The sequence below is a fragment of the Siphateles boraxobius genome, unplaced genomic scaffold, assembly GCF_051911475.1.
Source record: "Siphateles boraxobius isolate OS27281-9 unplaced genomic scaffold, OSU_SipBor_1 20, whole genome shotgun sequence".
Classification (NCBI taxonomy): Eukaryota; Metazoa; Chordata; class Actinopteri; order Cypriniformes; family Leuciscidae; genus Siphateles; species Siphateles boraxobius.
In genome coordinates this window covers 2148209-2214165 of record NW_027508811.1, presented here as the reverse complement: position 1 = coordinate 2214165, position 65957 = coordinate 2148209, and the positions used below count along the sequence as shown (strand labels likewise).

The following is a 65957-nucleotide window of genomic DNA, read 5'->3' as shown; positions in this document are numbered from 1 at the left end:
TGGGCTGTCTGATCTGTAATTTTTCAATTAATATTAATAAACTTATAATAAAAAATACTACTGTAAAAAACCTTGTCAAAGTATGGCAACTAGTACAAAAAAAAAAAGTGTATTCCAAGAATATGTGGAGGATTAATTTGGTCACTTCCCCATTTCACGGTGACTGGATTTCCTAGAATTATGTTTTAGAAGCTCTTCGTGACAAAAATAAAAAACACTTTGATGGTGTGTCTTCCGTCTTAGAGGCCTTGCGTGAGACTGCAGGCTGATGTCACTCATGCATGACCGTCTGTCATCATTAACTGCTAATGAAAACACTGCCGTCATGTCTTTTGGTGGGGAGACAGAACATCTCTTTGAGCACTGGATGACCTTTGACCTCTTCCAAGGGGGCTGGATAAAATAGAGAAGGTAAAGAGTTGAAGTCCACTGACACATAAAAACTCCGTTTGTTCAGGCTGGATCACAATAGGATTAGCATTTGGCAACTCAACAGAGCTTGATATGAATGGCAAAACAGGTGTAAGGAACTGTTTGTTAAGCAAAAGAATTAATGGGATATTTCACCCATACACTATTTACCCTCATGTCGTTCCAAAATGTCCATAGACTTCGTCAACCAAACACAAAATGAGTAGTAATTTACACTGTATGGAAAAAGATGCAAAGAAAGTTAATTGAGACTGAGGGGCCGTTTACACAATAACGGAAAACTTTTTATGCGTTTTGTACGGTGGCCGAGAGAGCTCAACCTGCTGCAACCTAAAGAAGATGCATGCAAATAGAAAAAAACGCATGCAAATAGAAAAAAAACACCACCAAATTAAAAAAAACATCTTCATCAGTTTCACAACACACGTGCTCCAAATACTACAGAACTACATCAGAACTATATTCTTTGGTTTTACTTATTGTGATGGATGATCAAGGGAATTTGGCATTTGTTATTCCTAGTATTTATACTCCTGTGGAACAAGAAGTCATGGCTGGACAATTTAATGCTCCTAGGCAGGTGTGATAAAAAAAAAAATATTAATGGGAATATACTTTAGAGATATTTGGCCAACGTTTTTTGGAGAAAAACATTTATTTCATGATGTGATTTGAAATAAATCGAACCCCAAAATGCAATAATAAGATGATGATACAATTAGCTATTACTGCATTTTTTACAAGTAAGAATTCCATTTTTACTATTCAAAACTGAATCTAGATATGAAGACTTGAAATTTTCAACTACTCAAATTTTCATTAAAGATTTCAAAAACTCAGACATTGAATGCATGTGTTAAAGGGCATGAGAAATGACACTGGAAATCTTTTAACTGCTCTTCTCCACAGACACAGCGCTCTGTTTTTCTTTTCATCTCAGTGGGTGGTCACGTCTGCAGTCTCACGCGATCTCTGTGTTCAGCACAAGCCTCCCCTACAGACAACACGGCGTTTGGGTCACCTTATGTTTAAATATCTCAGATAACACCTGGGAAACAAAAGATTGAGCAAGTGCATGAGGGCACGGCTCCTTTATTCTTGCAGTATGAAGTCTTTTCTCTTCTAGATCAGAACATCATGCAACGCTCATAAAAATATATTGAATGAGAAAAGCAAATGTTATGTTCAGATGTTTCTAATTTTGCAGGGAGTGTTTGAACTGTCCATTTTTTACAGTAATAAAAAAAGGCACTGACAGCAGCAACCTGTCAACAGTAGCGTGGCACTCTGAGTCAATGTGTCATTTATGCAACACAAGATCTGCTGATATTGCATAATTTTCAGCACCTTACACATACATACCATGTGGTTTGGAAGAAATATTTACACACCTGTTCTCAACAATGAGAAAAAAATATATTGAGCAAATGTTGCCTCAGCTCACACCACTATATGTTTGTTAACAGCAAGTCAAAACTTGTATTGCTATTTAATTTAATTGCCATTACAATTAATTCATTAAATTGCATTGCTGAAATCTTCCATTACTGTTATCAGTAAAAGCCATATGATAGCATTAAGAATGAAATCAAACAGAGTCATCACACAAGAGCAACAAAAGTTTATTTTATTACTCACCTCCACTCAATTCTACACTGAAAGTGGCATTTATAGATTTGTTTTCATTTTATAAATTAAAGTAGCATAATATGCCAAACACTGTCAGTAATATGATCAGGTCGTTATGACATGAACATGTTTCATTTGGACACAAACACAGTATTTTTTTTTTTATCAATGCATTTTACTGGTTTAATTGCAAAATATGTGGCTATATATATTATTTTTTCAACAAATGTTGCACCTAAAGAAATCAATTGTAGCTACTTTTGAGAAATGGTCAAAATGATGTACACTCACATGATATGAAAAATTCAGTCAAATAATAGACTTATTTGAAAGGATACTTGCTCCTTACAATAATGATAATTTTTAACCAATGCATTATCACACACTTTCAGCTCAAGAATGAACGAATAACGAATAAATACATGTGCAACAGGTTTTTCAGCAAAGTTGATCCGTTGATAATTTAAAAGACATGTGTTGAATATTATACAGTATGATTTATAGGGTTAGGAACGTCAAAAATAATTGAGCCACCATAGGCAGATCATAGCAACGTGCCAAGCATAAGCCACTGGATACAAGTCCATTGAACTGTGGCAGCACTGGTTACCTTCAAAACTGGGCAGGCAGAAGTGACCGAGGCCCTCACTCAGAGATTGAGAATGTAGACAGGAAGTTCCTGCATGATTAATGATTGTATATCACTCAACACTAAAGTCATTCCAGCTGAACACTGGCTGTTTTCTCCCTCCTCATAGGCTGTTGATTACCTATCTCAAAGTTTCCATTAGAGTCATGGAGTAATAGGGATACGAACACGTATAAACCAGATGGGTTTATGGACATTAACTGCACATTCCACACCCAGCAACAATACATATAATTAAAAATATCAACACTGATCCTGATAAAAAGACCAGCAAGAATTTCCATGCACACCACACATATCCTTCATAAAGAAAGCAACACCATGGTCAGTTATTAATATAGTTTATTCAGTACCGAAAATAATCTATAAACCACTAATAAATAAGTTATATAATATTGTAGTCGTGGTCCTGGTGCTTTGGTCTGAGGACACAGGGGGAAAAGTTGTTAAAATGGCATATTAAAAGACTGTATAATTAAAATAATGAAGACATGCAGATTAAATATGTAACTTTTGATTGTACTTCTCATATTATTCTGCGGATTAAGTATATGTTAAGTGTATCAAGTGCCTATGTAAATGATCCTTCAGAAATCAATCTGAAATGCTGATTTGTTGCTCAAGAAACATTTTATTATAATATTATTATTGTTGTTAAAAATGTAATATACATAATATTTATATTTTGTGGAGACATACATTTTTTAAAGATTCTTTGATCAATTGAAAAAGCAGCTTTTATTTGAAATATTTTTTTGTAATAATTTAACACTATACTTTTACTTTTGATCAATTTAATGCATCCTTGCTGAATAAATTTTCAGTCACACTTTAATTTAGGGTCCAATACTCACTATTAAACTAACTATAAACTACAACTTTTACCTCAATAAACTCCTAATTACTGCTTATTAAAGTTAAGGTATTGTGTATGATTAGGGATGTAGAATATGGTCATGCAAAATAAGGCATTAATATGTGCTTTATAAGTACTAATAAACAGTCAATTTCCTATTAATATACATAGGATATACAAATACAATAGCAATACAAAAATCAAAATTATTTTCCAAAAATGTCAAGAAATCATTTAAGTAAAAAGGGAAAAACACTTGAAACACATCGATATATTTGATTTGATACAGACATAGGTTTGTATCATGTAGTGCGTCGTCATATCATGTACTTTATGTATCCTAATCATCCCCATATAAACTAGGCATACAGACGATTCAACAAATATCTGTGAAAGAATAGGTCGCTCTCAGGAGCTCAGTAAATTCAAGCATGGTACTGTGATAGCATGGTACTGTGATAGCATGGTACTGTGATAGGTTGCCACCTGTGAAATTTCCACACTACTAAACATTCCACGGTCAACTGTTAGTGGTATTATAACAAAGTGGAAGCAATTGGGAACAGTGGCAACTGCACAGAAGTCGCCAACTTTCTGCAGTGTCAATAGCTACAGACCTCCAAATTTCGTGTGGCCTTCAGATTAGCTCAAGAACAGTGCATAGAGCTTCATGGAATGGGTTTCCATGGCCGAGCAGCTGCATTTATGCTTTACATCACCAAATGCAATGAAAAGATGCAGTGGTGTAAAGCGCGCCGCCACTGGATTCTAGAGCAGTGGAGACGTGTTCTCTTGAGTGACCAATCACACTTGCTGTTGTTACTAATTGATTCCACTTTGTTATAATACCACTAACAGTTGACTGTGGAATATTTAGTAGTGAGGAAATTTCACAGGTGGCAACCTATCACAGTACCATGCTACCAATCTTTCATTTGAAAGTCACTTGTCTAGTATCTGTAAAACTGCATTTTTTCATCTTAAAAATATATCTAAATTGCGTCATATGCTCTCAATGAAAAATGCAGAACAATTGTTTCATGCGTTCATGACATCAAGGCTAGATTATTGAAATGCTCTACTGGGTGGTTGCCCTGCATGCTTAATACATAAACTATAGCTGGTCCAAAATGCAGCCGCTAGAGTTATTACTAGAACCAGGAAGTATGACCATATTAGCCCGTTTCTGTCAACACTGCATTGGTTCCCTATTAAACATTGGATACATTTTAAAATATTGCTGATTACTTCAGAGCCGGCCCGAGCCTTTTGGGGGCCCTAAGCAGAATTTGATTTGGGGGCCCCTCCCACTACGCAAAGTCACCTGTGCTTGACGATTATTGACACAAATGTCACGCAATAATGATACATTATCAATCAATACAGTGAGGTTATGTATTAATACAAAATAAATACTTAATATTCAAATTCAATTCAATTCAAATTTATTTGTATAGCGCTTTTCGCAATACATATTGTTTCAAAGCAGCTTTACAGAAAGTGCATTTCAGAAATGTACATAGAAAAAAAAAATACAGTTAGTTAATCATGTAGTAATTTAGGGCATAACATATCGCCGGCGTTGAGTCGTCTCTTCACAGGCGTCGAGTCGTCTCTTCACAGGCATTTAGTCATCTCATCGCAGGTGTTGGGGGATCTGAAGTCTCCGTGAGAGGCTGGGTACAAACTGGAGCTGACGAACACTATTTACCCCGGGACTAGCGTCCCGAGATAACAGCAGAAGAGCAGATGGGAAATAATTAGCATAGCTGCTGTTCATAATATTAATGCATTCAATCTGATTCAACAGTAGTATAAAAGGTAAGCATTATGTGAATGCTTGGCTAAAGAGATGCGTCTTTAATCTAGTTTTAAAGTGGGACAGCGAGTCTGAGCCTCGAACAATATCAGGAAGGCTGTTCCAGAGTTTAGGAGCTAAATGCGAGAACGCCCTCCCTCCTTTAGTGGACTTAGATATCCTAGGAATGACCAGAAGCCTCGAATTTAGTGAGCTTAAAGAACATGATGGATTGTAATGTGATAGAAGGTCCATTAAATACACAGTAGCTAGACCATTTAGGGCTTTATAGGTCAGTAGGAATACTTTGTAATTGATACGGAACTTGATAGGTAACCAGTGTAGAGATGATAAAATTGGTGTTATATGATCACATTTTCTTGACCTAGTAAGAACTCTAACAGCTGCATTTTGTACAAACTGTAGCTTGTTTATTGAGGATGCAGGACAGCCAGCTAATAAAGCATTACAGTAATCTAGTCTCGAGGTCATGAATGCATGAACTAACTTTTCTGCATCAGAAACAGATAGCATGTTACGTAGCTTAGCAATGTTTCTAAGGTGGAAAAAGGCTGTTCTTGTAACATATGAAATATGATTTTCGAAAGGCAAGTTGCGGTCTAGTATAACACCCAGGTCTTTTACTGTAGTGGATAAAGTAACAGGACATCCTTCTAAATTAAAGTTGTATTGTACAAGGTTTTGGGGGTAGTTTTTTGGACCAATAAGTAATACCTCCGTTTTATCTGAATTTAATAGCAGGAAATTACACGTCATCCAGCATTTTATATCTTTGAGACACTCTGTCAATTAAGATGAGTTAGTGTTTTCATCTGGTCGTGATGAAATATATAATTAAGTGTCATCAGCATAACAGTGGAAATTAATTCCATGTTTTCTTATAATATTACCAAGTGGCAGCATATATATTGAGAATAGCAGAGGACCTAACACCGATCCTTGCAGCACTCCATAGTCTACTGACGTTATTTTCGATTTTTCCCCATTTAAACAGACAAAATGATAACTGTCTGATAAGTACGATCTAAACAAGCTTAATGCCTGTCCCTGAACACCAGTGTAGTTTTTTAGTCGATCCAAGAGTATTTTATGATCTATAGCAGGGGTGGCGAACCTGTTCAGCATGATGAGCCAAAAAAAAATCCCTCATCACTGCAAAGAGCCACACAACAGATGTGTCTAACAATAACATTAAAATGTATTACTTTTACAATTACTAATTACATATCACACAATAGTTCATGGATTTAAATTTTTGTCAATGTTTGTCATAGTATCAGCCTACCTAAAAGGTTACATGACTCAGTGGGACACCTGGCACTCCTTGGTTTCCACAATCTTTGTTAAGTCTGGCTTGTATTCAGTTGTGGCTACTCGTAGTAATTCTTTCACATGCGTGTCAGTCAGGACAGAGCGATGCTTTGATTTCACTTGTTACAGTGTTGAAAAAAGTGATTCACACATGTAAGTTGACCCAAACATTGACAATAGTTTGACTGCAGCCTGTTTGACATTGGGATATCTCTCATTGGCACAATCTTCCAAAACTCCACGGTTCCTTCCCTCAGAACACTTTTAAGTCTGTCATCCTCAGAAAGTTCAATCATTTCAAGCTGAGTCGCTGCTTCATCTTCCACTAAAGGGGCTTTTAAACAGTCTGATTCAGCAGTGAATGGGTTGATAAGAAATTAAATTTGTGGTCTTTTTTGGCGTAGGCCGGAGAATCTGTCCTCAAAACTCTGTTCGAGATTTTCAAGCAGTGTTGCATACCGTGCAGTACTCCCGTTTACAACCTCTGCTGCTTGTCCACTTGCCTTCAACAAGGATGGAAAATGTGTTAACTGCCTCTTTTGTAGATGAGTCTTGAACAGCTTGAGTTTGTTGACAAATGTGAAAATACTCTGCACCAGATCAGACACCATCTTTAACTTCCCTTGCAGATCCACATTGAGGCCATTCAGATAATGCAGCGTGTCGACCAAAAAAGCCAAGTCCGAAATCCGATGGGGATCACGTAGCTCAGGATATTCCTTATGTTTCTCTACGAGGAACAGCTTCACTGGATTTAAAAGCTCAAAAAAACGAGAAAGCACATTACCTCTTGAAAGCCATCTTACAGCACAGTGAAGAAGCAGATCAGATGGAAGATCTTCATCAAGCTCAGCAATTCGATTTTTGAACTGCCTGTGATTGAGAGCATGTGTGCGTATAAAATTGACAATTTCCAGCACAGGTTCCATGATGTGATCAAAGTTCAGCTTTTTAGACACCAAGTGCTCTTGGTGGATGATACAGTGAAATGTCCAAAATTCAGGAAACCGTTCATCAGCTTTACACAGCCCTACAAGGCCTTTCCCAGATCCCAACATGGCTGGTGCTCCGTCAGTGGATATTGCTGTTAGCTTTGATAACTGCAGATCTGCTTTCTCAACAACAGCCATCAGTGTCTCTTTTAGGTTGATGCCACGGGTTCTGTCTTTAAGTGGCACAATGTCAAGCAGCTCTTCCTTAATTGTGCAGTCTTCTGACACAAATCGTACAAATATCGCCAACTGTGGCTTATCTTGAACATCGCAAGACTCATCCAAAGCAATGCTGAAATACCGGCACTTCTGAAGATCTGAATATAAATGTCTTTCAACATTTCGTTAATGTCCGATATTCTCTCTTCAACTGTGTGCCGTGACAGCTGAAGTTCCTTTACTGAACGTATCAAATTTTCATTTTCGGGACAAAGAATAGCAACAACATCACTAAGGCACTTTTTAAGAAATTCCCCTTCACGATATGTTTTTTTTGCACGAGCAATGTTCCATACCAGTTGATATGACGCTAATGTCACTGTCTCTGAATGCTTGGTAAATTTCCGAAAAAGCTGACTTTGCTTGACTGTCTGACGTTTCAAAGTGTTTACCTTGTGCTTGCGAAGTTCACTGCCTTTGGGAAATTCCCGGGCCACCGTAGAATGGAGTGATGTGAAATGGCGCTCAAGATTTGAAGCCTTAAAATGCGACAACGACGTCTGGCATATCAAGCAGAATGGTTTTCCATTTCATTCAACAAAAAAATATAAATCCTCCCATTCAGATAAAAATGTTCTGTGCTCATCTTCATATTTGCGCTTAGCTGTATGCTCCTTTGATTTTGCCAGGATAATTCCTACTAACGTACTTCACGTGAACCTGACAGCGGCAGCTCCTGTCAGTCAACAGGCTAGCCACGTTAAATTACGCGAGAGTTGAGGTTCTGTTAAAAATAATTTAAAAAAAAATATGAATAATGTATTATTTTAAAAAGAAAAATAGATGCCTACTTAAAAAAGTTTTAACTTTTAATTTACTCTTTTACTAACTCTTTGAAACTTCTTAAAACAAACTGTCTCAAAACATATAAAATAAATTATTTGCTAAAGTAATGACAAAACTGAGAAATCAGAAACATAATAAGAGCAAGGGTTCAACAATGACAATTATTGTTGAAAACTGTAAAAATATTATTATTTCTCAACTGTCTCAATACAATGTAACTGTCCTCAAAATCTTTTTTATTATTATTATTGTAACAGACTTTGTTGGATTGTACATGACAGAATCCAACAAAGTCTGTTACTATAATACCAGTAATGATGTACTGGCGCTCGTTGTATGTGTGTATGCAATCTATTTTTCCCCTCGGGGCTTGCCGTAGATAGGAATGGGTCGTGCACATTTGGTAATGGATTGTCGCGGGTTTTTGGAGTTAGTGATCTGATGTGTGGTATAATACAGTGGAGAAGAGTTCAAACTGCTATGTTTATTATTTATTGTAACTGCTACCCTTTCACCTTGAAGGTCAAGTTCCCCTGCGGCTATTATTTGAGTTTAGCTTGGCGTGAGACTACTCCAAAGGGGGGGGGGGATATCTTACTCTAGATTACGGGATATTTTAACAAATTTCCGGTATAACTAGTCGATCGCGAGTGGCTCAACAGGTAGATATATAGATAAACTCATCTTTCACTTAAGCTTGAGAAATCGGGGGTGTGGCGTGAGAGCGTGAGAATTGGGTCAATTGCGTGTGTCTCACGCTCAATACGTGACAGTTGGCAGCCCTGCATTCATATTCATTCATTCATTAATGTCACTTGTTTTTAAGTCATCTAAAAAAAAAAAAAATTTAACTCGATTGGGGGGCCCCCTGGTGGTCGCTTAGTTCGCTTATGCCTCGGGCCGGCCCTGGATTACTTACAAAGCACTAAATGGTTTAGCTCCCCTGCACTTGAGCGAGCTCTTAACGCATTATAGACCTTCACATATATTGTGATCTCAAAATTATGGCTGGCGGTAAACACAGATCTACCGACTGCTGGCGGTAGATCCTTTTCCTATTTAGCACCAAAACTTTGGAACAATCTTCCTAACATTGTCCGGGAAGCAGACACAGTTTGTCAGTTCAAATCTAGACTAAAAACACATCTCGTTGGCTTAGCATACACACAACACATTATAGACTTCTATAATTCTATGTTAGGCTGCATAGTTTAGATCAGCCGGGACCGGGAACACTTCCCATAAATGCTGATGTACTTTGTACTTTGTTCCAAAGTTTTGGTGCTAAATAGGAAAAGGATCTACCGCCAGCAGTCGGTAGACAATTCAAAACAAGAAAATTCTGATTTCATGATCAATATACCTGCCAAGAACTGCTGGTGTCTGCCAGCGTTTAAGTCATGCGGATAATGCGGAAGGATGGCGTCTACGCTAATATTAGTCTCTCTGTTTATCCCGAGGTTTCCAGATTTCGGATTTCGGTTTCTAGATCCAGGCCATATCCGGATCTGATGAAGGACCTGCGCCTGGACACGACGACAACACAGTTCTGATGTGTCAACTAGTCTCTCCCCTTTACCTCTGTACTGATAAAACGTTGTCGAGATAATTCCGATTCACGTTGCTACGCGGAAGCGGTAAAAAATTCTCAGAGCCACCAGGCACTGTTTTATGCAAATGAGCGCCAGATCGCATTAAAGGTTTTCTGTTAGAACGGTGTCGTGTTAGTGGCCCTAAGTTAATAACTAATGATCATTGCGACGGAAGTGAATCAATCAAAACTAACTTTAGCTGGACAGTAACTTTATTCTAGAGCTGCTGTAAAGCCAAAACACTATCTGTTACTTTAATTTCCTATTTCCACTGTATAGCTATATGTATAAAAGCGCTATATAAATCAAGGTGACTTGACTTGACTTCTCTGTCTGGCAATCCGATGGACGAGTCTGGGTTTGGCGGTTGCCAGGAGAACGGTACTTGCCTCACTGCATTGTGCAAAGTGTAAAGTTTGGTGGAGGGGGGGTTATGGTGTTGGGTTGTTTTTCAGGGGTTGGGCTTGGCCCCTTAGCTCCAGTGAAAGGAACTCCTAATGCTTCAGCATACCAAGACATTTTGGACAATTTCATGCGCCCAACTTTGTGGGAACAGTTTGTAGATGGCCCCTTTCTGTTCTAACATGACTGCGCACCAGTCCTGACCTCAACCCGATAGAACACCTTTGGGATGAATTAGAGCGGAGACTGTGAGATCTATCACTCTGTCTCCTCTCCACCAATAAGCTGGTGTAATGTGGGTGTTCTGGCCCAATATGGCTGCCGTCACATCATCCAGGGGGATGCTGCACTTTGGTGTCACTTTGGTGACTTTGGGTGTTCCTGTGCACCCAGGAACCCTGCATCTTCCCTTTTTGTAACACATTATTTGCAATTGTGAAGTATTGTTCAAGACATCCCTGAAAAGTAACTCTTATCGCACAACGTTGCCCTGATGCAAGAAAAAGAAAAACTGAATATGTGAACATGCAAAATAAAATAAAAACTCCATAAAACCTGCCAAAAGGCTTCTCTACACCTTCATACACACAAACATATTTTTATGTACAGTTCATGTCATTTTAAATAAGATTACTAAAGCAAATAATCTTGCTTTCAACTCACACCATGTGCTCCTGTGACCATGTGTCAGAAAAGGACGTCCCACCTTCAAATGGTGCTTGATGGTGACTCCCAAACCTTATTGGACTGTTCTTTGATACTTCTTCAAACATTCTAATTGGTTGCAATCATTTAAAGAAAAATGTACAGAACACAGGGTTTAAGGAAACTCTCCGTGCTGTAAAGGGTTAAGAACAGTCATATAGTCATATACAATTCAACATTTAACAATTCATTTTACATTTAGCAAATTTATCAACTTTATGCACAGACAACATGCTTTTTTTTGGATGCTGGTTTGACCTAAATGGGCATGTCAATATGGTCTTTGAGGTAATGGAAAATGCACCAGGAACATGTTGTTAGAGTTCTTATAGTCTCTCTGGTTCATATTGAGCGTTAGATGGTCATTAATGAGGTATCTAATGACAGATGTCTTCCTGACACTGAGTCCCTTTCTGAGTGATAGAAACATGATCCTGATAAGAGGGGAACTCCTGCTAAACAATGAGCTCTTGTATCACACCACCACCGCATTTCTGAAGAAACCACATGGTGTGCTCAAATTAAAATGAAAAATATTTTGTTTTGTCATAGGTTTTTACTGTATATGTCAAATAATGACGTCGGAGTGACATGTTACATTTGTGGAAAATTGTATGTGAATGTTATTTCCCTTAAAACAGTGATGTCAATACAAATCCTATTCCCCTGAGGCATAAACTTCAGATGATTATCTATACTCTGTTACAATGAACACATTTCCTCCCCATATACACATATATATATATATATATATATATATATATATATATATATATACACACACATCAAGATTTTTTTTATGTTTTTGAAAGAAGCCTTTTATGGTCACCACGCAGCATTTATTTGATCAAAAATACAGTAAAAGCAGTTGTGAAATATTACTACAATTTAAAATAACTTTTCTATTTGAATATATTTAAAAATTGTATTTAGGGCCTACAAAAATGAAATTCCAACATCTTTCATGATCTTGTGTTTAAATTAATATCAAAAAGACACTGGATCTTCAGCATACTGTTCATTTACCTCTTTTTTTCATTAACATCTTTTTTCTTTGCTTGTGGGTGGATATCTTCCAAATACCAGGAAGTTGTAAATCGCTTGATAATAGACACAGACGAAATGGCACCCCAGTGATCTCTAGCAACCATTAGTATAGGTGGTATTTTCTTACATCCAAAGCAAATTCACACCATTTGCCAGAAACATGTCCATGCAATCTTCACCCCAAGATGAATGAGAATATCTGCCCAAAACAAACAACATATCTGCTGTGTTGGGTGAATAATAGGACATGTCACTGAAACTTAAGAGAGGATGAATGATAGACACCAGATAAGTGAATGATGCAAGTCTGCAAAGGTTTCCCATGAATTAAATTAAAGTTCAACAAAGTCCATTATCTGATGATCTGATGGCCTTTGGGTCTATATATAAGAGCCTGCTCTTCAAAAATTAATCTATTTTTGTCCTTAGTTGCAAGGAAAATTAAGTATGAACAGCATGTTATTAGGAGGGGGGGCATTTGCATGCTCATCCGTGTTGTTTTAGTAGCCAACTCAGTGAGAGAATTATGCATTATGCAAATTGGGCACAAATACACAAATACAAAAACAGCACAAAATCATAATCATTTAGTCAACATTTTACATTTCTGCAGCCATAATCAAAAGAGAACGTACACAAACATCTCTTATAAACAAATACATAGGCCTATTTGAGTCACTAAAAATATTGCCTTGAAAGTTTTAATTCTGTTGAAAAGGGCAGCTTTTACTGCTTTTGATTTACATGAAAGAATCAAAATCATATGGGTTTTTAAAAAATCATGACGGTGAATAAATTAAAATTGTATTTTTTTATTTTTGGGTGAACAGTTCTTGAATGACGAATACATGTATTAATGGATGCTGAAAACCATCAAGTTGACATCAAATAGCAACACACAAACAAAACAATCCGTCACCAAGCTCAACTACAAGTGTTGAATTTATCCGCCTGCAGTAAATTAAAAGAGAGATTTACCACCGTCATTACAGCAACTGGCTGGCAAGAAAAGAAAACGTTGTAATACTAGAGGCAGGGCAGTATTATACAGTCGGAGGAAAATAGGAAACATCTTTACAAAATAAGCCTGCAAACAGGAGCAAAGTAAAGGTTAATGCACCTGTTTGCAGATGATCTTAAAAGGGCTATATGTAAGTATTTTTATGTATTAATAGCTTTTTTATTGAAAATGTTTTAATAGCTAGTTTGAAACACAAAAACTTTCAGGGTTGTCCATGAAAGCATGTAGAATGAACGCTCCTCAAATTGCAACTTCAGACAAAACAGCTCAGACGATTTATCATAGTACACAAACTATTCATTGTTTTGAAAATGTGAATTTTAATGTATAACATTGAAATTTCATTACCTTTTGGAAATAAGCTATTAAACAAGTTACAATTTAAGGAGTGTGCACTAATATTTTCAGTCCCATTAATATTTTCAACTTTTCATTTTTTTCCGCGGTGTATCAAGGACACGTCCACAATAGGGGAAATATCATACATATTCAGGTATACTAAACCCACTAGAACAATTTTTCACAGGAACTGCATATTACAAAAATCAAAAGGATGTGATGTTTACGCTTGCTCCAAAGAGCCTCTCATCCTTTGACACATTACATGAATGCTTATACAATGTTCAGGATAATGCTGAAAGAGCTACTATGAAACTGTGTAATGCAAAGAAAAGAAAAGGCATTTATTTAAACTATAGTCTCAAGTTGCCAGATCAAGTATAAAGTCTACGGTCTTAAATACATTATAATCAATATCATAATAGTGTCATTTTAATTAGGCCTACCTCATCTGTCAACATGATGCCGATGAATTGCAAACAAACCAATATCCACAACTGCTGCTTTCTCACCGCTGTCATTTTTTGTTGTGTGTTTATTTTGTTATTGAGAGGAAAGCGCGCAGAACATATTTACATATTCATCTAAATGTCGCTCTCAGCGTGGACAGTGTCTGGATGTTTGTTAACAGTATATCGCTGCAACCAACACTTTTAACTTAACAAAAAAGTACTTGGCCGTGAGTATATTGGGGCATTGAATCCCGTTCAGGCTCTTGTAGCGTGACGTGTGCACAAGTGCGAGCCTGAGCAATAATTACAGGCTGCAGTTCACTTAACGGCCACTGGTGTTGCTAATAGCAAGGGTTTCTGAATTATACATTTATTAGTTAACATTCTGAAAGTAAATAAAATAGTTAACAAACCAGCTTGTTTTTTGCATGTGAGAGTGATCACAAGGCCTTCACTGCCAGCATATTACAGTCGAGTGTCTAAAAAACACTTTAAATACATTTACCTAACTATAATAAGCCGATGGATGGATGGATGGTAACAACCTGTTTGAAAACCGTCACTGTGCAAATATGACAGCTACAGCTGTAATCAAAATTATTCAACCCCCATTTCAAATCAGGTTTACAGGCAAAATTTACAGACTTCCAGATTTTTGCAATGAAAAAATCAAACTAAAGTAATTGAAATAACTCAACATATATACTGATTGGCTTCATCACTTTGTCTCCTCTCCACCAGTAAGCTGGTATGTGGTGGGCGTACTGGTGCAATATGGCTGCCGTCGCATCATCCAGGTGGATGCTGCGCATTGGTGGTGGTTGAGGAGATTTTCCTTTCCATGTAAAGCGCTTTGAGTGTCGAGAAAAGCGCTATATAAATGTAATGAGTTATTATTTATATGTGTGTCCGACATCCGTCACTGCTGCACACAATTCAGGGTAAGGCCAATGGACATGTCCCAATCTTGAAAGTTGAATTCTGAGAAATGCCCAAGTTGCCCAAAGGGCAAACAAACAACTTTTACTTTGATAACCCTATAGAATATGTTACTGTATAAAAGTTCACTGTACTCAACATTTCCAGGTCAACCTTTTGGCAATTAGACTAAAAATTGCAAATTTTTCGAAATTGGATGGATGTTAGTTGGCACCCCTCAATCTCAATGGAATTCCTCAAAACTTTGCAAAAGTCATTTTTATGTTAATTGGAACAAAATGCAATGCCAGCCAAATTTATATTTTGAAATTAAAATTTCCCATTCAAATTTGATGCACCCTAATATACAGTATATATAGTAAAATGAATAAATTAAATAATTTAGACTGAGCATACAGAAATATTTCATTCATAATTAGTCAAGCCATTTAAGTTACAGATGTCATGTCAATAAAACATACCACAATAAAAGAAGTTCGGAAAGACAAAACTTTAAAATGATTTTGAAATTCTAAAATCCACAAAAGCCATGACACTGTAAAGAGAATGTTTCCTTTCCTCTCACTACCTCTCTGGACCTTCCGTGAGAATATGGTTGTTAGGGAGTTGCTAGGGTGGACCAAACACAAGCGATGGCAGTACAGAGACAATAAGAACACAACAGAAACTCTAAATAAGCTTCCATGTCCAGTGACAAAGAGCAATAACAATACAGTTTTGTCTGTCTGACTCACGACATGTACTTTCACATACTTGAACTAAATAGAACACTGCAGCTAATGTGCAAGCTCTCAGCTATTTCTTGCACATTGCATTGCTTTGTTTGCACGGTCACAGTGGCCAGCGCAGAAAAAATTAGATAGAATTGCAGAGAGCAGTAACAGAGGTCACAGGTGTATGTGTGCGTGTGAGCAAACTGTCTCTTCCCCCTCATCTGGCCGATCCAGTTTGGTATGTTCCATTCCCACTGACACCGATTCTATTACATGATTGCATAAGTTAGTGTAAACTACAAAGAACTAAATGTGCTGCCTTGTAAAAACATCCACACACACCCACGCGCGCGCACACACACACACACACACACACACACACACACACACACACACACACACACACACACACACACACACACACACACACACACACACACACACACACACACACACACACACACACACACACACACACACAGCTGTTTTCTCACACATCGGAAAAATCTTTCATCAATGGGAATAAGAGGAAGGTACTTCATGTGCCATTCATATATTCACCTGAATGCTGTTAGTCAGACTGTGGCTGCAGTGCAAATATGGTTTCATTTAAATAAATAGATAATTCACCCAACTTATATTGATTCAAAGCTTTTCCTTTAATTAGGAGGAATCTGGATTTTTTTTCAAAGTACTACATTTAAATAAATGCATTAATTAAAAAAAATGATTACATCAAAATTAAAATATTAAATTATTTTAAAATTAACACATTTAAAAAATATATATAATTGCTTACACAAAATTTCTGAAACTATGGTTCCATTTCTTGAAACTCTACACACAAAAACCACAAAACACGCTCAACACATGCAAAACTTTCAGACATCTCTTGCAAAAGCAAACACTTTGTTAAAAACTATTTTAACTCTTCCAAAAATGGTGCGTTTGCCTAGTAACTCCAAACATAAAATGATTAGCAACATACACACCAAACTAATTAAACTTGTATTTAATATTCAAATGTTTATTAAATATATTTTAAAAATATATTAATTAGGGAAGAAATACAACAAAATACATTAATTCTTATTAAAATTATTACTAATTTGACTAAAATAAATTCATGGTGTTTTGTCATTTTGAACCTTGACAGCATCTTGCCACCATTCAAATTCTTTGAAAGGACAGAAATATGAGGGTGAACTTTCTGCTTAATGTAAATCATACAGGTTTGGAACAGCTTTCTGCATGATAATTAGCATGAATAGTACATAGCTGTCTAATCTTTTCTAGTTTAAGAAAGTTTGTATAAACACAGGCCTGCAGTGGAAGGAAGTAGTGTGTGTGCAGTGCTTCAGACGGTCATGGCACATCAAAGTGCAGCGAGACACATATAATCCAGATTGACAGGCCAGCCATTCTCCTTTTCAGATTACCTGTGGCAACACCTCTCCTTTCTTGCTCATTGAAGCAACAAAGCAACCAAATACAACCCCTATAGCAACCGTTACGGTGGTGACCAACCTTAAACATGCACGCTGTCAATAATTCAAGGATGTACTGCACTGAAATATATAGGGCAAAATAAATATATATGGCAAAAAAGGAGAAGTACAGTTACATGTTTATTGTACTATGCAAAAAAAAAATGCATAGAAAAACAAAAAGCTAACAGGAAAAAAACATACATTGACAACAACATATTTAATAAATAATAAAACAATACATTTTGTTTTGGCATGTGTTCCTGTTTGTTTGTATGTCCTCACATGTTTTACATGTTATATTGCATTATCACAAATAAAACAATTGACAAATCACAATATGCTTGCAAAATATTTAACAAACCTTTTTTCTACCAAAATATTAAGCAGCATAGCTGCTTTTATAACATTGATAATAATAAGAAATGTTTCTTGAGTACTAAATCAGCATATTAGAATGATTTCTGAAGGATCATGTAACACTGAAGACTGGAGTAATGATAATCTTACTTACAATCTTAGTAGTTTTTAGACCACAATATTGTTTTACATCACTATATTTTTTTGTTTATGACTATCAACTTTCTGCAGATTAGTTTCATTAAATGTTGTTGTTTTTTCCACTGAGGAGGAATTTTAAAATGTTGATAAATTAACATACATTTGATTCCTTATGATACAATGCCTTTAAAGCTTGAAATCACATCTATTCTGTGTTTTATAGAAAACATAATGCAATGAGGCCTTGTAAAATGATAAAACTCACAAATCACATCCATGTGTTTGTGTGTAGAGGATTCGTGATGAGGTGAATTCGGGTTTCTGTTTTTTGGGGCCGCTGTGGGGCAGCTTCTGTTCCACTGAGACCTTTTCATTTCACAACAGAAGGACTGGACTGCAGTCTACAGTGACAAAACAAATGACCAATCTAATTAGAGAAATATCAGAATTAATAGAGCATATTACTTTTGGAGGACTCGGGAATGCAAAAACCCAAACAAAAGGGTCATGGTCCAGTAATTATTTCCTCTCTTCTATTTTAAAAACATGGGGCAATGACATTATCTAACCATAAAAGTATTAAATATTCTTTGATCATTCACATGAAACCTGCTAAGTGATATAATAAATAACAAATAAAATAAACCACTGGGGGAAAAACAGATAGGCCTACAAATTATACAAAAAAAATATTATATATAAAATCATAAAGTTAGGGGTGGATATGATTTTATGTTTTTGAAATAGGTTTCTTATTAAGCTCACTAAAAATTATTTTGATATAAATTATAATGTAATTCGAAACATGATCCTTGAGAAATCATTCTAATATGCTGATTTCAAGAAACATTTCTTATTATTATCAATGTTGAAATCCGTAGTGCTGCTTGATATTGGAAACATATTCCTTGTATATATACAATATATATTCCTTGATGAATAGAACATTTTTAAAAAAGCCAATAGTGTTTATTATGATATCATATATAAACACTATTTCAAATAAATGCTGTACTATTGAAATTCTTATTCACACACACACACTTTTTTTTATTTTTTAATCACACTCGATAAATTAAGCATAGAGAGATGATTCTCACAAAACTGTATTTTCTGCAAGCTTTTTTCATGGTTGTTTTAGGTGTCTTTCCAAAAAAGGACACGTTAATAACCAAATTATATAAGGATTCATATAATTAATAAATGTATGCACTTAAGCACCCATGAAAACAAAAAACATTACAGATATTTTTTTTTCTGAATTTATCGTGTAGAGTAGGCTATGTGTAGCCTACAGTGCAACAGCAAAGCTTGTTTACATTTTATACAACATGGAGATGCCAAAAACCTACTTGGTTACGTACGTAACCTCGGTTCTCTCTAGAAGAGGGAAACGAGTATTGCGTAAGTTGCTTACGCTACGTGTAAAGTAATCTTTTCTCGAGATATTGAAGCCAAAAATTATCCTTAATTTTGTATTTATTGTTAACGCAGTGCAGCAGCTAGCAGACCTAGTGCAGGCTATCTAGCGTGCTCATTGGTTGCTCTGCGGCAACTGCAGCAGCCTATCGTTGAGCCTGGCGTGAAGTCGCGTCCTCTACGCGTCACAGCCCGCCAGAATGGGGGTGGCTTAGTGTATATAAGTTAGGCTGATAGGTTGCAACTCTGGTTTTCATCGACTGATCGAAAACGCTCGTGGCACCAGCACGGCCGGTTATGCGATACTCGTTCCCTCTTCTAGAGAGAACCAAGGTTACGTACATAACCGAGTACGTTCTCTTACAAAAGGTTCTCTCGTATTGCGTAAGTTGCTTACGCTACGGGAACCCCTTGTCAACACCGTGTGCGCCAGTATCCACTTCATGATTCCCAGGGAGTCCCGGGGGAACATAGATAAGTGGTAATCAGGTGGCCAGCAATGCGGGCCAGCACACTGTTCATTAGCACCCACAAGGAATACAGAGCGGCATTGCCTGACTACCATATCAACCATATAGTTCAGTTCAGGAGAGCTAAGTCACGTGAGAGTAGTCTGTGCACAATCAGATCTGGGCAGAACGTACATCTCACTTACACTGACAGAAGTCTAGCCTGCAAGGAGGGGACTTCCAGTTTATAATACCTGAAAAATGTGGACGGGGAGGCCCAGCCCGCCACCTCACAAATGTCGTGAATGGAAATCCGGCTGGACCAAGCCCACGACGAGGCCACACCTCTAGTGGAATGAGCCCTGATGCCCAAAGGGCACTGCAGACCTTTAGACACATAAGCACTGCTATAGCGTCCATATAATGTCCACTATCCATCTGGATAGAGCCGAAACAAAGAGCTGCTCCGAGCGCCTGAAGGGGGCGGAGCGCGTAATGTAAGCCCTCAGCGCCCTGACAGGGCAGAGGAGACTAACATCGCTCTCACTATCGGAAGCAGGCAGAGCCGATAGAGAAATGACCTGCGCTCTGAAGGGAGTGCCCAACACCTTAGGAACATAAGCCATGTCTCGGTTTGAGGATGACTTTAGAGTCATTCGGTCCAAACTCAAGACACGCAGCGCTAACGGATAGTGTGTGTAAATCCCCCACGCGTTTTACTGATGACAGAGCTGTCAGAAAAATGGTTTTGAGCGAGAGGTACTTGAGGTCCACAGAGTCTAGCGGTTCGAAGGGGTATGCTTTCAGGGCCTCTAGGACCAAAGAAAGATCCCATATAGGAACCGACGGGGGTCGTGGGGGGTTCATCCTTCTGGCTCCCCGAAGGAAGCGGATGACCAGCTTGTTCCTTCCCAATGACTGGCTGTGCGTTGATTCAGCGAATGCTGCAACTACCGCCAGATAAACTTTAAGCGTGATGGGGGACCTGCCCCTGTCCAGTAGCTCTTGAAGGAAACTAAGCAACCACGATACCCCACATGTCCGTGGGTCCAGATTTCTATCGGCACACCATTTGGAGAACACAGACCATTTAGACGCATAGAGCCGCCTCGTAGAGGAAGCTCTGGATTGCGCAATCATGTTCATCACTCCTTCTGGCAAGACAATGGGTATCCGTTGATCAACCATACGTGCAGAGACCAGCGCTCTGGATGGGGATGCCAGATTGAGCCGCAGGCTTGAGAGAGTAGATCTCTCCTCACTGGAATCGGCCACAGGGCTATGCGTGACAGCCGCGTCAGCTCTGGGAACCAGACTTGGTTCTCCCATCGCGGGGGTACCAGGAGCACCGAGTGGCGTGCTTCCCTGATCCTCTTGATTACCTGTGGTAACAGAGAGGCCGGAGGAAAAGCATAGAGTGGGAGGCTGGGCCAGATTTGGGCCAGCGCGTCCTCGTCCTTTGAAAAGAATATTGGGCAGTGAGCGTTGTCTTTTGACGCAAACAGGTTGACTTCCACTTTGCCGAAGAGGTGCCACAGTAACTGGACCGTTTGGGGATTCAGGGACCATTCCCCTGGGGGAATGTTGTTCCTGGACAGTTTGTTTGGGCCATCGTTCAGATGGCCTGGCAGATGTGCGGCTCTCAGCGAGCACAGAAAGTGCTGGGACCAAACAAGGAGGCGTTCCATCAGATCGCAGAAATTCCTAGATCTGCTCCACCCTGACGGTTCACGTAAGACACCACAGACATGTTGTCTGATCCGACTAGAATGTGGTGGTCTCGTATGAGCAGGAGAAAGTGCTTCAGCTCGTTCTCAACCGATATCATCTCCAGACAGTTTATGTGAAGGCATTTCTCTCGGTCTATCCACAGGCCAAAGACCGGTCTGCCCTCGAAGAGACCATCATCACCCCCCGCTGGTATTAGTCGGCCGCTAACTAGGGTTGCAGAGCTGAGACGCAGCTTTGAGTCACTCTGATTCGTCTGCAGCCGAGAACCCAAGCTCGATGAGGCACTCAAGCATTCAACCAGCGTTGTAGCGGGCGCATGCGCAGTAGGCCCAGCTGAAGCACTGCTGCAGCTGAGGCCATACAGCCCAGCATTCTCTGAAACATTTTTAGAGAAGCGATGCTGCCCTTCTGGAAAGACGCGGCCAGGTGTCGAACACGGCGTGCGCGTGCTTTGTCGATAACCGGGCCGTCATAGCCACAGAGTCCAGTTCTATTCCCAGAAAGGAAACTGACTGACTGGGCAGTAATGAGCTCTTGGTCCAGTTGACCATGAGACCCAGGCTTTCCAGATGGCAGAGGAGCACTGTTCTGTGAGATAAAAGTTCTATCTCTGACTGTGCCAGAATCAGCCAATCATCCAAATAGTTCAGAATCTGCATGCCCTGATTTCTCAGGGGAGCGAGAGCGGCGTCCATGCAGTCCGTAAATGTACGGGGTGCTAAAGACAGGCCGAACGGGAGGACGGTGTATTGATATACCTGACCGTCGAAGGCAAATCTCAAGAATGGCCTGTGACGGGGTATTATCTGAATCTGAAAATAATCATCTTTTAGATTGAGAGATATAAACCAGTCCCTCGGGCGAATTTGCGCGAGGATTTGTCTGGTCGTCATCATTTTGAACGGTCTTCTCATGAGAGCTTTGTTCAAATGTCTCAGATCTAAGATAGGTCTTAGAGCTCCGTCCTTCTTGGGTACGAGAAAATAGCGGCTGTAAAAGCCTGACTCGCTCAGAGAAGGAGGTACTCGTTCTATAGCCCCTTTGCACAGCAGTTTGGCTATTTCTGCGCGGACTAGATGCGCTACTTCAGCTTTCACTTTCGTCTCGGTCTGTGCTCGAAAGCAAGGGGGACGACGAGCGAACTGTAGTGAATAGCCCTGTCTTATTGTGCTTAGCACCCATTCCGACACCCCTGGAATAGCTTCCCATGCTTTCACATGCATAGCTAGGGGCAGAATGGACTCCGGGACCCGATCGCCGCACTTGGTGGGCTCGGGAGACTGAACCAGAGGTGTGGGTGGGCGCGGCGCTCTGCTTGAATACGGCGGCTCGCTGACAGCGGTAGCTGGCTGTTTCATATGTGACGTCCCGATTGCTTGTGATAGCTTTGTGATATGCGAGCGGCGCCCGGGGCAAAAAGTTTGTTAGTAAGCCTGAGCGCTCGTGAGCGGGCACGTAACTTACATTCATAACCTGACCAATATGAGGCTGCTTTGGCCGTGCAACAGAGTGGGCAGACAGTAGGCGTGGGCACGTGGTTGTGGGCACGTTTCCTACATCTAACACTCGAGCGGCATTTGCCAGCTTTAAGAGAGTGGGGTCTGTGAAAGCGAGAGACACGGGTATAGTGCTTGTGTGTAGGGGTGAACACTGAGATGTGGGCACCTTTTCTGCACGTATGACACCATCGGCCTGAGCCGGATAACCAGATTGCTATCCTTCTTTGTGATGCGCGAGCAGCGCCGGGCATTTATTAGTAAGCGTGAGCGCTCATAAGCGGGCACGTAACTTACATTCATAGCCATGGGCAGAATAGCCTCCGGGTTCCGATCGCCACACTTCGCCCCCGCCCTCGGTGCCTGAATACGGCGGCTCGCTGACAGCGATGGCTGGCTGTTTCACATGTGGCGGGAAAGTTTTGAGATAACTTTGTAATGCGCGAGCAGCGCCGGGCGTTTACTAGCAAGCGTGAGCGCTCGTAAGCGGGCACGTAACTTACATTTGTAACCTGACCGATATGAGGCTGTTTTGGTCGTGTGGCAGAGAGTAGGCGTGAGCACAGAGTTGTGGGCACATTTCCTACATCTAGCACTCAAGCGGCATTTGACAGCTTTATGAGAGTGGGCTCTGTGAGTGTGAGAGATGAAGTGCGGTGGCTTCTCTCAGGATCAAGCGATGCGAAGAGCTTCGCTGAAGAGATGAAAAAAAAAATAAAGCGCCCTCATTGGGTGTGACATCACGCCAGGCTCAACGATAGGCTGCTGCAGTTGCCGCAGAGCAACCAATGAGCACGCTAGATAGCCTGCTCTAAGTCTGCTAGCTGCTGCACTGCGTTGACAAAAATACAAAATAAAGGATAATTTTTGGCTTCAATATCTCGAGAAAAGATGACTTTACCCGTAGCGTGAGCAACTTACGCAATACGAGAAAATCTCTCGTAAGAGAACTAAAAACAACGTGAATATTGTGACGTGTAGCTACAGAAATGTCTTTGTGCACAAATACAATGTGTGAGCAGTGCATCAAGAGCACACATTCACGTGTTGTTTTCGCATCAATATAACGCACTCACTCGTGCTTACTTTACGACTCCTGTAGGCCTACGTCTACACAATCATCTTTTCCTTGATTACAATTCACATCCATCATAACTTTACAAAAGAATAGCGAGACGCTGGTTTGCTTTATCTTGCCGAGAAACGTCCCAGGAAACATTCGGACATTTAATGACCTTTGAAAAAGACGGCCCTCCAATGCGTCCCGTCATGGTTGAAAAATAGTTCCAAAATAAAAATTGAACCGACGTCTTTGACGTTATGTTCTGTGTAACATATATTTTTTAAACGATTTATGCCGTTTTACTGCGACTATTTTTTGGCCAGGAACACGACGTTGACGTCGGACCAATGTTTGATGGGGTAGTTTGCTATAGCGATCATCTCCCCATACAGCTGTGGGATGTTTTGATGTTCCATTCCAACGCTGCTCGCGCTCTTCAGAAACAATCACAGCATACAAATGACAGAGCTCGAAACATACACTGGAATGAACAATTCACTGAAAACGCAACGCGAGTCTAATCTCTGCCATCTCTCATGTAATCACCCTGGTTTTCTTTACATTGGTGCTGTTTTGGACTGATTGTTTGAATAAATTCACTTAAGCCTGGGACACACATAACGACTTGCGTTGAGTCGCGTTCAGTCGTGCTCACAGTCAGTGTTTAAAATCTGCTCCAGTCGTTGGAAAAAGTCTGTACATTTGTTCAGTTAAGTCTTAGAATGTTTCAGCTAGTCGTTAAAGGGTTAGTTCACCCAAAAATGAAAATTCTGTAAGAATTTACTCACCCTCATTTTGTTCCAACCCCGTAAGACCTTCGTTCATCTTCGGAACACGAATTAAGATATTTTTGATGAAATCTGAGTGCTGGATCACTCCTCCATAGGCTTCTTGAGGGATTGAACTTGCAAGCCCCGAAAAGTTATTACAGACATCGTTAAAATAGTCCAAATGACTACAGTGGCTCAATCTTAAGTTTATCAAACGACGAGAATACTTTTTGTGCGCAAAAAAAACAAAAATAACAACTTTATTTCAACTATTAATTTCCTTCACTGTGGGCCTCGAGTCAGTTCACTAGTGTAAAAGCGTAGAGTTTCTGTTGTTGTACGTCACACGCATCAACCACATGACCAGCGTCGGCCAATAGTGAGCCTACGTGTTACGTAGCTCTACGCTATTACACTAAGTTAACTGACTAGAGGCCAACAGAGCAGGAAATGAATAGTTGAAATAAAGTCGTTATTTTTGTTTGTTTTTGCGCACAAAAAGTATTCTCGTCGCTTGATAAACTTAAGATTGAGCCACTCTAGTCACTTGGACTATTTTAACGATGTCTTTAATAACTTTTCGAGTTATTAAAAAATTATCTGATTGCAAATTGAAATTTCCGCGTACCATGATTACAGGTGCTTGCACCATTGTAGATGCTCAGTGTGATTACACACACATACACAGTATATGAATGAAATCTAGAAGCCTGCAAATCCACTAGTTGCCATCCAACACCACACGAGTATTTTACCTTTATCCCAATAAGACATCTGGCTGTTTATCACATGCTCTGAAATCCTGCACGTCTGCAACGGGTTTAGATGAAGGTCACTGTCCTTCTGTGCATATCATCTTTGGCATCTACTGTAATATTCATATTCACCGATTTCAGCATAAGCGCTCATGACATTCCTGCCATGTTATGGCAACAGTGTGAGATGGTCTTGGTTGAGCAGTCTGGCTCCTGCTGTTAGAGGAGATTCATGTTTCCTTAACAGCTCAGTTGGACATGAGAAAGATTTTACAGCCAGTGAAGCCGAACACTCATTAGTGCCTGTGTGTGCAGGTATATCAGTTCAGCTGCTGTGAATCTCATCAACACAAACACAGGTCCAGATAGAATCAGTGCACTTGTTTCATATTTTCAGCTGTGATTTTGAAGGAAAACTTGTGGAATGGATAAGCAGAGGTGCAAAGAGTAGGCCTATACCCGAAAACCATACTTAAGTAAAAGTAGACATACAGCTAAAAAGACTGCATTACAAGTCACAAGTCACAAATTCTAATACGACTTGAGTAAAAGTCTTAAAGACCTGGTTTCACAGACAGGGTTTAAATTAAGCCAGGATTAGAGCTTAGTTCGATTGGGACATTTAAGTAGCTTTTATAAACCTGCTTTAGAAAAAAAAAAACAACATTACTTTAGTTGCTTTCAGTTAAAACAGCTCAAACTTGCATTTTAGTATAGGACAAGGCTTGAGCATTGTCTGTGAAACCGGGGGTTAGAGTATCTGATTTTAACAGTACTTAAGTATTTTAGTCTTACCTAATGTAGGCTCAAAGATGCACTAGTCCACAAAGCCTAAGAGACATGCCAGTGAAAAACAAGAAACAGTTGATTTGTGAAGCCCGAATAAAACTGAACACCTCAATATTGCAATAGCTACCTATAAATCAAGGTCAACAAAACAGTCTCTTAAATGTCAACAAACACGTGTCTCAGTTAACCTGAAGTGCTCAAAATGGCCATAAGTAAACCAATATCCTTTCAAAAAAATATAACAGAAAAATAAAATAATGTTAAAAAAATAACTAAGCCTACTTATTTAATGCAATTTAATGAAAATTGATTCCATGCAAGGATTGTAAAACCTGACTCGATATGCGCCATCAGATCAAGTCTTTAACCATTTAATCCATTCTCCAAAAACTTAAAATTCACATCAAAATATTTATACTGCCAAAAGTGAAATGCTTCCAAAATGCTCACCAGGGCTGCATTTATTTGATCAAAATTACAGTAAAAATAGTAATATTGTTAAATATTATTACAATTTAAATAACTGATTTCTATTTGACTGTATTTTAGAAAAAATAGAAAAGAACCACCGCTCATCCGTCAAAAATGTCTTGTAGAGAGGTGCTGCTACATTAAATCATCAGGAATTGTAAAAATCAATTTTAATAGCAAGCTTTCGGTCTTCCGACCTTAGGTCGGAAGACCGAAAGCTTGCTATTAAAATTGATTTTGCACAGTGTTTTGAGTGTGCGGCTGCTGTATTTTTACAAATTTGACTGTATTTTAAAATGTTATTTATTCCTGGGATGGTAAAGCTGAATCTGGAAATACCAACAATTTGTTGGTACCTGTACATGATTTTGTCTATTCTGATGTCCTCCTGTAAAACTGTACATTCTTTACCTTGGAGCCAGATTGTATGGGTGGAGAGGAAGTGGCTTGTTTGTTTGGGATGGCGTGGACTCGTGCCAACAGGTTTTAGCATGTGTACGTGCGATTTCAGCACTCACCTTGCATTGTTCTTACAGGCTGTTGGAGGGGTACCACCCGCATGATTGTACCATAAACCTGGAGATACAAACACAATAAAACGGACAAGAGCAGCAACAACAACAACGTTAACAACTGTTTTACACACAAAGGTCTGTGGAATTCTTAGTATGCATAACAAAGGTGATGAAACCTCTAAAGCTTACCACTTATTCTGGTGAAATAAAGAATGATGTATTAATTACAAAAAAAAAGTCCAGAGGAAATGATACAAATTCCTCCCTGAAACAATACTGTGAGGGCAGGCAGAGCCTCAGATATTACTAGCTGCAGGGAATATTCAGCATGTAGCCGTGTCTTGCCAAGAGGGGATTTTTCTTACTCCTCCCCACTCTGTGCAATGTCACGCAAGTTCCTTGAAACAAAAGCTAGACAGAAATAACGAGAAAAGAAACGCTAGAAAAACAGAATTCATGCCAGTGCAGAAATAATTACAATGTTGAATAGTCACATCTCTGCCCTCTCTGCACGCGACGGACAGTCTTGTCTACGTAATGCTCTGGTACTTTATAAGATTGATCTGTTGAAGTATTTTCCATGGGACAGCTTGTGTATGTGCGTGTTATATTTACTTCTTTAAAATAAAATAAAATAAAATAAAATAAAATAAAATAATCATTCAATAATCACATATGTTGTGTTCCATGGAAAGCAAGTCATAGGTTTGGAACACTAAAAAAGAAAAAAAAAAAAAATCACAGAACATATTTTGTGTTCCATGGAAAGAAAGTCATAGGCTTGGAACACTGAACAAAATAATAATAAAAAATAATAAATAAATAAATAATAATAAAATAAATAAATAAGTATTAAAACATAATTAATAAAAAAATAAACTGATTATAACAAAACTATAAATGACAACATAAAACAGCTAAGAAAGAAAAAAAAAACCTGCACATAATTTGTAAAAAATGCATCGCTTAATTTATTATTTTCGCAATGCACGGTAGGAACCTAAGTGCCTGCATAGTACCATGGGCTGTCTGATCTGTAATTTTTCAATTAATATTAATAAACTTATAATAAAAAATACTACTGTAAAAAACCTTGTCAAAGTATGGCAACTAGTACAAAAAAAAAAAGTGTATTCCAAGAATATGTGGAGGATTAATTTGGTCACTTCCCCATTTCACGGTGACTGGATTTCCTAGAATTATGTTTTAGAAGCTCTTCGTGACAAAAATAAAAAACACTTTGATGGTGTGTCTTCCGTCTTAGAGGCCTTGCGTGAGACTGCAGGCTGATGTCACTCATGCATGACCGTCTGTCATCATTAACTGCTAATGAAAACACTGCCGTCATGTCTTTTGGTGGGGAGACAGAACATCTCTTTGAGCACTGGATGACCTTTGACCTCTTCCAAGGGGGCTGGATAAAATAGAGAAGGTAAAGAGTTGAAGTCCACTGACACGTAAAAACTCCGTTTGTTCAGGCTGGATCACAATAGGATTAGCATTTGGCAACTCAACAGAGCTTGATATGAATGGCAAAACAGGTGTAAGGAACTGTTTGTTAAGCAAAAGAATTAATGGGATATTTCACCCATACACTATTTACCCTCATGTCGTTCCAAAATGTCCATAGACTTCGTCAACCAAACACAAAATGAGTAGTAATTTACACTGTATGGAAAAAGATGCAAAGAAAGTTAATTGAGACTGAGGGGCCGTTTACACAATAACGGAAAACTTTTTATGCGTTTTGTACGGTGGCCGAGAGAGCTCAACCTGCTGCAACCTAAAGAAGATGCATGCAAATAGAAAAAAACGCATGCAAATAGAAAAAAAACACCACCAAATTAAAAAAAACATCTTCATCAGTTTCACAACACACGTGCTCCAAATACTACAGAACTACATCAGAACTATATTCTTTGGTTTTACTTATTGTGATGGATGATCAAGGGAATTTGGCATTTGTTATTCCTAGTATTTATACTCCTGTGGAACAAGAAGTCATGGCTGGACAATTTAATGCTCCTAGGCAGGTGTGATAAAAAAAAAAATATTAATGGGAATATACTTTAGAGATATTTGGCCAACGTTTTTTGGAGAAAAACATTTATTTCATGATGTGATTTGAAATAAATCGAACCCCAAAATGCAATAATAAGATGATGATACAATTAGCTATTACTGCATTTTTTACAAGTAAGAATTCCATTTTTACTATTCAAAACTGAATCTAGATATGAAGACTTGAAATTTTCAACTACTCAAATTTTCATTAAAGATTTCAAAAACTCAGACATTGAATGCATGTGTTAAAGGGCATGAGAAATGACACTGGAAATCTTTTAACTGCTCTTCTCCACAGACACAGCGCTCTGTTTTTCTTTTCATCTCAGTGGGTGGTCACGTCTGCAGTCTCACGCGATCTCTGTGTTCAGCACAAGCCTCCCCTACAGACAACACGGCGTTTGGGTCACCTTATGTTTAAATATCTCAGATAACACCTGGGAAACAAAAGATTGAGCAAGTGCATGAGGGCACGGCTCCTTTATTCTTGCAGTATGAAGTCTTTTCTCTTCTAGATCAGAACATCATGCAACGCTCATAAAAATATATTGAATGAGAAAAGCAAATGTTATGTTCAGATGTTTCTAATTTTGCAGGGAGTGTTTGAACTGTCCATTTTTTACAGTAATAAAAAAAGGCACTGACAGCAGCAACCTGTCAACAGTAGCGTGGCACTCTGAGTCAATGTGTCATTTATGCAACACAAGATCTGCTGATATTGCATAATTTTCAGCACCTTACACATACATACCATGTGGTTTGGAAGAAATATTTACACACCTGTTCTCAACAATGAGAAAAAAATATATTGAGCAAATGTTGCCTCAGCTCACACCACTATATGTTTGTTAACAGCAAGTCAAAACTTGTATTGCTATTTAATTTAATTGCCATTACAATTAATTCATTAAATTGCATTGCTGAAATCTTCCATTACTGTTATCAGTAAAAGCCATATGATAGCATTAAGAATGAAATCAAACAGAGTCATCACACAAGAGCAACAAAAGTTTATTTTATTACTCACCTCCACTCAATTCTACACTGAAAGTGGCATTTATAGATTTGTTTTCATTTTATAAATTAAAGTAGCATAATATGCCAAACACTGTCAGTAATATGATCAGGTCGTTATGACATGAACATGTTTCATTTGGACACAAACACAGTATTTTTTTTTTTATCAATGCATTTTACTGGTTTAATTGCAAAATATGTGGCTATATATATTATTTTTTCAACAAATGTTGCACCTAAAGAAATCAATTGTAGCTACTTTTGAGAAATGGTCAAAATGATGTACACTCACATGATATGAAAAATTCAGTCAAATAATAGACTTATTTGAAAGGATACTTGCTCCTTACAATAATGATAATTTTTAACCAATGCATTATCACACACTTTCAGCTCAAGAATGAACGAATAACGAATAAATACATGTGCAACAGGTTTTTCAGCAAAGTTGATCCGTTGATAATTTAAAAGACATGTGTTGAATATTATACAGTATGATTTATAGGGTTAGGAACGTCAAAAATAATTGAGCCACCATAGGCAGATCATAGCAACGTGCCAAGCATAAGCCACTGGATACAAGTCCATTGAACTGTGGCAGCACTGGTTACCTTCAAAACTGGGCAGGCAGAAGTGACCGAGGCCCTCACTCAGAGATTGAGAATGTAGACAGGAAGTTCCTGCATGATTAATGATTGTATATCACTCAACACTAAAGTCATTCCAGCTGAACACTGGCTGTTTTCTCCCTCCTCATAGGCTGTTGATTACCTATCTCAAAGTTTCCATTAGAGTCATGGAGTAATAGGGATACGAACACGTATAAACCAGATGGGTTTATGGACATTAACTGCACATTCCACACCCAGCAACAATACATATAATTAAAAATATCAACACTGATCCTGATAAAAAGACCAGCAAGAATTTCCATGCACACCACACATATCCTTCATAAAGAAAGCAACACCATGGTCAGTTATTAATATAGTTTATTCAGTACCGAAAATAATCTATAAACCACTAATAAATAAGTTATATAATATTGTAGTCGTGGTCCTGGTGCTTTGGTCTGAGGACACAGGGGGAAAAGTTGTTAAAATGGCATATTAAAAGACTGTATAATTAAAATAATGAAGACATGCAGATTAAATATGTAACTTTTGATTGTACTTCTCATATTATTCTGCGGATTAAGTATATGTTAAGTGTATCAAGTGCCTATGTAAATGATCCTTCAGAAATCAATCTGAAATGCTGATTTGTTGCTCAAGAAACATTTTATTATAATATTATTATTGTTGTTAAAAATGTAATATACATAATATTTATATTTTGTGGAGACATACATTTTTTAAAGATTCTTTGATCAATTGAAAAAGCAGCTTTTATTTGAAATATTTTTTTGTAATAATTTAACACTATACTTTTACTTTTGATCAATTTAATGCATCCTTGCTGAATAAATTTTCAGTCACACTTTAATTTAGGGTCCAATACTCACTATTAAACTAACTATAAACTACAACTTTTACCTCAATAAACTCCTAATTACTGCTTATTAAAGTTAAGGTATTGTGTATGATTAGGGATGTAGAATATGGTCATGCAAAATAAGGCATTAATATGTGCTTTATAAGTACTAATAAACAGTCAATTTCCTATTAATATACATAGGATATACAAATACAATAGCAATACAAAAATCAAAATTATTTTCCAAAAATGTCAAGAAATCATTTAAGTAAAAAGGGAAAAACACTTGAAACACATCGATATATTTGATTTGATACAGACATAGGTTTGTATCATGTAGTGCGTCGTCATATCATGTACTTTATGTATCCTAATCATCCCCATATAAACTAGGCATACAGACGATTCAACAAATATCTGTGAAAGAATAGGTCGCTCTCAGGAGCTCAGTAAATTCAAGCATGGTACTGTGATAGCATGGTACTGTGATAGCATGGTACTGTGATAGGTTGCCACCTGTGAAATTTCCACACTACTAAACATTCCACGGTCAACTGTTAGTGGTATTATAACAAAGTGGAAGCAATTGGGAACAGTGGCAACTGCACAGAAGTCGCCAACTTTCTGCAGTGTCAATAGCTACAGACCTCCAAATTTCGTGTGGCCTTCAGATTAGCTCAAGAACAGTGCATAGAGCTTCATGGAATGGGTTTCCATGGCCGAGCAGCTGCATTTATGCTTTACATCACCAAATGCAATGAAAAGATGCAGTGGTGTAAAGCGCGCCGCCACTGGATTCTAGAGCAGTGGAGACGTGTTCTCTTGAGTGACCAATCACACTTGCTGTTGTTACTAATTGATTCCACTTTGTTATAATACCACTAACAGTTGACTGTGGAATATTTAGTAGTGAGGAAATTTCACAGGTGGCAACCTATCACAGTACCATGCTACCAATCTTTCATTTGAAAGTCACTTGTCTAGTATCTGTAAAACTGCATTTTTTCATCTTAAAAATATATCTAAATTGCGTCATATGCTCTCAATGAAAAATGCAGAACAATTGTTTCATGCGTTCATGACATCAAGGCTAGATTATTGAAATGCTCTACTGGGTGGTTGCCCTGCATGCTTAATACATAAACTATAGCTGGTCCAAAATGCAGCCGCTAGAGTTATTACTAGAACCAGGAAGTATGACCATATTAGCCCGTTTCTGTCAACACTGCATTGGTTCCCTATTAAACATTGGATACATTTTAAAATATTGCTGATTACTTCAGAGCCGGCCCGAGCCTTTTGGGGGCCCTAAGCAGAATTTGATTTGGGGGCCCCTCCCACTACGCAAAGTCACCTGTGCTTGACGATTATTGACACAAATGTCACGCAATAATGATACATTATCAATCAATACAGTGAGGTTATGTATTAATACAAAATAAATACTTAATATTCAAATTCAATTCAATTCAAATTTATTTGTATAGCGCTTTTCGCAATACATATTGTTTCAAAGCAGCTTTACAGAAAGTGCATTTCAGAAATGTACATAGAAAAAAAAAATACAGTTAGTTAATCATGTAGTAATTTAGGGCATAACATATCGCCGGCGTTGAGTCGTCTCTTCACAGGCGTCGAGTCGTCTCTTCACAGGCATTTAGTCATCTCATCGCAGGTGTTGGGGGATCTGAAGTCTCCGTGAGAGGCTGGGTACAAACTGGAGCTGACGAACACTATTTACCCCGGGACTAGCGTCCCGAGATAACAGCAGAAGAGCAGATGGGAAATAATTAGCATAGCTGCTGTTCATAATATTAATGCATTCAATCTGATTCAACAGTAGTATAAAAGGTAAGCATTATGTGAATGCTTGGCTAAAGAGATGCGTCTTTAATCTAGTTTTAAAGTGGGACAGCGAGTCTGAGCCTCGAACAATATCAGGAAGGCTGTTCCAGAGTTTAGGAGCTAAATGCGAGAACGCCCTCCCTCCTTTAGTGGACTTAGATATCCTAGGAATGACCAGAAGCCTCGAATTTAGTGAGCTTAAAGAACATGATGGATTGTAATGTGATAGAAGGTCCATTAAATACACAGTAGCTAGACCATTTAGGGCTTTATAGGTCAGTAGGAATACTTTGTAATTGATACGGAACTTGATAGGTAACCAGTGTAGAGATGATAAAATTGGTGTTATATGATCACATTTTCTTGACCTAGTAAGAACTCTAACAGCTGCATTTTGTACAAACTGTAGCTTGTTTATTGAGGATGCAGGACAGCCAGCTAATAAAGCATTACAGTAATCTAGTCTCGAGGTCATGAATGCATGAACTAACTTTTCTGCATCAGAAACAGATAGCATGTTACGTAGCTTAGCAATGTTTCTAAGGTGGAAAAAGGCTGTTCTTGTAACATATGAAATATGATTTTCGAAAGGCAAGTTGCGGTCTAGTATAACACCCAGGTCTTTTACTGTAGTGGATAAAGTAACAGGACATCCTTCTAAATTAAAGTTGTATTGTACAAGGTTTTGGGGGTAGTTTTTTGGACCAATAAGTAATACCTCCGTTTTATCTGAATTTAATAGCAGGAAATTACACGTCATCCAGCATTTTATATCTTTGAGACACTCTGTCAATTAAGATGAGTTAGTGTTTTCATCTGGTCGTGATGAAATATATAATTAAGTGTCATCAGCATAACAGTGGAAATTAATTCCATGTTTTCTTATAATATTACCAAGTGGCAGCATATATATTGAGAATAGCAGAGGACCTAACACCGATCCTTGCAGCACTCCATAGTCTACTGACGTTATTTTCGATTTTTCCCCATTTAAACAGACAAAATGATAACTGTCTGATAAGTACGATCTAAACAAGCTTAATGCCTGTCCCTGAACACCAGTGTAGTTTTTTAGTCGATCCAAGAGTATTTTATGATCTATAGCAGGGGTGGCGAACCTGTTCAGCATGATGAGCCAAAAAAAAATCCCTCATCACTGCAAAGAGCCACACAACAGATGTGTCTAACAATAACATTAAAATGTATTACTTTTACAATTACTAATTACATATCACACAATAGTTCATGGATTTAAATTTTTGTCAATGTTTGTCATAGTATCAGCCTACCTAAAAGGTTACATGACTCAGTGGGACACCTGGCACTCCTTGGTTTCCACAATCTTTGTTAAGTCTGGCTTGTATTCAGTTGTGGCTACTCGTAGTAATTCTTTCACATGCGTGTCAGTCAGGACAGAGCGATGCTTTGATTTCACTTGTTACAGTGTTGAAAAAAGTGATTCACACATGTAAGTTGACCCAAACATTGACAATAGTTTGACTGCAGCCTGTTTGACATTGGGATATCTCTCATTGGCACAATCTTCCAAAACTCCACGGTTCCTTCCCTCAGAACACTTTTAAGTCTGTCATCCTCAGAAAGTTCAATCATTTCAAGCTGAGTCGCTGCTTCATCTTCCACTAAAGGGGCTTTTAAACAGTCTGATTCAGCAGTGAATGGGTTGATAAGAAATTAAATTTGTGGTCTTTTTTGGCGTAGGCCGGAGAATCTGTCCTCAAAACTCTGTTCGAGATTTTCAAGCAGTGTTGCATACCGTGCAGTACTCCCGTTTACAACCTCTGCTGCTTGTCCACTTGCCTTCAACAAGGATGGAAAATGTGTTAACTGCCTCTTTTGTAGATGAGTCTTGAACAGCTTGAGTTTGTTGACAAATGTGAAAATACTCTGCACCAGATCAGACACCATCTTTAACTTCCCTTGCAGATCCACATTGAGGCCATTCAGATAATGCAGCGTGTCGACCAAAAAAGCCAAGTCCGAAATCCGATGGGGATCACGTAGCTCAGGATATTCCTTATGTTTCTCTACGAGGAACAGCTTCACTGGATTTAAAAGCTCAAAAAAACGAGAAAGCACATTACCTCTTGAAAGCCATCTTACAGCACAGTGAAGAAGCAGATCAGATGGAAGATCTTCATCAAGCTCAGCAATTCGATTTTTGAACTGCCTGTGATTGAGAGCATGTGTGCGTATAAAATTGACAATTTCCAGCACAGGTTCCATGATGTGATCAAAGTTCAGCTTTTTAGACACCAAGTGCTCTTGGTGGATGATACAGTGAAATGTCCAAAATTCAGGAAACCGTTCATCAGCTTTACACAGCCCTACAAGGCCTTTCCCAGATCCCAACATGGCTGGTGCTCCGTCAGTGGATATTGCTGTTAGCTTTGATAACTGCAGATCTGCTTTCTCAACAACAGCCATCAGTGTCTCTTTTAGGTTGATGCCACGGGTTCTGTCTTTAAGTGGCACAATGTCAAGCAGCTCTTCCTTAATTGTGCAGTCTTCTGACACAAATCGTACAAATATCGCCAACTGTGGCTTATCTTGAACATCGCAAGACTCATCCAAAGCAATGCTGAAATACCGGCACTTCTGAAGATCTGAATATAAATGTCTTTCAACATTTCGTTAATGTCCGATATTCTCTCTTCAACTGTGTGCCGTGACAGCTGAAGTTCCTTTACTGAACGTATCAAATTTTCATTTTCGGGACAAAGAATAGCAACAACATCACTAAGGCACTTTTTAAGAAATTCCCCTTCACGATATGTTTTTTTTGCACGAGCAATGTTCCATACCAGTTGATATGACGCTAATGTCACTGTCTCTGAATGCTTGGTAAATTTCCGAAAAAGCTGACTTTGCTTGACTGTCTGACGTTTCAAAGTGTTTACCTTGTGCTTGCGAAGTTCACTGCCTTTGGGAAATTCCCGGGCCACCGTAGAATGGAGTGATGTGAAATGGCGCTCAAGATTTGAAGCCTTAAAATGCGACAACGACGTCTGGCATATCAAGCAGAATGGTTTTCCATTTCATTCAACAAAAAAATATAAATCCTCCCATTCAGATAAAAATGTTCTGTGCTCATCTTCATATTTGCGCTTAGCTGTATGCTCCTTTGATTTTGCCAGGATAATTCCTACTAACGTACTTCACGTGAACCTGACAGCGGCAGCTCCTGTCAGTCAACAGGCTAGCCACGTTAAATTACGCGAGAGTTGAGGTTCTGTTAAAAATAATTTAAAAAAAAATATGAATAATGTATTATTTTAAAAAGAAAAATAGATGCCTACTTAAAAAAGTTTTAACTTTTAATTTACTCTTTTACTAACTCTTTGAAACTTCTTAAAACAAACTGTCTCAAAACATATAAAATAAATTATTTGCTAAAGTAATGACAAAACTGAGAAATCAGAAACATAATAAGAGCAAGGGTTCAACAATGACAATTATTGTTGAAAACTGTAAAAATATTATTATTTCTCAACTGTCTCAATACAATGTAACTGTCCTCAAAATCTTTTTTATTATTATTATTGTAACAGACTTTGTTGGATTGTACATGACAGAATCCAACAAAGTCTGTTACTATAATACCAGTAATGATGTACTGGCGCTCGTTGTATGTGTGTATGCAATCTATTTTTCCCCTCGGGGCTTGCCGTAGATAGGAATGGGTCGTGCACATTTGGTAATGGATTGTCGCGGGTTTTTGGAGTTAGTGATCTGATGTGTGGTATAATACAGTGGAGAAGAGTTCAAACTGCTATGTTTATTATTTATTGTAACTGCTACCCTTTCACCTTGAAGGTCAAGTTCCCCTGCGGCTATTATTTGAGTTTAGCTTGGCGTGAGACTACTCCAAAGGGGGGGGGGGATATCTTACTCTAGATTACGGGATATTTTAACAAATTTCCGGTATAACTAGTCGATCGCGAGTGGCTCAACAGGTAGATATATAGATAAACTCATCTTTCACTTAAGCTTGAGAAATCGGGGGTGTGGCGTGAGAGCGTGAGAATTGGGTCAATTGCGTGTGTCTCACGCTCAATACGTGACAGTTGGCAGCCCTGCATTCATATTCATTCATTCATTAATGTCACTTGTTTTTAAGTCATCTAAAAAAAAAAAAAATTTAACTCGATTGGGGGGCCCCCTGGTGGTCGCTTAGTTCGCTTATGCCTCGGGCCGGCCCTGGATTACTTACAAAGCACTAAATGGTTTAGCTCCCCTGCACTTGAGCGAGCTCTTAACGCATTATAGACCTTCACATATATTGTGATCTCAAAATTATGGCTGGCGGTAAACACAGATCTACCGACTGCTGGCGGTAGATCCTTTTCCTATTTAGCACCAAAACTTTGGAACAATCTTCCTAACATTGTCCGGGAAGCAGACACAGTTTGTCAGTTCAAATCTAGACTAAAAACACATCTCGTTGGCTTAGCATACACACAACACATTATAGACTTCTATAATTCTATGTTAGGCTGCATAGTTTAGATCAGCCGGGACCGGGAACACTTCCCATAAATGCTGATGTACTTTGTACTTTGTTCCAAAGTTTTGGTGCTAAATAGGAAAAGGATCTACCGCCAGCAGTCGGTAGACAATTCAAAACAAGAAAATTCTGATTTCATGATCAATATACCTGCCAAGAACTGCTGGTGTCTGCCAGCGTTTAAGTCATGCGGATAATGCGGAAGGATGGCGTCTACGCTAATATTAGTCTCTCTGTTTATCCCGAGGTTTCCAGATTTCGGATTTCGGTTTCTAGATCCAGGCCATATCCGGATCTGATGAAGGACCTGCGCCTGGACACGACGACAACACAGTTCTGATGTGTCAACTAGTCTCTCCCCTTTACCTCTGTACTGATAAAACGTTGTCGAGATAATTCCGATTCACGTTGCTACGCGGAAGCGGTAAAAAATTCTCAGAGCCACCAGGCACTGTTTTATGCAAATGAGCGCCAGATCGCATTAAAGGTTTTCTGTTAGAACGGTGTCGTGTTAGTGGCCCTAAGTTAATAACTAATGATCATTGCGACGGAAGTGAATCAATCAAAACTAACTTTAGCTGGACAGTAACTTTATTCTAGAGCTGCTGTAAAGCCAAAACACTATCTGTTACTTTAATTTCCTATTTCCACTGTATAGCTATATGTATAAAAGCGCTATATAAATCAAGGTGACTTGACTTGACTTCTCTGTCTGGCAATCCGATGGACGAGTCTGGGTTTGGCGGTTGCCAGGAGAACGGTACTTGCCTCACTGCATTGTGCAAAGTGTAAAGTTTGGTGGAGGGGGGGTTATGGTGTTGGGTTGTTTTTCAGGGGTTGGGCTTGGCCCCTTAGCTCCAGTGAAAGGAACTCCTAATGCTTCAGCATACCAAGACATTTTGGACAATTTCATGCGCCCAACTTTGTGGGAACAGTTTGTAGATGGCCCCTTTCTGTTCTAACATGACTGCGCACCAGTCCTGACCTCAACCCGATAGAACACCTTTGGGATGAATTAGAGCGGAGACTGTGAGATCTATCACTCTGTCTCCTCTCCACCAATAAGCTGGTGTAATGTGGGTGTTCTGGCCCAATATGGCTGCCGTCACATCATCCAGGGGGATGCTGCACTTTGGTGTCACTTTGGTGACTTTGGGTGTTCCTGTGCACCCAGGAACCCTGCATCTTCCCTTTTTGTAACACATTATTTGCAATTGTGAAGTATTGTTCAAGACATCCCTGAAAAGTAACTCTTATCGCACAACGTTGCCCTGATGCAAGAAAAAGAAAAACTGAATATGTGAACATGCAAAATAAAATAAAAACTCCATAAAACCTGCCAAAAGGCTTCTCTACACCTTCATACACACAAACATATTTTTATGTACAGTTCATGTCATTTTAAATAAGATTACTAAAGCAAATAATCTTGCTTTCAACTCACACCATGTGCTCCTGTGACCATGTGTCAGAAAAGGACGTCCCACCTTCAAATGGTGCTTGATGGTGACTCCCAAACCTTATTGGACTGTTCTTTGATACTTCTTCAAACATTCTAATTGGTTGCAATCATTTAAAGAAAAATGTACAGAACACAGGGTTTAAGGAAACTCTCCGTGCTGTAAAGGGTTAAGAACAGTCATATAGTCATATACAATTCAACATTTAACAATTCATTTTACATTTAGCAAATTTATCAACTTTATGCACAGACAACATGCTTTTTTTTGGATGCTGGTTTGACCTAAATGGGCATGTCAATATGGTCTTTGAGGTAATGGAAAATGCACCAGGAACATGTTGTTAGAGTTCTTATAGTCTCTCTGGTTCATATTGAGCGTTAGATGGTCATTAATGAGGTATCTAATGACAGATGTCTTCCTGACACTGAGTCCCTTTCTGAGTGATAGAAACATGATCCTGATAAGAGGGGAACTCCTGCTAAACAATGAGCTCTTGTATCACACCACCACCGCATTTCTGAAGAAACCACATGGTGTGCTCAAATTAAAATGAAAAATATTTTGTTTTGTCATAGGTTTTTACTGTATATGTCAAATAATGACGTCGGAGTGACATGTTACATTTGTGGAAAATTGTATGTGAATGTTATTTCCCTTAAAACAGTGATGTCAATACAAATCCTATTCCCCTGAGGCATAAACTTCAGATGATTATCTATACTCTGTTACAATGAACACATTTCCTCCCCATATACACATATATATATATATATATATATATATATATATATATATATATATATATATACACACACATCAAGATTTTTTTTATGTTTTTGAAAGAAGCCTTTTATGGTCACCACGCAGCATTTATTTGATCAAAAATACAGTAAAAGCAGTTGTGAAATATTACTACAATTTAAAATAACTTTTCTATTTGAATATATTTAAAAATTGTATTTAGGGCCTACAAAAATGAAATTCCAACATCTTTCATGATCTTGTGTTTAAATTAATATCAAAAAGACACTGGATCTTCAGCATACTGTTCATTTACCTCTTTTTTTCATTAACATCTTTTTTCTTTGCTTGTGGGTGGATATCTTCCAAATACCAGGAAGTTGTAAATCGCTTGATAATAGACACAGACGAAATGGCACCCCAGTGATCTCTAGCAACCATTAGTATAGGTGGTATTTTCTTACATCCAAAGCAAATTCACACCATTTGCCAGAAACATGTCCATGCAATCTTCACCCCAAGATGAATGAGAATATCTGCCCAAAACAAACAACATATCTGCTGTGTTGGGTGAATAATAGGACATGTCACTGAAACTTAAGAGAGGATGAATGATAGACACCAGATAAGTGAATGATGCAAGTCTGCAAAGGTTTCCCATGAATTAAATTAAAGTTCAACAAAGTCCATTATCTGATGATCTGATGGCCTTTGGGTCTATATATAAGAGCCTGCTCTTCAAAAATTAATCTATTTTTGTCCTTAGTTGCAAGGAAAATTAAGTATGAACAGCATGTTATTAGGAGGGGGGGCATTTGCATGCTCATCCGTGTTGTTTTAGTAGCCAACTCAGTGAGAGAATTATGCATTATGCAAATTGGGCACAAATACACAAATACAAAAACAGCACAAAATCATAATCATTTAGTCAACATTTTACATTTCTGCAGCCATAATCAAAAGAGAACGTACACAAACATCTCTTATAAACAAATACATAGGCCTATTTGAGTCACTAAAAATATTGCCTTGAAAGTTTTAATTCTGTTGAAAAGGGCAGCTTTTACTGCTTTTGATTTACATGAAAGAATCAAAATCATATGGGTTTTTAAAAAATCATGACGGTGAATAAATTAAAATTGTATTTTTTTATTTTTGGGTGAACAGTTCTTGAATGACGAATACATGTATTAATGGATGCTGAAAACCATCAAGTTGACATCAAATAGCAACACACAAACAAAACAATCCGTCACCAAGCTCAACTACAAGTGTTGAATTTATCCGCCTGCAGTAAATTAAAAGAGAGATTTACCACCGTCATTACAGCAACTGGCTGGCAAGAAAAGAAAACGTTGTAATACTAGAGGCAGGGCAGTATTATACAGTCGGAGGAAAATAGGAAACATCTTTACAAAATAAGCCTGCAAACAGGAGCAAAGTAAAGGTTAATGCACCTGTTTGCAGATGATCTTAAAAGGGCTATATGTAAGTATTTTTATGTATTAATAGCTTTTTTATTGAAAATGTTTTAATAGCTAGTTTGAAACACAAAAACTTTCAGGGTTGTCCATGAAAGCATGTAGAATGAACGCTCCTCAAATTGCAACTTCAGACAAAACAGCTCAGACGATTTATCATAGTACACAAACTATTCATTGTTTTGAAAATGTGAATTTTAATGTATAACATTGAAATTTCATTACCTTTTGGAAATAAGCTATTAAACAAGTTACAATTTAAGGAGTGTGCACTAATATTTTCAGTCCCATTAATATTTTCAACTTTTCATTTTTTTCCGCGGTGTATCAAGGACACGTCCACAATAGGGGAAATATCATACATATTCAGGTATACTAAACCCACTAGAACAATTTTTCACAGGAACTGCATATTACAAAAATCAAAAGGATGTGATGTTTACGCTTGCTCCAAAGAGCCTCTCATCCTTTGACACATTACATGAATGCTTATACAATGTTCAGGATAATGCTGAAAGAGCTACTATGAAACTGTGTAATGCAAAGAAAAGAAAAGGCATTTATTTAAACTATAGTCTCAAGTTGCCAGATCAAGTATAAAGTCTACGGTCTTAAATACATTATAATCAATATCATAATAGTGTCATTTTAATTAGGCCTACCTCATCTGTCAACATGATGCCGATGAATTGCAAACAAACCAATATCCACAACTGCTGCTTTCTCACCGCTGTCATTTTTTGTTGTGTGTTTATTTTGTTATTGAGAGGAAAGCGCGCAGAACATATTTACATATTCATCTAAATGTCGCTCTCAGCGTGGACAGTGTCTGGATGTTTGTTAACAGTATATCGCTGCAACCAACACTTTTAACTTAACAAAAAAGTACTTGGCCGTGAGTATATTGGGGCATTGAATCCCGTTCAGGCTCTTGTAGCGTGACGTGTGCACAAGTGCGAGCCTGAGCAATAATTACAGGCTGCAGTTCACTTAACGGCCACTGGTGTTGCTAATAGCAAGGGTTTCTGAATTATACATTTATTAGTTAACATTCTGAAAGTAAATAAAATAGTTAACAAACCAGCTTGTTTTTTGCATGTGAGAGTGATCACAAGGCCTTCACTGCCAGCATATTACAGTCGAGTGTCTAAAAAACACTTTAAATACATTTACCTAACTATAATAAGCCGATGGATGGATGGATGGTAACAACCTGTTTGAAAACCGTCACTGTGCAAATATGACAGCTACAGCTGTAATCAAAATTATTCAACCCCCATTTCAAATCAGGTTTACAGGCAAAATTTACAGACTTCCAGATTTTTGCAATGAAAAAATCAAACTAAAGTAATTGAAATAACTCAACATATATACTGATTGGCTTCATCACTTTGTCTCCTCTCCACCAGTAAGCTGGTATGTGGTGGGCGTACTGGTGCAATATGGCTGCCGTCGCATCATCCAGGTGGATGCTGCGCATTGGTGGTGGTTGAGGAGATTTTCCTTTCCATGTAAAGCGCTTTGAGTGTCGAGAAAAGCGCTATATAAATGTAATGAGTTATTATTTATATGTGTGTCCGACATCCGTCACTGCTGCACACAATTCAGGGTAAGGCCAATGGACATGTCCCAATCTTGAAAGTTGAATTCTGAGAAATGCCCAAGTTGCCCAAAGGGCAAACAAACAACTTTTACTTTGATAACCCTATAGAATATGTTACTGTATAAAAGTTCACTGTACTCAACATTTCCAGGTCAACCTTTTGGCAATTAGACTAAAAATTGCAAATTTTTCGAAATTGGATGGATGTTAGTTGGCACCCCTCAATCTCAATGGAATTCCTCAAAACTTTGCAAAAGTCATTTTTATGTTAATTGGAACAAAATGCAATGCCAGCCAAATTTATATTTTGAAATTAAAATTTCCCATTCAAATTTGATGCACCCTAATATACAGTATATATAGTAAAATGAATAAATTAAATAATTTAGACTGAGCATACAGAAATATTTCATTCATAATTAGTCAAGCCATTTAAGTTACAGATGTCATGTCAATAAAACATACCACAATAAAAGAAGTTCGGAAAGACAAAACTTTAAAATGATTTTGAAATTCTAAAATCCACAAAAGCCATGACACTGTAAAGAGAATGTTTCCTTTCCTCTCACTACCTCTCTGGACCTTCCGTGAGAATATGGTTGTTAGGGAGTTGCTAGGGTGGACCAAACACAAGCGATGGCAGTACAGAGACAATAAGAACACAACAGAAACTCTAAATAAGCTTCCATGTCCAGTGACAAAGAGCAATAACAATACAGTTTTGTCTGTCTGACTCACGACATGTACTTTCACATACTTGAACTAAATAGAACACTGCAGCTAATGTGCAAGCTCTCAGCTATTTCTTGCACATTGCATTGCTTTGTTTGCACGGTCACAGTGGCCAGCGCAGAAAAAATTAGATAGAATTGCAGAGAGCAGTAACAGAGGTCACAGGTGTATGTGTGCGTGTGAGCAAACTGTCTCTTCCCCCTCATCTGGCCGATCCAGTTTGGTATGTTCCATTCCCACTGACACCGATTCTATTACATGATTGCATAAGTTAGTGTAAACTACAAAGAACTAAATGTGCTGCCTTGTAAAAACATCCACACACACCCACGCGCGCGCACACACACACACACACACACACACACACACACACACACACACACACACACACACACACACACACACACACACACACACACACACACACACACACACACACACACACACACACACACACACAGCTGTTTTCTCACACATCGGAAAAATCTTTCATCAATGGGAATAAGAGGAAGGTACTTCATGTGCCATTCATATATTCACCTGAATGCTGTTAGTCAGACTGTGGCTGCAGTGCAAATATGGTTTCATTTAAATAAATAGATAATTCACCCAACTTATATTGATTCAAAGCTTTTCCTTTAATTAGGAGGAATCTGGATTTTTTTTCAAAGTACTACATTTAAATAAATGCATTAATTAAAAAAAATGATTACATCAAAATTAAAATATTAAATTATTTTAAAATTAACACATTTAAAAAATATATATAATTGCTTACACAAAATTTCTGAAACTATGGTTCCATTTCTTGAAACTCTACACACAAAAACCACAAAACACGCTCAACACATGCAAAACTTTCAGACATCTCTTGCAAAAGCAAACACTTTGTTAAAAACTATTTTAACTCTTCCAAAAATGGTGCGTTTGCCTAGTAACTCCAAACATAAAATGATTAGCAACATACACACCAAACTAATTAAACTTGTATTTAATATTCAAATGTTTATTAAATATATTTTAAAAATATATTAATTAGGGAAGAAATACAACAAAATACATTAATTCTTATTAAAATTATTACTAATTTGACTAAAATAAATTCATGGTGTTTTGTCATTTTGAACCTTGACAGCATCTTGCCACCATTCAAATTCTTTGAAAGGACAGAAATATGAGGGTGAACTTTCTGCTTAATGTAAATCATACAGGTTTGGAACAGCTTTCTGCATGATAATTAGCATGAATAGTACATAGCTGTCTAATCTTTTCTAGTTTAAGAAAGTTTGTATAAACACAGGCCTGCAGTGGAAGGAAGTAGTGTGTGTGCAGTGCTTCAGACGGTCATGGCACATCAAAGTGCAGCGAGACACATATAATCCAGATTGACAGGCCAGCCATTCTCCTTTTCAGATTACCTGTGGCAACACCTCTCCTTTCTTGCTCATTGAAGCAACAAAGCAACCAAATACAACCCCTATAGCAACCGTTACGGTGGTGACCAACCTTAAACATGCACGCTGTCAATAATTCAAGGATGTACTGCACTGAAATATATAGGGCAAAATAAATATATATGGCAAAAAAGGAGAAGTACAGTTACATGTTTATTGTACTATGCAAAAAAAAAATGCATAGAAAAACAAAAAGCTAACAGGAAAAAAACATACATTGACAACAACATATTTAATAAATAATAAAACAATACATTTTGTTTTGGCATGTGTTCCTGTTTGTTTGTATGTCCTCACATGTTTTACATGTTATATTGCATTATCACAAATAAAACAATTGACAAATCACAATATGCTTGCAAAATATTTAACAAACCTTTTTTCTACCAAAATATTAAGCAGCATAGCTGCTTTTATAACATTGATAATAATAAGAAATGTTTCTTGAGTACTAAATCAGCATATTAGAATGATTTCTGAAGGATCATGTAACACTGAAGACTGGAGTAATGATAATCTTACTTACAATCTTAGTAGTTTTTAGACCACAATATTGTTTTACATCACTATATTTTTTTGTTTATGACTATCAACTTTCTGCAGATTAGTTTCATTAAATGTTGTTGTTTTTTCCACTGAGGAGGAATTTTAAAATGTTGATAAATTAACATACATTTGATTCCTTATGATACAATGCCTTTAAAGCTTGAAATCACATCTATTCTGTGTTTTATAGAAAACATAATGCAATGAGGCCTTGTAAAATGATAAAACTCACAAATCACATCCATGTGTTTGTGTGTAGAGGATTCGTGATGAGGTGAATTCGGGTTTCTGTTTTTTGGGGCCGCTGTGGGGCAGCTTCTGTTCCACTGAGACCTTTTCATTTCACAACAGAAGGACTGGACTGCAGTCTACAGTGACAAAACAAATGACCAATCTAATTAGAGAAATATCAGAATTAATAGAGCATATTACTTTTGGAGGACTCGGGAATGCAAAAACCCAAACAAAAGGGTCATGGTCCAGTAATTATTTCCTCTCTTCTATTTTAAAAACATGGGGCAATGACATTATCTAACCATAAAAGTATTAAATATTCTTTGATCATTCACATGAAACCTGCTAAGTGATATAATAAATAACAAATAAAATAAACCACTGGGGGAAAAACAGATAGGCCTACAAATTATACAAAAAAAATATTATATATAAAATCATAAAGTTAGGGGTGGATATGATTTTATGTTTTTGAAATAGGTTTCTTATTAAGCTCACTAAAAATTATTTTGATATAAATTATAATGTAATTCGAAACATGATCCTTGAGAAATCATTCTAATATGCTGATTTCAAGAAACATTTCTTATTATTATCAATGTTGAAATCCGTAGTGCTGCTTGATATTGGAAACATATTCCTTGTATATATACAATATATATTCCTTGATGAATAGAACATTTTTAAAAAAGCCAATAGTGTTTATTATGATATCATATATAAACACTATTTCAAATAAATGCTGTACTATTGAAATTCTTATTCACACACACACACTTTTTTTTATTTTTTAATCACACTCGATAAATTAAGCATAGAGAGATGATTCTCACAAAACTGTATTTTCTGCAAGCTTTTTTCATGGTTGTTTTAGGTGTCTTTCCAAAAAAGGACACGTTAATAACCAAATTATATAAGGATTCATATAATTAATAAATGTATGCACTTAAGCACCCATGAAAACAAAAAACATTACAGATATTTTTTTTTCTGAATTTATCGTGTAGAGTAGGCTATGTGTAGCCTACAGTGCAACAGCAAAGCTTGTTTACATTTTATACAACATGGAGATGCCAAAAACCTACTTGGTTACGTACGTAACCTCGGTTCTCTCTAGAAGAGGGAAACGAGTATTGCGTAAGTTGCTTACGCTACGTGTAAAGTAATCTTTTCTCGAGATATTGAAGCCAAAAATTATCCTTAATTTTGTATTTATTGTTAACGCAGTGCAGCAGCTAGCAGACCTAGTGCAGGCTATCTAGCGTGCTCATTGGTTGCTCTGCGGCAACTGCAGCAGCCTATCGTTGAGCCTGGCGTGAAGTCGCGTCCTCTACGCGTCACAGCCCGCCAGAATGGGGGTGGCTTAGTGTATATAAGTTAGGCTGATAGGTTGCAACTCTGGTTTTCATCGACTGATCGAAAACGCTCGTGGCACCAGCACGGCCGGTTATGCGATACTCGTTCCCTCTTCTAGAGAGAACCAAGGTTACGTACATAACCGAGTACGTTCTCTTACAAAAGGTTCTCTCGTATTGCGTAAGTTGCTTACGCTACGGGAACCCCTTGTCAACACCGTGTGCGCCAGTATCCACTTCATGATTCCCAGGGAGTCCCGGGGGAACATAGATAAGTGGTAATCAGGTGGCCAGCAATGCGGGCCAGCACACTGTTCATTAGCACCCACAAGGAATACAGAGCGGCATTGCCTGACTACCATATCAACCATATAGTTCAGTTCAGGAGAGCTAAGTCACGTGAGAGTAGTCTGTGCACAATCAGATCTGGGCAGAACGTACATCTCACTTACACTGACAGAAGTCTAGCCTGCAAGGAGGGGACTTCCAGTTTATAATACCTGAAAAATGTGGACGGGGAGGCCCAGCCCGCCACCTCACAAATGTCGTGAATGGAAATCCGGCTGGACCAAGCCCACGACGAGGCCACACCTCTAGTGGAATGAGCCCTGATGCCCAAAGGGCACTGCAGACCTTTAGACACATAAGCACTGCTATAGCGTCCATATAATGTCCACTATCCATCTGGATAGAGCCGAAACAAAGAGCTGCTCCGAGCGCCTGAAGGGGGCGGAGCGCGTAATGTAAGCCCTCAGCGCCCTGACAGGGCAGAGGAGACTAACATCGCTCTCACTATCGGAAGCAGGCAGAGCCGATAGAGAAATGACCTGCGCTCTGAAGGGAGTGCCCAACACCTTAGGAACATAAGCCATGTCTCGGTTTGAGGATGACTTTAGAGTCATTCGGTCCAAACTCAAGACACGCAGCGCTAACGGATAGTGTGTGTAAATCCCCCACGCGTTTTACTGATGACAGAGCTGTCAGAAAAATGGTTTTGAGCGAGAGGTACTTGAGGTCCACAGAGTCTAGCGGTTCGAAGGGGTATGCTTTCAGGGCCTCTAGGACCAAAGAAAGATCCCATATAGGAACCGACGGGGGTCGTGGGGGGTTCATCCTTCTGGCTCCCCGAAGGAAGCGGATGACCAGCTTGTTCCTTCCCAATGACTGGCTGTGCGTTGATTCAGCGAATGCTGCAACTACCGCCAGATAAACTTTAAGCGTGATGGGGGACCTGCCCCTGTCCAGTAGCTCTTGAAGGAAACTAAGCAACCACGATACCCCACATGTCCGTGGGTCCAGATTTCTATCGGCACACCATTTGGAGAACACAGACCATTTAGACGCATAGAGCCGCCTCGTAGAGGAAGCTCTGGATTGCGCAATCATGTTCATCACTCCTTCTGGCAAGACAATGGGTATCCGTTGATCAACCATACGTGCAGAGACCAGCGCTCTGGATGGGGATGCCAGATTGAGCCGCAGGCTTGAGAGAGTAGATCTCTCCTCACTGGAATCGGCCACAGGGCTATGCGTGACAGCCGCGTCAGCTCTGGGAACCAGACTTGGTTCTCCCATCGCGGGGGTACCAGGAGCACCGAGTGGCGTGCTTCCCTGATCCTCTTGATTACCTGTGGTAACAGAGAGGCCGGAGGAAAAGCATAGAGTGGGAGGCTGGGCCAGATTTGGGCCAGCGCGTCCTCGTCCTTTGAAAAGAATATTGGGCAGTGAGCGTTGTCTTTTGACGCAAACAGGTTGACTTCCACTTTGCCGAAGAGGTGCCACAGTAACTGGACCGTTTGGGGATTCAGGGACCATTCCCCTGGGGGAATGTTGTTCCTGGACAGTTTGTTTGGGCCATCGTTCAGATGGCCTGGCAGATGTGCGGCTCTCAGCGAGCACAGAAAGTGCTGGGACCAAACAAGGAGGCGTTCCATCAGATCGCAGAAATTCCTAGATCTGCTCCACCCTGACGGTTCACGTAAGACACCACAGACATGTTGTCTGATCCGACTAGAATGTGGTGGTCTCGTATGAGCAGGAGAAAGTGCTTCAGCTCGTTCTCAACCGATATCATCTCCAGACAGTTTATGTGAAGGCATTTCTCTCGGTCTATCCACAGGCCAAAGACCGGTCTGCCCTCGAAGAGACCATCATCACCCCCCGCTGGTATTAGTCGGCCGCTAACTAGGGTTGCAGAGCTGAGACGCAGCTTTGAGTCACTCTGATTCGTCTGCAGCCGAGAACCCAAGCTCGATGAGGCACTCAAGCATTCAACCAGCGTTGTAGCGGGCGCATGCGCAGTAGGCCCAGCTGAAGCACTGCTGCAGCTGAGGCCATACAGCCCAGCATTCTCTGAAACATTTTTAGAGAAGCGATGCTGCCCTTCTGGAAAGACGCGGCCAGGTGTCGAACACGGCGTGCGCGTGCTTTGTCGATAACCGGGCCGTCATAGCCACAGAGTCCAGTTCTATTCCCAGAAAGGAAACTGACTGACTGGGCAGTAATGAGCTCTTGGTCCAGTTGACCATGAGACCCAGGCTTTCCAGATGGCAGAGGAGCACTGTTCTGTGAGATAAAAGTTCTATCTCTGACTGTGCCAGAATCAGCCAATCATCCAAATAGTTCAGAATCTGCATGCCCTGATTTCTCAGGGGAGCGAGAGCGGCGTCCATGCAGTCCGTAAATGTACGGGGTGCTAAAGACAGGCCGAACGGGAGGACGGTGTATTGATATACCTGACCGTCGAAGGCAAATCTCAAGAATGGCCTGTGACGGGGTATTATCTGAATCTGAAAATAATCATCTTTTAGATTGAGAGATATAAACCAGTCCCTCGGGCGAATTTGCGCGAGGATTTGTCTGGTCGTCATCATTTTGAACGGTCTTCTCATGAGAGCTTTGTTCAAATGTCTCAGATCTAAGATAGGTCTTAGAGCTCCGTCCTTCTTGGGTACGAGAAAATAGCGGCTGTAAAAGCCTGACTCGCTCAGAGAAGGAGGTACTCGTTCTATAGCCCCTTTGCACAGCAGTTTGGCTATTTCTGCGCGGACTAGATGCGCTACTTCAGCTTTCACTTTCGTCTCGGTCTGTGCTCGAAAGCAAGGGGGACGACGAGCGAACTGTAGTGAATAGCCCTGTCTTATTGTGCTTAGCACCCATTCCGACACCCCTGGAATAGCTTCCCATGCTTTCACATGCATAGCTAGGGGCAGAATGGACTCCGGGACCCGATCGCCGCACTTGGTGGGCTCGGGAGACTGAACCAGAGGTGTGGGTGGGCGCGGCGCTCTGCTTGAATACGGCGGCTCGCTGACAGCGGTAGCTGGCTGTTTCATATGTGACGTCCCGATTGCTTGTGATAGCTTTGTGATATGCGAGCGGCGCCCGGGGCAAAAAGTTTGTTAGTAAGCCTGAGCGCTCGTGAGCGGGCACGTAACTTACATTCATAACCTGACCAATATGAGGCTGCTTTGGCCGTGCAACAGAGTGGGCAGACAGTAGGCGTGGGCACGTGGTTGTGGGCACGTTTCCTACATCTAACACTCGAGCGGCATTTGCCAGCTTTAAGAGAGTGGGGTCTGTGAAAGCGAGAGACACGGGTATAGTGCTTGTGTGTAGGGGTGAACACTGAGATGTGGGCACCTTTTCTGCACGTATGACACCATCGGCCTGAGCCGGATAACCAGATTGCTATCCTTCTTTGTGATGCGCGAGCAGCGCCGGGCATTTATTAGTAAGCGTGAGCGCTCATAAGCGGGCACGTAACTTACATTCATAGCCATGGGCAGAATAGCCTCCGGGTTCCGATCGCCACACTTCGCCCCCGCCCTCGGTGCCTGAATACGGCGGCTCGCTGACAGCGATGGCTGGCTGTTTCACATGTGGCGGGAAAGTTTTGAGATAACTTTGTAATGCGCGAGCAGCGCCGGGCGTTTACTAGCAAGCGTGAGCGCTCGTAAGCGGGCACGTAACTTACATTTGTAACCTGACCGATATGAGGCTGTTTTGGTCGTGTGGCAGAGAGTAGGCGTGAGCACAGAGTTGTGGGCACATTTCCTACATCTAGCACTCAAGCGGCATTTGACAGCTTTATGAGAGTGGGCTCTGTGAGTGTGAGAGATGAAGTGCGGTGGCTTCTCTCAGGATCAAGCGATGCGAAGAGCTTCGCTGAAGAGATGAAAAAAAAAATAAAGCGCCCTCATTGGGTGTGACATCACGCCAGGCTCAACGATAGGCTGCTGCAGTTGCCGCAGAGCAACCAATGAGCACGCTAGATAGCCTGCTCTAAGTCTGCTAGCTGCTGCACTGCGTTGACAAAAATACAAAATAAAGGATAATTTTTGGCTTCAATATCTCGAGAAAAGATGACTTTACCCGTAGCGTGAGCAACTTACGCAATACGAGAAAATCTCTCGTAAGAGAACTAAAAACAACGTGAATATTGTGACGTGTAGCTACAGAAATGTCTTTGTGCACAAATACAATGTGTGAGCAGTGCATCAAGAGCACACATTCACGTGTTGTTTTCGCATCAATATAACGCACTCACTCGTGCTTACTTTACGACTCCTGTAGGCCTACGTCTACACAATCATCTTTTCCTTGATTACAATTCACATCCATCATAACTTTACAAAAGAATAGCGAGACGCTGGTTTGCTTTATCTTGCCGAGAAACGTCCCAGGAAACATTCGGACATTTAATGACCTTTGAAAAAGACGGCCCTCCAATGCGTCCCGTCATGGTTGAAAAATAGTTCCAAAATAAAAATTGAACCGACGTCTTTGACGTTATGTTCTGTGTAACATATATTTTTTAAACGATTTATGCCGTTTTACTGCGACTATTTTTTGGCCAGGAACACGACGTTGACGTCGGACCAATGTTTGATGGGGTAGTTTGCTATAGCGATCATCTCCCCATACAGCTGTGGGATGTTTTGATGTTCCATTCCAACGCTGCTCGCGCTCTTCAGAAACAATCACAGCATACAAATGACAGAGCTCGAAACATACACTGGAATGAACAATTCACTGAAAACGCAACGCGAGTCTAATCTCTGCCATCTCTCATGTAATCACCCTGGTTTTCTTTACATTGGTGCTGTTTTGGACTGATTGTTTGAATAAATTCACTTAAGCCTGGGACACACATAACGACTTGCGTTGAGTCGCGTTCAGTCGTGCTCACAGTCAGTGTTTAAAATCTGCTCCAGTCGTTGGAAAAAGTCTGTACATTTGTTCAGTTAAGTCTTAGAATGTTTCAGCTAGTCGTTAAAGGGTTAGTTCACCCAAAAATGAAAATTCTGTAAGAATTTACTCACCCTCATTTTGTTCCAACCCCGTAAGACCTTCGTTCATCTTCGGAACACGAATTAAGATATTTTTGATGAAATCTGAGTGCTGGATCACTCCTCCATAGGCTTCTTGAGGGATTGAACTTGCAAGCCCCGAAAAGTTATTACAGACATCGTTAAAATAGTCCAAATGACTACAGTGGCTCAATCTTAAGTTTATCAAACGACGAGAATACTTTTTGTGCGCAAAAAAAACAAAAATAACAACTTTATTTCAACTATTAATTTCCTTCACTGTGGGCCTCGAGTCAGTTCACTAGTGTAAAAGCGTAGAGTTTCTGTTGTTGTACGTCACACGCATCAACCACATGACCAGCGTCGGCCAATAGTGAGCCTACGTGTTACGTAGCTCTACGCTATTACACTAAGTTAACTGACTAGAGGCCAACAGAGCAGGAAATGAATAGTTGAAATAAAGTCGTTATTTTTGTTTGTTTTTGCGCACAAAAAGTATTCTCGTCGCTTGATAAACTTAAGATTGAGCCACTCTAGTCACTTGGACTATTTTAACGATGTCTTTAATAACTTTTCGAGTTATTAAAAAATTATCTGATTGCAAATTGAAATTTCCGCGTACCATGATTACAGGTGCTTGCACCATTGTAGATGCTCAGTGTGATTACACACACATACACAGTATATGAATGAAATCTAGAAGCCTGCAAATCCACTAGTTGCCATCCAACACCACACGAGTATTTTACCTTTATCCCAATAAGACATCTGGCTGTTTATCACATGCTCTGAAATCCTGCACGTCTGCAACGGGTTTAGATGAAGGTCACTGTCCTTCTGTGCATATCATCTTTGGCATCTACTGTAATATTCATATTCACCGATTTCAGCATAAGCGCTCATGACATTCCTGCCATGTTATGGCAACAGTGTGAGATGGTCTTGGTTGAGCAGTCTGGCTCCTGCTGTTAGAGGAGATTCATGTTTCCTTAACAGCTCAGTTGGACATGAGAAAGATTTTACAGCCAGTGAAGCCGAACACTCATTAGTGCCTGTGTGTGCAGGTATATCAGTTCAGCTGCTGTGAATCTCATCAACACAAACACAGGTCCAGATAGAATCAGTGCACTTGTTTCATATTTTCAGCTGTGATTTTGAAGGAAAACTTGTGGAATGGATAAGCAGAGGTGCAAAGAGTAGGCCTATACCCGAAAACCATACTTAAGTAAAAGTAGACATACAGCTAAAAAGACTGCATTACAAGTCACAAGTCACAAATTCTAATACGACTTGAGTAAAAGTCTTAAAGACCTGGTTTCACAGACAGGGTTTAAATTAAGCCAGGATTAGAGCTTAGTTCGATTGGGACATTTAAGTAGCTTTTATAAACCTGCTTTAGAAAAAAAAAAACAACATTACTTTAGTTGCTTTCAGTTAAAACAGCTCAAACTTGCATTTTAGTATAGGACAAGGCTTGAGCATTGTCTGTGAAACCGGGGGTTAGAGTATCTGATTTTAACAGTACTTAAGTATTTTAGTCTTACCTAATGTAGGCTCAAAGATGCACTAGTCCACAAAGCCTAAGAGACATGCCAGTGAAAAACAAGAAACAGTTGATTTGTGAAGCCCGAATAAAACTGAACACCTCAATATTGCAATAGCTACCTATAAATCAAGGTCAACAAAACAGTCTCTTAAATGTCAACAAACACGTGTCTCAGTTAACCTGAAGTGCTCAAAATGGCCATAAGTAAACCAATATCCTTTCAAAAAAATATAACAGAAAAATAAAATAATGTTAAAAAAATAACTAAGCCTACTTATTTAATGCAATTTAATGAAAATTGATTCCATGCAAGGATTGTAAAACCTGACTCGATATGCGCCATCAGATCAAGTCTTTAACCATTTAATCCATTCTCCAAAAACTTAAAATTCACATCAAAATATTTATACTGCCAAAAGTGAAATGCTTCCAAAATGCTCACCAGGGCTGCATTTATTTGATCAAAATTACAGTAAAAATAGTAATATTGTTAAATATTATTACAATTTAAATAACTGATTTCTATTTGACTGTATTTTAGAAAAAATAGAAAAGAACCACCGCTCATCCGTCAAAAATGTCTTGTAGAGAGGTGCTGCTACATTAAATCATCAGGAATTGTAAAAATCAATTTTAATAGCAAGCTTTCGGTCTTCCGACCTTAGGTCGGAAGACCGAAAGCTTGCTATTAAAATTGATTTTGCACAGTGTTTTGAGTGTGCGGCTGCTGTATTTTTACAAATTTGACTGTATTTTAAAATGTTATTTATTCCTGGGATGGTAAAGCTGAATCTGGAAATACCAACAATTTGTTGGTACCTGTACATGATTTTGTCTATTCTGATGTCCTCCTGTAAAACTGTACATTCTTTACCTTGGAGCCAGATTGTATGGGTGGAGAGGAAGTGGCTTGTTTGTTTGGGATGGCGTGGACTCGTGCCAACAGGTTTTAGCATGTGTACGTGCGATTTCAGCACTCACCTTGCATTGTTCTTACAGGCTGTTGGAGGGGTACCACCCGCATGATTGTACCATAAACCTGGAGATACAAACACAATAAAACGGACAAGAGCAGCAACAACAACAACGTTAACAACTGTTTTACACACAAAGGTCTGTGGAATTCTTAGTATGCATAACAAAGGTGATGAAACCTCTAAAGCTTACCACTTATTCTGGTGAAATAAAGAATGATGTATTAATTACAAAAAAAAAGTCCAGAGGAAATGATACAAATTCCTCCCTGAAACAATACTGTGAGGGCAGGCAGAGCCTCAGATATTACTAGCTGCAGGGAATATTCAGCATGTAGCCGTGTCTTGCCAAGAGGGGATTTTTCTTACTCCTCCCCACTCTGTGCAATGTCACGCAAGTTCCTTGAAACAAAAGCTAGACAGAAATAACGAGAAAAGAAACGCTAGAAAAACAGAATTCATGCCAGTGCAGAAATAATTACAATGTTGAATAGTCACATCTCTGCCCTCTCTGCACGCGACGGACAGTCTTGTCTACGTAATGCTCTGGTACTTTATAAGATTGATCTGTTGAAGTATTTTCCATGGGACAGCTTGTGTATGTGCGTGTTATATTTACTTCTTTAAAATAAAATAAAATAAAATAAAATAAAATAAAATAATCATTCAATAATCACATATGTTGTGTTCCATGGAAAGCAAGTCATAGGTTTGGAACACTAAAAAAGAAAAAAAAAAAAAATCACAGAACATATTTTGTGTTCCATGGAAAGAAAGTCATAGGCTTGGAACACTGAACAAAATAATAATAAAAAATAATAAATAAATAAATAATAATAAAATAAATAAATAAGTATTAAAACATAATTAATAAAAAAATAAACTGATTATAACAAAACTATAAATGACAACATAAAACAGCTAAGAAAGAAAAAAAAAACCTGCACATAATTTGTAAAAAATGCATCGCTTAATTTATTATTTTCGCAATGCACGGTAGGAACCTAAGTGCCTGCATAGTACCATGGGCTGTCTGATCTGTAATTTTTCAATTAATATTAATAAACTTATAATAAAAAATACTACTGTAAAAAACCTTGTCAAAGTATGGCAACTAGTACAAAAAAAAAAAGTGTATTCCAAGAATATGTGGAGGATTAATTTGGTCACTTCCCCATTTCACGGTGACTGGATTTCCTAGAATTATGTTTTAGAAGCTCTTCGTGACAAAAATAAAAAACACTTTGATGGTGTGTCTTCCGTCTTAGAGGCCTTGCGTGAGACTGCAGGCTGATGTCACTCATGCATGACCGTCTGTCATCATTAACTGCTAATGAAAACACTGCCGTCATGTCTTTTGGTGGGGAGACAGAACATCTCTTTGAGCACTGGATGACCTTTGACCTCTTCCAAGGGGGCTGGATAAAATAGAGAAGGTAAAGAGTTGAAGTCCACTGACACGTAAAAACTCCGTTTGTTCAGGCTGGATCACAATAGGATTAGCATTTGGCAACTCAACAGAGCTTGATATGAATGGCAAAACAGGTGTAAGGAACTGTTTGTTAAGCAAAAGAATTAATGGGATATTTCACCCATACACTATTTACCCTCATGTCGTTCCAAAATGTCCATAGACTTCGTCAACCAAACACAAAATGAGTAGTAATTTACACTGTATGGAAAAAGATGCAAAGAAAGTTAATTGAGACTGAGGGGCCGTTTACACAATAACGGAAAACTTTTTATGCGTTTTGTACGGTGGCCGAGAGAGCTCAACCTGCTGCAACCTAAAGAAGATGCATGCAAATAGAAAAAAACGCATGCAAATAGAAAAAAAACACCACCAAATTAAAAAAAACATCTTCATCAGTTTCACAACACACGTGCTCCAAATACTCACAGCACAACCAAATACAGAAAAGCGCTGCAAAAGCTCACAACACAAGCAAATACAGAAACGCGCTGCAAAAGTTCACAACGTTTGAATATATGTGCGCAGGTTTGTAATTCCTTACAAACCATGCCTAAACAAACTACTTGTCTTGTCTATAAATTATGATGCAGAATTTTATTTTATCTTATCACTTTGGGTAGGTACGCGAACCGAAAAATTCCACAACGCTTTATCTGTAGAGTGGTATAGGGATCCTCCATAGGGAGAGGCTAGTTGGCACTTCAGCACTGCATTGTCATCAGGTCCAGGCGAAAGTCCTTCGTCAGATCTGGAAACGGCCTGGATCCGGCAGGCTGCGGGAAAACCTCGGGATAAACAAAGACACTAAAATTAGCGTAGATGCCATTCTTCTTATGATGTAACGAGTACATTAGGATTTAAGGGAAGTGTTCCCAGTTCCGGCTGACCTAATCTAAGCAGCCTAATATTGAATTATAGAAGTCTATAGAGTGTTATGTGAATGCTAGGTCAAAGAGATGTGTTTTTAGTAGAGGTGGGCATAGATTAATTTTTTTAATCTAGATTAATCTCACTGGAATCTTGGAATTAATCTAGATTAAAATGGCTCATTTGAATTCTGCCGAAGGCATTCAGAATATGTGTGCTACCCAAATAATGACTAAAAGTAAGTCTTTGAGAATAGTTCGCCTCGCGTAGGGATGTGAATTTCTGCCAAAAATGCCATTCGACAATAGAGGAGCAAAAGTCGAATATCGGTCAAAAAAATTTGTAAAATAAATAAATAAAAACGCACAATTACAATGACAGAAAGGGAGGCCAATTTCATCTTTAGCGATTTGTCATCAAACAAACTGTTTATTAATTGAACAAGTAACATGTTTTCGTCGTTTTTTTTTTACATAATTGGAAGAAGAAAAAAACAATAAGCACGACGTAGCTACAGTCCGTTTTTGCATCGCCAAACCAGATGCTCGTTAGATCAAAAAATAATGTCATGTCATAATGATTTTATGTGAACCTGCCTTTACCGGCAATAGCCCCCTCCTTTTTAAACAAATTAGTTTCAATCAATGTAAACTATTCGTGTGACTATGCCCCTGCCCAATACACACACATTACCGCGGGATGGCGGGTGTTCATTTCATAAACTGCAACGTTACACAATGGTAGCTTATTTATTTGGTATCCTATAAATTAATAAATTAATGTATATCTCCAACTGATAATGTCATACTTTTTAGTAGTGCTATCGTGGTGTAATAATCTGTTTGGTTGTAAAATGTATTACCTGAATGAAATGAAATCGAATGTATCGTCCTGTGGAATCATTCATTCACAGACAGCTTACGAAGATGTTCAACTAATAAAGATCTTCATCGCTGGCAAAAATATGATGCATTTGCAGATTTGCTTTCACTAGACTAAACTGTAGCTCTTGATGTTCTTAAATCTTCCTGTTACGACTCCGTGTCGAGTGTAACAGGAACGCGCTTCAGAGTTCAGACGATTCAGTGCGTGAGGAACTGAACAGAACTGATTCGCGAACCGATTTAGACCGATCTGCCAACTTGTTTGATGAAGTCTTTGAACAGAATCGACCCAAAAGAGTGATTAATTTGTAAATTGAGCATCGCTCATGCCCATAAAAAAGATACAGCGCGCTTGGAAACTCATTTGACAACATGTAAAAAGTAACGAGAGGAACGATCAACGTAACATGTAAAAGTATAGGCCTACACCTTGTGTCCCTGACAGGAAAATACCCTGCTGCGCGATTTGCGCGAAAATATAACGATATTCGAAAAAGCTATTTTATGATCCCAACCCAACTTTGAGAATAGATTAACGGCGATATTTTTTTTATCGCCCGATAAGAGTCTCACGTTAACGCAGCACGTTAACGCCGATAACGGCCCACCACTAGTTTTTAGTCTAGATTTGAACTGACAGACTGTGTCTGCTTCCCGGACAATGTTAGGACGATTGTTCCAAAGTTTTGGTGCTTAATAGGAAAAGGATCTACTGCCAGCAGTCGATTTAGATATTCTAATCAACATTATCAACAACAGAAAAATAAACCTGCAAATAATTAAAAAAATTCAACCGGTTAATTTATTCATGCCACAGTGGATGCTGGGAACATAGTACGTTGGGCTTTCTGGTCTGTAGATTCCCAATTAAAAAAATTAAACAAACAAATAAAAATAATTAATAAATAAATAAACAATAAAATAAAAAACTCTCATGGTGAATTAGAAACCAACAGAAACCAACACTGGACAGTCACAAGGCTCTAGTTCTCATATTTGGTTTGGGGAACTTATGTAGACAACATATAAACAGAAAAATAAAAAGACTTTTCAAAACTATTATAACAAATTAAAAATAATTTTTACATGTACACAAGACTACCATCAAATAATCAATATTGGGGAGACAAAAGTTAATATTTTAGTAATCTGCAATTGAAAACTCTAATCTAAGTACTATAAAAATTATACAGTGGTTACAGCCCTGTATATAAAGTATTGGAAATTTTAGTCAATCTCAAAATCACAAACTCACCAGATTCACATAAGTGTTGTTTTTGTAGTATAGATTCAGACCCACTAAATTACTGTTTAACATCAAAGATATTGTCAATGCAATACACTTACTAATGATTTCTCAAAAAGTACATATTCACATATTAATGAGCAATAATGTAGTCCCTGCAAATCTGGATTATTTTATACTCACAACTTACTGTACTGATTTTTCAAAGCATACATTGCTACTGTACATGTGTTGTCAAATTAAAAAACTGAAAATAGTGTGGATGTAAGCGCAGTCATGCGGCTGATCACGTACCACCATGTCGCTTCCTGCACATTCTCCCCAAAGAGCCCATTTTTAGATGTCGGCTGCAAACGTTTCTTCCACAAAAAGGGAAAGGAGAGAAAAGAAACAAAAAGAATGTAAATCTGACATGGGTGACAGTTCAAAATTCTGGGGAAAAAATGCCCTCCTAGTGTCAGGAAGAGGGAGACGCCTTCACGGACTAGTGACTCGCTTTGGCAAGGGCCTCCGCAACAGTTGGCTAGACAAAAAAAGCTGCGCAGCCTGATGGAAGCTGTACCTCAATTGGTTGTTAATTTGTGGGGTCGTTAGGATACTTCGAAGACTCATTAGCATTGTTTGCCTTTTCAATCGTTTTAGTATGTTTTTGAGCTTCTGTAGGGGGAGGAAAGAAAGGGTTTTTATCATTTTCCTGGGAAACTGAAGGTTGAGTAGAGTGTGGCGTCATGAGGGTCATTGTGCTGTAATGTGGGAAACAGGGCCGTAACACAGCGTCAGGGTGATGCTCTGGATTAAACTCTCTGACACCATCACACAGAGTGAAGCTGATAAATACAAAATACAAATAACCCTCTGGTGTCAACAAACGCGCCGGCTGATGTTGAACAGTATCAGCATTGTCCCTCACTTTACAAAGACACACCTAGAGAGTGCACGCATACTAGTAAGTTAGACTAGTGTGCTTGCGTATTTAGTGCACGCTTTCACTGCGTGATTTAGTCTACTAAAATGAATTTAGAATGCCCCCAATATTCAAGATAAGGGGGCAAAAATACCTCTGGATGTCTTTTATATTTATATAATTTAATACAGTTAATCAATATCACATGAAGAGTGCTGTTTTCTTTTGCCGTTCAATTTTCCTTCATGATTTATTTTAAGACATCATGAGAATAAATTTATACTTGGTATTTTAACGTGACATGTTATAACAAGAATATCTATGGCAAGAGCTCTTTTCAGTCGCTGCTTTCTTTTCCTCATGATTATTTTCTTTTTTTCCCTTTACAATCCGCTGTAAAAGTATGAAAAAGGACAACATATACTGCACATTTGTGGTCTGTTCTCCCGAATTTAATTTACAATATTTTCCATTAATATTTCACTGGAATGCAAAAAGAATCGCCTAGGTTACGTATGTAACCCTCGTTCCCTGAGTAGGGAACGGAGACGTTCAGTCGTGACGACGAATGGGGTTTCGCTTAGAAAGCCTATCAACTTCGAGTATACAAAACGAGCAAATGGCAAAGAAATGGCATGGGTCTCCAGAATTTGCATGGCGCAACTCCACCCCACCTCGTGGGTATAAAAGGAGGACGCCGGCAACATGCAGATATGTTTTTGCTTCGGAGCCAAGACTGAACTCAGGCGATCCCCGCGGTACAGCGGAAGTGGCAGGAAGACAGAACGTCTCTGTTCCCTACTCAGGGAGCCAGGGTTACATACGTAACCGAGACGTTCACTTTCGTTGTCACTACGAGTTCTGTCGTGACGACGAATGGGGTTCCAGTCTAATCACGCCACCTTCACAGCTGTCTTCCAGTACCCTGCGTAAGTCTGAGATCCCTGTCGTGAAACTGGCACGGACAAAGGACTCCTACTTAACACAGGAATACCAAGGTACACTGGGAAGCATATCTCATATCTCAGAGGAAATATGCAAATAATGCCAACCCAGAGGGCGGGCTTAAGAATAACATATGACCCGGTGGGATGCATATGGAGAACACTGGAGTGTCCAGCCTGCAGGGTGGAATATTTCAACCCCAGGGGTGACAAGTTGGCTTGCCAAGGGAAAGACACATGCTCAGAGAGTCTTACAGTGGAAATACACATGAGGGGGTCGCCCAGAGGGGGGATCATGCCAACGGAAGGCACCTAGCCAACGTGCAGGCAGTAGACACTGGCATCGACGTCAGGAGTGCTGGAGGAACTCAGGGCTTGCGGGGAAGCTCACCTGAGGAAATATCCCACGTATCCAGTCTGTGGAGTGGAATGGTGAGCAGGCGAAGACACCTGAGTGGGTCCTAGTACTGGCTGTTTGAAGTGAGTACATGAGAGGACACTGGCTCCACTCGGAGATTGTAGAATCTGGCGTATGTGTTGGGTGTCGCCCAGCCTCCAGCTCTGCAGATGTCTGTTAGCGAGGCGCCATGCGCTAGATCCCAAGAGGAAGCCACACTCCGGGTGGAGTGGGCTGTCACACCAAGGGGGCATGGTTGACCTTGCTGCTGGTATGCCAAAGCAATGGCATCGTGATCGTGCCACTATCCAGTGAGACAACCTTTGCTTGGAGAGAGCCTTTCCCTTCAGCTTCCCACCATAACAGACAAAGAGCTGGTCTGAGGTCCTGAAACATTGCGTTCTGTCTACATAGGCGCGGAGAGCACGTACTGGACAGAGCAGTGCCAAGGCTGGGTCTGCCTCCTCCAGGGGCAGCGCTTGCAGGTTCACCACCTGGTCTCGAAAGGGAGTGGTGGGAACCTTGGGGCTATATCCAGGCCAGGGTCTCAGGATCACGTGGGAGTAGGCCGGCCCGAATTCCAGGCACGTTCGTCAACGGAGAATGCGTGCAGGTCCCCTAACCTCTTGATGGAGGCCAATGCAACTAGGAGCGCTGTCTTCATTGACAGGAACTTAAGCTCCACTGATTACCAAGGCTCAAAGGGAGCACTCAGCAGGGCAGTTAGAACCAATGAGAGGTCCCAAGAGGGAACGAGAGGAGGGCTAGGAGGAATTAGTCTCCTCGCTCCTCTCCTCACGATCAGGTCGTGCTTTCCCACGGACTTACCCTCAACTGCGTCATGATGTGCGGCGATAGCGGCAACATATACTTCCAGGCTGGAGGGAGACAGCCTTCGCTCCAACCCATCTTGCAGGAAGGAGAGCACGACACTAATCTGGCATCTCCGGGGGTCTTCTCGGTGAGAAGAGCACCAGTTGACGAAGAGGTTCCACCTCAACGCGTAGACATGTCTCGTGGACGATGCTCTAGCGGAAGTGATGGTAGCTACCACCGCTGGTGGTAGGGTACTCAAACCTGCCTCGTCCCGTCCAGGAAACACACATGGAGGTTCCAAAGATCGGGACGAGGGTGCCATAGGGTGCCCCGTCCCTGAGAAAGGAGATCCTTCCTCAGAGGAATAGGCCAGGGAGGTGCTGTCGCGAGGAGTACAATTTTGGAGAACCAGGTCCAGGTGGGCCAGTGAGGCGCAGCCAATATGACCTGCTCCTCGTCCTCCCTGATCTTGCACAGGGTCTGTACAAGAAGGCTAACTGGGGGAAACGCATATTTGCGAAGGCCCCGCAGCCAGCTGTGCGCCAGTGCGTCCATGCCGAGAATGCCCTCGGTCAGGGAGTAAAACAGGGCTCAATGGGTCGAGTCGTGGGAGGCAAACAGGTCTACCTGTGCGTCCTCGAACTGGTCGCAAATCAGCTGAACCAACTTGGGATGGAGTCGCCATTCTCCAGGGAGAGGCTGAAGCCGTGAGAGCTCGTCGGCTGCACAGTTCAGGGCTCCGGGGATATAAATGTCTCGAAGCGACTTCAGATGCTTCTGACTTCATAGGAGGAGGTGGCGGGTGAGTTGCGACATACGGCGGGAGCGTAGACCATCTTGACGGTTGATGTACGCTACTCTGGCGGTATTGTCTGATCGGACTAGTACGTGTTGACCCTTGAGCAGCGCAAGAAAGCGGTGCAGAGCAAGGTGTACTGCCAGCAACTCGAGGCAATTGACATGCCAAAGGCGCTGGGGTCCTGTCCAGGAGCCCGTGGCAGAATGTCCAGCCCCAGCCCGTGGTGGAGGCATCCTTTGAGACAACAACATGCCTGGAAACTCGTTCCATGGGCACTCCGGCCCATAGAAAGCTGAGCTTCGACCACGGGGTGAAGGTCTGACGGCAGGTCAAACAAAAGATTCTCCCCCAGCCCTCCACAAGGGGAAGGAGTGGTCCTGCTACCATCTCCTGGGAAGAACTGATGACCATCCCTGAGCAGCCCGTCTCAGGAGCGCCGCTTAGCCCGGCGTTTAGCGGGGGCGGGGCTGGAGAGGGCTGTGGCGCCTTCTTGCGGCTTCCTCCACGACCGGGCCAGATGAAGGCTGCTGCATGGGCCAGGCGGAAGGGGCGGGAGCCGCAGGAGGGCGCCCTCGGTGGCGAACAGACTGAGGATTCTGCGCGGACGGCAGGGTGAAAGCAGCAGCGAAGGCAGGGGGAGAATGTGCTTGATGGCCTCAGTCTGTTTCTGGGTGGTCGAGAACTGTTGGGCAAAGTCCTCAACCGCACCGCCGAAGAGGCCGGCCTGGGATATGGGGCTGTCGAGCAGCCGGGGCCGCTCGGCATCCCGCATATTGGCCAGGTTCAGCCAAAGGTGTCGCTCCCAGACCACAGCAGTGGACATCACCAGACCCAGAGAGCGTGCGGTCACCTTAGTCGTTCGGAGAGCGAGGTCGGTGGCAGCGCGCAGCTCATCAAAGAGCTCTGGGTCTGTCCTACCCTCGTGCATGTCCTTGACCATCTGGGCCTGGTAGACCTGCAGAGTGGCCATGGCATGCAGAGAGGCAGCTGCCTGCCATAAGCGTAGACGAAAACCTACAGGCTTTTTGAGCGGTGCTCAGGATCACCGCAAGAAGAAGCACTCTGAGGACACAGTTGCATCGCAACAGTGCGTTCAACCGGGGGACCCCAGTGTACCCATGGACAGCGGCCCCATCAAGGGGAGGAAAGATATCTCCTCATGCACGTCCGGGAAGAAACGTACTTCCAAAAAAACAATCATCCAGCCGCGAGTGCCCGGGACAGGGTGGAGGGGTCAACTCTAAACCGATGCTCGCGGCGGCCCGGGAAAGCATGGCCATCATCTCAGGATCCGGCCACTACCGTATGCACACCCGAAGGTGGCAGCAGTGACGAGTCTTCACTTCCTGATGAAACTGGCCCGAACTGTGATGCTGCGATAGACATCACATCTTCCTCTAGAGCGCCAAAGGAAACCCACAGGGCATCTGTATATGGTCCCGCTGAAATGCGGGTTGCACTTCACGTGCAACGCGCTCTGCAGTCCGGTCAGATACCATATTTCCAGAACCAATGAGACGATAAGCAATCGCAAGGCGCTCAAAGAAACACATTTTGATATATTTATTGTTTATGTTTTGGATTAAATAACATGACATGTCATAGCACTTAAAAAACATTTAAAAAGACAATTATTATAAGAAAGAAAAAGAAAAAATACTATTTTTCTTGGAATATTTCAAAGCCCGGTACTAACGGGTCTACGCACCTGTCCAGGGACCGGGGGTTGGGAATTGCTGATTTAGACAGTCAAATGCTTTGTTCCTGAATGAATCAGCCATTTTAATGAATCGGTTGAAATTCAATGTGTGTGTCTCATTTCGAAGGCTGTGTCCTCCAAAGGTCGCTTTTGTCGACCACATATGTCATAAATTATGTCTTATTTAAGACATTGTTATGTTCCACAGAA

The 65957-nt window shown here is 39.9% G+C and overlaps 2 long non-coding RNA genes across 3 annotated transcripts; both read right to left on the bottom strand.

Moving 5' to 3' along the window:
* Positions 1-5061: 5061 nt before the first annotated feature.
* LOC143744660 (uncharacterized) lies at positions 5062-28081 on the bottom strand. The gene is made up of 5 exons (XR_013205873.1): positions 27539-28081; positions 27353-27410; positions 26370-26405; positions 18157-18292; positions 5062-5242 (listed from the first exon to the last, which is right to left on the bottom strand). It is a non-coding gene; the product is annotated as an uncharacterized LOC143744660 (long non-coding RNA).
* Positions 28082-33431: 5350 nt separating this feature from the next.
* Positions 33432-60667, bottom strand: LOC143744659 (uncharacterized). 2 transcript variants are annotated; one of them, XR_013205872.1, is made up of 5 exons: positions 60483-60667; positions 55725-55782; positions 54742-54777; positions 46529-46664; positions 33432-33612 (listed from the first exon to the last, which is right to left on the bottom strand). It is a non-coding gene; the product is annotated as an uncharacterized LOC143744659 (long non-coding RNA). The 2 variants fall into 2 exon arrangements; XR_013205871.1 differs by lacking the exon at positions 60483-60667 and adding an exon at positions 55911-56453.
* Between the last annotated feature and the right edge of the window lie 5290 nt (positions 60668-65957).